The 72,089-nt window shown below is 40.2% G+C and overlaps 1 protein-coding gene, 1 long non-coding RNA gene and 1 pseudogene across 2 annotated transcripts in view; 2 read left to right on the forward strand and 1 right to left on the reverse strand.

Moving 5' to 3' along the window:
• Positions 1-5,044: 5,044 nt before the first annotated feature.
• On the reverse strand, positions 5,045-52,303 carry ATP6V1C1 (ATPase H+ transporting V1 subunit C1). Its single transcript, XM_047088848.1, has 13 exons — positions 52,176-52,303; positions 35,061-35,231; positions 33,711-33,778; positions 27,652-27,737; positions 22,772-22,866; positions 20,721-20,812; positions 19,588-19,686; positions 17,529-17,597; positions 10,277-10,369; positions 10,091-10,184; positions 7,975-8,072; positions 7,001-7,127; positions 5,045-5,671 (listed from the first exon to the last, which is right to left on the reverse strand). Exons 2-13 carry the CDS (start codon positions 35,190-35,192, stop codon positions 5,576-5,578), a joined length of 1,149 nt encoding a protein of 382 aa, XP_046944804.1. The 5' UTR covers positions 35,193-35,231; positions 52,176-52,303; the 3' UTR covers positions 5,045-5,575.
• LOC124518960 (centromere protein N-like) lies at positions 24,030-25,005 on the forward strand (annotated as a pseudogene).
• A 17,214-nt stretch (positions 52,304-69,517) lies between the features above and the next one.
• The window catches only part of LOC124519074 (uncharacterized), a 6,880-nt gene continuing 4,308 nt past the window's right edge, over positions 69,518-72,089 (forward strand). Inside the window, exon 1 of the long non-coding RNA XR_006963982.1 lies at positions 69,518-69,635. This is a non-coding gene — a long non-coding RNA (uncharacterized LOC124519074). The remainder of the gene's footprint in view (positions 69,636-72,089) is intronic.

A 72,089-nucleotide genomic window follows, 5' to 3' on the forward strand; every position in this document is an offset into this window, starting at 1 on the left:
TTTCCTGCCCAGCATCACATCCCTGGTACCTAAAACAATACCTGATTGACGGTATGTGCTAGAAAACTGTCTGCTGAATAAATGAACATATGTGCACACAGGTGGACAGGCACGTTGTATATATCCTTACTTTTTGCATTTTATCTTTGGTGAAAACTGTCACTGGCTGGCACTAGTCACCTCAAGGTATTTGGGTTCTAAACACTGGTTCTATGCACAAAGCACCTCATACACACACACACAGGTTGGATTAAGTCACAAAATGAATACAAGTTGTCTAGAATTTTCTGAGACCTTTATATGAATAAATGCTTGTAACAAAATATTCCAAATCAGAACATTACCTAGTTTTTGCAGGCTTCTCTAAATTGACTGTATGTTTCGTAAACAAACCATGAAGGGGAGTTGGGGGTTAAACTACCTGTTTGCTTCTAGATGGCACCAGAGCGCCCTCTTGTGGTGAAATATAGTACCTGTGTAGTCACAATTTCTTTAAAACAAAAAACAAAAAAAAGTGACTTTCTGCTTCTCACCTTAAAAACTGGACTGACCTGTACCTACTCTGAGAATCAACCCAACTATGTACCAAGATAGTTAAGATCTGGCAAGTTGTGGTGGTGATAAAAGGTAATTTAAGAATGATTTGTCACAGAACCATCCAAAGAGGTCATCCACACACCTAGGAAACAGCAAAATACATCAAAGCTGCTCTCTGGATTTGATATTATGGATAGTTTCTGTTCACCCTCTGGTTAAAAAAAAATATTTTGAAGTTCAAATATATACAGTTTTTCCTTTTTCAGTCTGAAATCAACAATTATCTTTGCTGCACCCAACTGTTTTCACTTTTTTCTTAAAATCCTCTTGTTTCCTCATACAAACCATTCTCTGAAAATCTGTTTTGGTTGTTCTTTTACACTCTTATAAGCAGTGATAAATCATTCCCAAAGTGGGTTTTCATAGAAAGGATAGAAATGTGATTCTGGTCACTTTAGGTTATTTTTGCAAATTTCAATTTGATATTCTATGGCCTTGCCAGGGTAGAAGACACCTGCATTCATCAGTTTCTGCGGAGGCAGAACTTTCTGGTTCTGCTGATTAATAATAATGTAGAATGCTTCTTTAGGTGGCAGAGTAGCAAAGCTGATTTATCCTTAATGATCCTATTGAGTATTGTCTGTGAGAAAGAGAGAAGAATCACTATTTGAACGAGACCCCAACATGCTCCCAAATCCTAAATCAACAACCCTATCTGGGGGTTCAGAGGAAAGGTCTTCCAAAGGTGGTCTCACTTAGCTGGTTGATCACCAGCATCTGAGTCTCTTGGGTGTTTGTTAAAAATGTAGATTATTCGGGGCGCCTGGGTGGCTCAGTCGGTTAAGCGGCCAACTTCGGCTCAGGTCATGATCTTACGGTCCATGAGCTCGAGCCCCGCGTCGGGCTCTGTGCCGCCAGCTCAGAGCCTGGAGTCAGTTTCAGATTCTGTGTCTCCCTCTCTCTGACCCTCCCCCGTTCATGCTCTGTCTCAAAAATAAACGTTAAAATAAATAAATAAAAATTAAAAAAAATTTTTTTAAATGTAGATTATTCTTCGGACCTACGCAAGACTTACCACATCTCTGGGGAGTATGGCAATGAATCTGCGTTCTTATTAAATTCCCCAAGTAACAACCATTACGGATCTAATCAATTTCACTATTAGGCAAACTGTCAGGAAATCTGTTTGTGTTTGCTCACTACTGCTTCATTTTAAACTTTCTTCTTCTTGCATTATCTTGACCATTCTTGGTGCGAAGTACGTTGTCGTTTCTCATCAGTTTCACTTTCTTCTCTAGCTAACCATCCCACGAGCTATCCCCTACTGCCGATCAGTTCCATGGCGTTACCTTGTTCCCTTTTTCTCCAAGTCACGGGGCCCGGATGAAAATCTGTTCTAAGGGTGAGTCTGCTGGTAAATAAAATAGTTCTGGTGGGTTATATTTTCTAAAAAGGCCAGAATTACATTCATATTAATCTAAAGCTATCTAGGCTAGAAAAATAAAGACCCTAAACAAGTTTACATTACTGAAACGGTTAAACTTCGATTTACAGACAACTAAGTTACCATAGTTTTCAATGTACTTCCTCTAGAACATAATATTGTTACAGATCTTCTAGTAGAAACCATCTTTTACTGATGCTAATAGATAAAAACAACCATTTTTTTTCTACAGAGCAAGGCTTTCATTATAGGCTATTCTATAATATGTGTATGTATGGTTTTTAACCTAGTGCATTTGTTATTTCTTTAAAAAGGGGGGGGGGAGGGTGCCTAAAGAGAATAAAGGAGAATAACCTCATATCTAAACCAATTTCTTGTTATCTTATTTCCAACATTTGGGACTATTTAATTTTGAAGTGAGAACAAAGGAACGTTTACATTTGCTGAGTATTTGTGATGCACAAAGTATTACTTGAAAGGTATTACTTGGTATGTCCTTATTTAAAAAGCTGCATGGGAGTCTGATCCATCCAGACCACATGGTGTCTGCCTAAGAACAACTTCAGCAGGTAGGAAAACCTTCCAGGTTGAATTACCTGAGCTGCTGAAATTAGCATACAACAGCTAGACACATCATGGCCCGTCACCAATGAAAATGTCTGGGCTCCCAAGTTCCTGCCAAACACCAGCGCAGTTTACTATCTCATGAACTACACTTAATTGCCTTTTCTATATCGTGACCTTTTGGGGTGAAGGTGAAGGAATATGTCTGGCTCACTCCTACAGGACCCAGTAGAGGGCAGGAGGCATGATATGGACAAAAGAGCCCATCAGTCAGAAGTCTTCAAGACTTCTTCAAGAGCTCAAGTTCTGACTCCAACTCAAAATCTGTGAGATCTGAGAAACCACTACAATGCTTTGCCCCTAAGCCTCCACAAGTAGAATGGGGACCACCAGTCCTTCCAGCACAAACAACATAGGGAAGGGGTGAGGTAACAAGCATTGAGAGCACCGGCGGAATGGTCTCTGACAGACACCAACAAATGTCTAATGAATGTCAAAGTCATCTGAGCTCTGTCTCAGAGAACCAGCAGCCTCTGAAGCAAACAAGGCAAAACAGTAGGAAGAGTCCCTTCCCAGGAACGGTGGCTGCCATCACGGGTGTAAAAACTTCAATGCAGACTGAAGCTCAGAGACCCATACTGCTTTAACATTATGCTACGTACACAAACTCTACTCACCCCACCATACACACACACACACGCGCGCGCGTGCGCGCACACACTTCCTTCCGTCTTCAGACTCCACAATGTCACAAATCTTGAAATTCTCAGATTAAACATGGGTGAAAAGAAGCTACAGGCACTCATCTAGGACGGTGAGTCCGTGCATCTAATAAGCTCTCTCCCCAGCCACCATTCAAAGCACTCCGTGTGCAGGGGGGAATCTATTTCAGTCAACACAGCAGCCCTATGAGGTGGGCACTCAGGTTGTCCCCAGTCTATGAAGGAGGGACTGGGGTGTGGAGATACAGGGCTCATCAGTAGCAGAGGTGGGCCTGGGCTCCACAGCTACACTCTCAGCCACTCTGCATCCCTGACAGAAATTATAGTGAAAGTTCCCAAGTTCCAAATGTACGCTGGGATTTTAAACTTGAAATAATCCCTACCTACATGGGTCAAAACATGTTACAGTCCAAGTAAAACCTTAAAGTCATCACGCAGGCCTACCAATCTTTTACTGTAATTGTCAAAACACATCCCCGACCCCAGATTATGCCCACTGTACAGATACTAAGACTCAAAACGACACTTGCAACAGAAGGCAGAGAACCAGAATTTTCTGATATCAAAACCAAAAATTTTCAGCTGCCTCTTATCCAAAGGAAAATTGAAAATAAAATCTGCATTCTAAACGTGTCTTAAATTTAGAATTCTGACAGATAACTTGGCAGTTCGTGTCGAAACTTTAAATATACATACCTATGACCTGTGAACCCCAGTCCCAAGGTCTTGCATATGGAAATACTAATACAGGTAAACAAAGATATTACAAGGATGTTTACTGCAGCAGTGTTTGTTAGGAGCAAAAACAAAAAATAACCTGTATAGTCATCCAGTCAGCTATATTATGGCACAAATACATGATGGAAAGCCATGCAGCCAGTTAAAAGAAACTGAGGTAGCTCTAGACAGATGGACCTGTAGCTATTCTGGATATTACTCGTAAGCAAAAAAGCAAGTGACAGAATATATGCGGTCTGATCCTACTTTTATTTAAAAATAAACTGTTGGCATGTGTGTGATATACACGTTGTGGAAATCTAGTAAAAGGCCTGGAAGAATACACAAAAACTTCCTAAAGAAGAAATGTGAGAGGCAGGAAGGGTCATCTCTCATTGTTTACTTTACAAAAGTCTGAATTTGAAGTTAATTTCTCTTGAAATAACAATATAAATTTTTGAAGTAGAAAGTATTTGGAAGGTTAATTTCTAGAAGGAATAGAATAGGTTAGAAATGCCCTTACAACAGAAACTTCTCTCTCCCATGTGCGAGCCTGGGAGTGCACAGGAAGGCTCGCACTGCCACAAAACCCGCTTCTTAAAGTTCCTTCAGGATGTGAAACTAGGTCACACGATTTCAGAGATTTTTAAAACTAACACTGCCTCTTTTCAGACCATGTCACCAATGACATATATGTCAAAATGAAGACTTTTATCACAAATCTTAAGAAGGAAACCTGTAAAATAAGGACTTACACAACACAAATGACCGAAACCGCACAGTTTTGCTATACTTTATTCAAAGTTGGCCCTTCTCTTAATTTGAGCGAACTCAAAGTCTAGTGTCCAAATGTAAATATCCGTCATACGTTGAAAAATAATCTTTACATTTGTGCTGGGACCCAGATTTGGCACACTTAAATCATACCCGAGTCAGACACAAATGGTCGACACTCCATACATAACAAAACCCTGCAAGTGGGACAGCAAGTTAGCTACAGTATCATTTGTCAAACTCGCAAACTCAACTGTCACCTTCCAAAGTTACACACACCACAATGCACCTTTGCACAGGTCATTTTATTCTCTCCTGTGGGTGTCAACAGTGCTCACAGATTGTAATTTGAAACATTCAGAAAGCACATACCTGAATATTGTCACATTTCTTTACATCATGATTCAGTCACTATTAAACAGTTATGTCTACTAAATACAGTGAACAAAATGGTATAAACGTTTACCATTCCCTTGTAAACAAGGTTTTTGTGCACAACAGTAACAAATGGAATTAATGCATACCACAATGAGGAAAGACCTTTCTTTAAATAAACTATTCTGTTTATAAATAAACTCTGATTTTTTTTTTTTTTAGTACACATTTACAGACCTGATCAATAAAAAGAAATAAGACATCTATTCTCCTTGAACAAGAAAATACTGAGAAATGGACCACTACAGAAGAACTCACCTAGGAGAGGGGGGTCAGAAGCAAGCAAAGGACAATAGAGAGTTAAAAGTACTGTCATACTGTAACCTATTTCTGTTAGAATACACCAACACAAGGACAGGATTGTCTGGGAAGGAGCTCTTTTTTACTTGAATTCCAGCAAGTTGCAATCAATCTTGTAGTACACATAGGGGTAGTATTCCTGCTGACTCAGGTTTAAGCCTGGAATATCCATAGGAGCCTATGGAAAAAATCAGAATTATTCAATGAAATACTTACAGAAATCAAAAAAAGAAGAAACTAAGTATTACCATTCACCTTCCTATTGAACACCTACTGTGGGCTAAGTTTGTATGTTTACCCTAATTTAATCTGAGTTAGGCATTATTACTCCTATTTTGCCAATGAGGAAACACAGTAAGTAGTAAAGCCAGATTTAAGCACTGACTCCAAAGCCTGTAGGTGTTTAACCATAATCCTACCAATGTATAAAATCTTTAAAAATTTTTAAATCTCAGGTTTGGGATATTGGGTTTATGAGACATATGGCTTATAAAATGTTGAACAGAAGTAAACCAAGCATAATTTTAATGATATCACTTACTATTTTAAATGTTTTAAAAATGTTTTTATTTATTTTTGAAGGAGACAGAGACAGAGCATGAGCGGGGGAAGACCAGAGAGAGAGAGACAGAGAGAGAGAGAGAGAATGCGAAGCAGGCTCCAGGCTCTGAGCTGTCAGCACAGAGCCCTCCTTATGCGGGGCTCAAACTCACGAACTGTGAGATCATGACCTGAGCCAAAGTCAGTCGCTTAACTGACTGAGCCACCCAGGCACCCCTGATATCACTTACTATTTATGCATGTTTTAAGAATACACTGGTAGGAAATTATGTATCAAATAGTTGGACATCATTTTTTATTGATAATGTAGGAAGTAATTTCCTTCATCTTCTTCTATCAAGAAAAACTGACTTTCCATGGGTTCTAACTAATGCAAATGTGAGTGACATACTACCACCATCCTTAAAACGAAAAGAAAATCAACAAGGTATTTGAAATAAAAAATATGAAATAAAAGCCCACTACAATTTTAAACGGCAATAACAAAAACACACGTATGTTGTTTATATCCTCTGTTTAAAAGAAGATATAAAGACACCCGTTTAGAAAACTGACAGTTCCCTTTAAAATGCTCCTCTATTGACTTCGCTACTTCTACCAAATACAGTTAAAATAACTACTTATTTTCTTCTTCTCTGCCATTTATTAACTTTTGTAAACAAGTGTATCACTGGTTGCTTCTTTATTTCTACAGCTATGAACATCTGATCTATAGCAAGATAATGACTGGCTTACAAGCAAAGCACTGCTCTAACTAGTATAAAATGGTAAACAATGTAAATTACTTGCTATGTTTAGCTAACAGATTAATGGAGAATCTCAAAGCAATTAAAAAAGATAGATTAAATAATAGGATATTTACTATCCCTTTTCTATCTCCTTCCAACAATTTTTTCTGAAATTAATTCCAGTTCCTACTCTAATAAAATACCGAATAAGTACTTACATCAATAATAGCTGCCGCACTGCTGTCTAGATGTTTATACAATTCATATAATACTTCTCTTAGTTTCTTCATTGTTTTCTTATTGGGCTGAAGGAGCATTGCTTGGAAGTTCACGGGCAAGCCATACCTTATCAGGAAGCAAACGTGTCGTGTGTAACACAAGTAAACATATAAACAGACTTTTGTTTCAAAGCAAATATTCTCATACTCTTCTTTAATCACAGTTAATAGAGAGAGGGTACCTCATTTTAATGATCACCTTTGCAAGCTCAGTTAATTATACAAAGAAATTCAAATCTTCTCTGGTCCTCACTGTCCACTAGAAATCTTTCCTTAAAATGAGAGCCAATTGTCTACTAGGAATTATTTTTAATTACTCTTCAGTTTCTAAGGTAATCTATGAATGCCCCCAGCAAATAGCAATAATATGTACACTTAGTAGACATCTTCATAATAATAAACATAATTACTCACATCTTGAAAAACCAATGAAATTTACAAAGAGTGAGCATGGCTACAGTCAGGTATTTTGAACTATTTCTAATATAAGCAAAATGTACAGAGGATCACAAGATGATTGAGATTTTTAAGTGTCTCAAAATAAAATATTTTAGGTTAATATGAAACAATGATTTCAAATAAGTCACCAATACACTGTGTACTAAACTACCTATAAAACATACAAAAGATCTTCTTTTAAGCAAACATTGGCTAAACAGTGTATAATTTACTTTTAGCTTAACTACACAAGAAAAGAATCAGGGAGTACAGCAGCATGGACCACTTTTTCTAATCCTGGTATTAAGGACAAGACTAACATGCACGTGTGATACTGCCGATCTCTCCCTCATAGCTGTCCCTTCGGTTTCTCGGCTGCAATTTCCCATCACTGGACTGTGTGTTATAACAAAGAGGCCAATGTAAAGGGACCTATGACCCCTTCAATTTCAAGTTTCTTAATTAACTTTCTTTACCTTAAGACAGACTCAACAAAAACTCTCAACGCTTTCACATGAATCCACGCAATAAATGCCTCACTGAAATTTACTTTCAGCCACCGTACAAGTGGTCCCTATAAAAAGGAAAAAAAATTACCACAAATTTAGTATAGAAATGGCAATTAAAATTGACAAATCAAACATTTTTATTTTATTTTTTTAAACATTTTTTTAATGTTTATTCTTTGAGAGAGAGAGAGCACACGAGGAGAGGGGCAGAGAGACAGAGACATAGAATCTGAAGAAGACTCCAGGCTCTGAGCTGTCAGCACAGAGCCCAACATAGGGCTCGAACTCACGAACTAGGAGATCATGACCTGAGCTGAAGTCAGACGCTTAACCGACTGAGTCACCCAGGCGCCCAACAAATCAAATATTTTTAAAGGAGTGACTATCTAGTAAGAATCTACAAGAAAATCAAATCACATTATAATTCGTTTTTAAAAATGTTATTATTCTCATTATCTTGGATGCTTCATCTTCAATAAAATTAAAGGGTTAGTCACTACTCTATTACCTCAGTAGACAATTCACAGAACCTACTCACTACACAGGAAAAGACATACATTTTAATGAAAGTAATTTAAACTGATACAGAATACAGATGTGCCCCTATGCTTGAAAACCAAAATACAAAAACCTGGATGTATTATGCAATACATTTCAGACATTTAAAATAGAACTCAATTTACAAACAACTTCTCAGGAACAAGGATAAAAAGTTATGCAATAAGTCTTTTTTTTTTTTAAATGTTTGTTTATTTTTGAGAGGGTGTGCAGAGAGGGAGACAGAGGATCTGAAGTGGGCTCTGTGCTGACAACAGAGAGCCCAAGGCGGGGATGAATTCATGAACTGTGAGACCATGACCTGAGCTAAAGTCAGATGCTTAACCGAGTGAGCCACCAGGCACCCTGCAATAAATCATTTAATACCTATCCCTAGGTCTTAATTTTTTCTTTTGTAAAATCAGGGATGTTCATCTAGATCTCTTAAACCTCTGCACATTCCAAACTTTTAAAGATTTGATTACATTAAGTTCTTTTTGAACTTAAAGTATTCAGTATGATTTCCAGTATTAAATAAAAACACTTCTTCAAAGAAACAGCTTTCAAATAACTCAATACTGCCTCTCAATACTTAAAAGACATACATGATCAGTTCAGCTAAGTTATTAAGACAACATCATTAGGCTCATTCAATGTACCAACCAATTAATTTAAGGAAAAAGGATCATAAGACAAAGTGAAAAATCTTTGGTTAAAATATCTGTTCTTTAAAAGGGTTTTGGTCCTTCCTAACAAGTTGGTTTTACTGGGCATTACTTGGTTAGGGTTAGTTTTATCCCAAATGAGATGATATGGTTTATAAAGTACCTAGGAATAATTTCAAATGGGATTTGCTTTTATTTCTTCTTGCATTTCAAGAGAAATCCATTTTCAGTCATTCTTCCCCTTCCATACAAGCTTTCTGTCTTCACAATAATCCAGCACTTCAAAGATGGCAAGGAAGTTGACACCATCTTCCGTTTTCACAATTCTATCCCCCTTCCCCATTTTGCCCAGAACGTACTAGAACTCTCCAGTGGTTTAAATACCAATTGCTTCAGTATAAGATTGCGGCATTAAAAAAATTTGCCTCAAGTGAAAATTCTTACTGAAAAAGAAAGAATACTATTTAATTAAAATAATCGCTCATAGGGATTTAGATGGAATAATTAAAGGTATGATTTCAAGATAACTATTCACAGATCGAAGTTTGTTTAGAGATAATAACCAGAGGCGTCTGGGTGGCTCAGTGGTTAAGCATATGACTCTTGATTTTAACTCAGGTCATGCTCTCACAGTTCATGAGTTTGAGCCCTGTGTCGGGCAATGCACTGACAGCATGGAGCCTGCTTGGGAGTCAGTCTCTCTCTCTCTCTCTCAATAAATAAATACACTTAAAAAAAAAAAAACTATTAAAATAGAAAAAATAACTAAAACCAAGTGTCTAAAAAGTAAAATCAGACTTTTCTTTTAAATAAAAAGAAGAAAGCAGTACTGCCTCTTCTTTTGCTTAACACTGATAATACTGAGTATTAAGAACACATACAAACTGCTTTTTCTTGTCAGTAGAAAGCCTGTTCATTTCTTCTTTATCTGCTTTCATCTCCTCTTCGTTATACTGGAAGTCACGAACGATGAATCTAAATTTTGGGGAGTGGGGAGAAAACCAAAATTGTCCACTCTGTGTATATAGGTAATCAACAAATTAAAAATCAAAAAATAATAATCTTACTTGTTTTCCCTGGCTTTGTGTCTGAAGTCATCAACTGCCTTCCTAAACAAGGTGACATTGCAAAGGTAACTGTCTTGGTCCTCTGAGAGTACACTATGGGGGAAAAAAAGTCCATTTAAAGTTTGATATTTATTCCTCTCTTTCACACTGAGGGCAGACTTCACAAACAGGAGGAGGAGGAACAGTAAAGGGCAGCAGCCCTTCTTCCCAAACCACCTCAATGCTAACCATCTGTGTTTACGATTTTTTATTTACAATGCCTTCACAGCCCTATGTTACATTTACCTCTCTCTAACCCAAAAAAATCCAACATTAACTCAAATGAAGTGTCCAAACTCTAAGGACCATGCTTTTCAATCTGTAACAGTGCCAGGCTGGCTGAGGCAAAACCAGGAGCCAGTTTATTTCCAGAGTTTCCCTGCTTTCTTGCAATAAGTACCTTCTTCTCTTCTGGAAAACAAATTCTCTCTCTCTCCAGCCCAACCCAGCCCACTGAGGCCTGGCCCACCCTTCTCTGCATTGCCAGTGCCTGCTACCACAGATCTTTCCTTTGTCTCCCTCCACATCTTAACTCAAAAACTGACAAATGCAATGGTCTAAACAACTTCTGACGCATCTCAGATTTTTTTTTTATGCATCTCAGGGCTTCCTTCTAGGCTCTAGAAGATCCCAGCAGCAAGATCAGAACTTCCTCCAGTCACAGTTCCCATGGACATCACTGGAATGACTTTTCTAGACATGATGGGAAAATTTTAACTACCACATACATCTGAAATGCCTGGGGGAAAGACCCACTGATTGGAAAGGCAAACTTCACAGTTCATGTATACTATGATCCTGATTTGGCTTTCAAAACTTACCTACAGCTACTTATGTACAGAATCCCACGTATGAGGTCTATGAAGCTATGCACTGAATTGTTCCAACAGTGATGATGGTGGGGCCAGAGAATCACTTGGTGGTGGGTGGCGGGTCGGGGGGGGGGGTCTCTTCTCCTTTCTATCTTTCCTGTATCGGGTTTTTTTTTTTTATTTGTTTAGTTTTTATTTACAACATGGTACTTCTAAAATCAGAAAAAAATGTTTTATAAACCTGAGGGAGTGCTTGTGGAATTCAAAGATATTTTACTAAATAAGGGGGTGGGGAGGGGGGGAAAAGTTTAGTTTTTCCAGGAAGTCTAAGAACTGCCTGATTGGCAGTTAATTCAGGAGGCAACTACAATGCTTTAATGCAGAATGGCTAGAAGAACTGAAGCCACTGATTCTCAGTCTTCCTCTCCAGCAATAGGCCCAGCAGATGCCTCTGGGAGGAATGGCTACTGTCATCACTGACAAAGACAGAAACTCAGCTACTGTGGATTTAGAACATTTAAACTTCCTTTTAAAAGGTGCCCTCTCTGGCTGGCTCAGTCGGCAGAGCGTGTGACTCTTGATCTTGGGGTTGTGAGATTCGGCCCCACATTGGATGCAGAGATTACTTTAAAATAAAATTAAAAAAAAAAAAATTTTTTTTTTTTTTTTTAAATGAAAGGTGCCCTCTCAAAACGATTACCCTTAGTTCCTGCTCCCAGTGACTATCAAATCCAAAGCAAGGCAGCTACCAAGTGGACAGAACTTAATAAAAAACCTTTAATGATCTTCTGGTCTACCAGGTTTGACTCTAAAATGCACACTGTGATCAAAAGAAATCCAAATCCAACCTGACAGGCTACTACAGACCCTTAACAATATCCCACCACTGTCACAGTGATTTTTTAAATTCATATGGTACTCTGCTGTTTTAAAGACCATTTCAAAAGCGCCTGATGTCTGACATGCTCTGAGACCATGAGCAGGGTGTCTATTACGCAGGCTCCTCTGTCATGTAGAGACCTAGGTCACGGCGAAGTTGTTTGGTGTATTTAAAATCCTTATGATGAAGGGAGACACGATAAAAATTCAGTCTTATTTTAGGACTAAATCCTGCTGTGCTACCTTATTAAGAAAAAAATAAATAGAAACCATTTATTTGCTTTTCCTTCCTATCCCCAGGAAAGATATTTCTTAAAATCTTATAAAAAAAACCAACCACGTGTCCTTGGTACAATGGACTTTCAATCATTTAACATGTACTCAGCCTCAAAAACAAAACAAAAACCACACACACCACCACCACCACAAAAGCACGTACAGCGTCTCTCTATAAACGTGCACAGCTCTTGCTACGTATTAGGAATAAAACTAGGGGGTGCCTGTGCGGCTCAGTCAGTTAAGTGTCCAACTCTTGATTTTGGCACAGGTCAGGATCTCATGGTTTCAAGCCCCGTATCAGCCTGTGCACTGACAATGTGGAGCCTGCTTGGGATTCTCTCTCTTTCCCTCTCTCTCTGTCCCCTCCCTCACTTGTGCTTTCTCTCTCAAAACTAAACTTAAAAAAAAAAAAAAAAAAGGAACAAAACTAAGACAAAGTGGTTCTCTGACCTCAAGACACGGGTCTAATAAAGGAAACAGAAAGAAACAAGTAACACGATACAGAGTTGTCAGTGTATCAGAAGATATATGTGATATATTGGGGCAAAAAGGGAATAACTTTATCTCAGGGGCACCTGGGTGGCTCGGCCAGTCAAGCGTCCCACTTCAGCTCAGCTGGGGATTGCACAGTTCATGAGTTCAAGCTCCACGTCGGGCTCTGTGCCGACAGTGTGGAGCCCGGAGCCTGTTTCGGATTCTGTCTCCCCCTCTCTCTGCCCCTCCCCCACTCAATCTCTCCCTCTCCCTCTCCCACTCTCTCAGATAAATAGACATTAAAAAATAATTGCAAAAACCAACTTTACCTCAGAGAACATTAAAGAGTTTCACAAAAGCAGTGATGCCAAGTGGAAGTCTGAAAGACAGGCAAAGAAGAGAACATGCCAGTAGAAGCCCATATGCAAACGCATATAGGTGTGGAATAGCATGGTGCATTTGGGGAACTGCCAGAAAGAAGTGTAGCTGGAACACAGGGTACGAAGGGGGTGTGTGTGTGTGTACACACACGTGCCAGTAACAGACTGGTACACCACAAAATGAAAATGGCAGCAATGCAGGAGACTGATGAGAAGAAGAAAATATTGGAGATAAGGAGCCCAGATAATGGCAGTTACAATAGGCCAGGCAAGAGATGGGAGTCTAAACTAAAGCAGTATTAGTAGCTATGGGAGTGAGGGGTGAGGGGCGGGGGGGGGGGGGGGGGGAGGGGAAGAGGGGGAGGAACAGCTTTAAGTTGGTGGACCTGTATGAAGTTGTTGGTATCTGACCACTTTTGACCTACAAAATAGCAATTTCATATGGTTCAACCAAATGCTACGGATGGTAGAAATAACACAGCTGGTTAAATTGGGGTGGGGTGGGGGTGGGGGAGGGAGAGGGAAGAGTTCGAAATGAAGGACTCCCATGTTCTGGTTTGGTAACTAGGCAGATCTTGCTCCCACACACACAAGGGAGATGGGCGACTGAGGCTGAGGTTAGGGGGACAATGTCCTATTGTAGTTACCGATGTACAGACATGTGCAGTGCCCGAGAAATCCAGGCGTGTAAGTCTGAAACTATGGGGATCACCAGGCCACAGACGGAGATTTCAGGGTCCCAAAGCCGCAGGCAGAGGCCAGAGCCCTGGGGGTGGTTGAAAAGGCGCGGACAGAAGAACAGGTTGTCCCACTAAGACAGAAGAGCCCAAGTCCACTAGCCAATACTCAGGGCTACCAGATTCCGTCTCACTCATGCAATTCAGGCATAGAAGCCAGGAGGCTGCATTACAGGCTAATGAGGGGAGGAAGTCACAGGAAGTCACAGGGTCCAGAGACGATGGTGCATGCAGGACAACAGTTAAAGTGATGACTTCAGAGTCCAGGTTCAGCAGGAGAAGCAGCATGACTGGAGGAAATCAACAATGTCAATGTAAAGGGGTGGACTAGAGATGTGGACAAGGTCAAAGAGCAGGTTCTGTCACAGTGAAAAAAAAAAAAAACAGAAAGGCGGCTCTGGGTCAAGAGCTGGATTACAGGTTTAAGCCTTTCTAAAAGTAAAGCCTTTCTAGAAGTCAGGGATGTGGCAAGGGAAGAGCATACAAAAATCAAGTGGACTTGGAGATCTGTGAGTGGCAGGGATCAGGGAGCTGACAAGCCAGAAGCTGGAGGGATTTCAAACCAAGCCAAAACAAGCAGTGACCTTAAGTGATATATGAGACCAAAGTATAGAAACAAAATGAAAACCAGAAGGAGAGGAAAGAGGTAAGAAAGTACCATCTTTTCATGATTAAACATGGACGTAAACACTTCCCAGATGTGATGCTGGCTAGGAACTGGCCAGGAACAGCCTAAAAAGGAGCTCAGTTTGGCTTAACTCAGCTTGCCTAAGTTCTACTAGATTCAAATAAATGACCCAAACACACTCCCTTCTTTTAGTTCTATTACATAGAAGTAGCAGCACTATCTTCACACAGATGTAACCAGGCCTGAAGGAAACGTCAACATTTTCCAGGTGTTTCACGGCACTTTCAGTAACCCATGTGAGTGGCCGTGCTTCTGGAGCTCACTGAACTCTGCCTGCCACTTCTGATTTCTTAGTTCACTCCTAAGACTCAGACCTGCCATCTTCTCTGTCCCCTAACCAATCTTCCCATGTCACTGCAGGGGCATCTCTCCTGCTTTTCTTCATAAAAGTTATCTTTGCAAGCCCAGCTATACAACCCAAAGGAAACTTTTCTCTGCACAAGTTTTTTCTAGGCTTTCCTGGCTACGTTCCTCTAGCCCCCTGAACACCAATCTCAGTGAAGAACCAATGCATTTGTGGTACTGCTTCCAAAAACACAGAAAAGGCAAAAGCTAACTAGCAATTGGACCTGGTCAGACTATCTTCACAAGCAGAAGTACGTAAAAAAGAAAAGTGGTAGCCCTAAGTACCACTTAGGTGGTGAAAAAATACCTCTCTTTGAGCAGGCTTTCCAACAAGAAGCAGAACAGCAGGCAGCCTCCACTTCTTTGGCCGTAACTTTGCATGGCATTTACACGCATCCATCCCTACACTTATCTACACAACAGTGGCATGGCTCAAAGTCTGCAATAATTTTAAGAGTTAAGTAGAAAATTTTGCAGATAGCAAGATTCTAAGGTTTCTTTTTAAGTGACATTGTTTCCTTCAGGTTTGAAGACAGTATTTTTCAATCCATTCTCCTACTTCAAAATTCCACTCTCCTCTTCACTGCTCCCAAGTAAGGACTTAAGTACCAAAAAGCGACAAGCGAATGCATTACTACTCACAAATGACTTAAAAATAAGCACTTAGAAAAATTACTAGCACACAGCAGCTACTCAAAAATGTTAGTTACTATGATCAGCAAAAAAAACCCAGCATCAAGTCCTAGAGTTCTTTCCTGAACAATGGACAAAATTCCAGACTAACCCACTACAGCCTGTCTGTCCCCCACGAGTGTATCGTGCTATTCACGGTGCCGGCTGAGATGCTGCTGTTCTTGCGGACTAAATTTAAAAAGCTAAGCCTCACGGCAAAGGTTCCAAATGTCTTTTGAACTGAGAAAAAGGTAGAACAGATGTTTCCACCGACTGGTGGTCAGGGAGTATTTATCTGTCATTCAGAAGACAGGTGTTGTCTACACTAAACCATTCCCACCTGGCATTTTTTCCTCTAAACTACTAAATTAATCTTCAAAAGATGTAACTCTCTGAAGTAATATTTTTAGAGTCCTTCTTTCAGAGTAAATTGGAAACGTGTCTCCACACCACTCCTCTGGACCTTAGGCCTGGCATATATACAACTTGCATTCCATATGCACTGGGTCCGTAGTCCCCTCCTTCCCCTGCCTCTTGGACACCAAGTCAACCTCTTCGGCTTTAATGGCTTACAGAGTACAAAGGTATATGCAGTTGTTATTTGTCAGCTTCAGTGGAAAACTAATATGAAGACACCACCTTGGTCTTCAGTTTGCCATGTGAAGGGCTGGTGTGTGAACAGAAGGTATTCCCCGAAATGGGAAAAAAAAAAAAAAAATTTGTGATGAGCAGGGGTTTGTAGTTTAGTTCTCAAAAAATCAACATTCATGAAACTACGATAATCACGTGACCTCATGTTTTGTATACCTTATCAAGCCTTAAAACAACCTCATAACGTGTACTGGGAAGGTGCTATGCTCTTTTTACAAAGAAAATGAGGCCCGGAGAAATTAAGACTTACCCCAGGTCACACAGCAAGTTGGTAGCAGAACCAGCAATGGAACTCAAATCCCTGGGTCCAGTACTCTATTATACTAAGCTACCTCCCATATAAAAACTGGAAAAGCAAACTTCATGGGCCCAATCTCACTAATACCACTTCTTTACTATCTGCTATACCTTCCTCTCACCACATGTTGCCACCTCTTGAGGGGTATCCATACAAAAGAATCCTTGGGGGATGCATATATACTGTATTTAATACTTCCTCGGAGAACATCTCACGTGGAATGATAGAACACGGGAAAAAATGACAAGGTAGTGTCAACAGTACGAGCCCTAATGTTAAAAAACCTGACTTTTAGTCCTAACTTTGTCACCGGACACTAATACAGCCAAATGCAGCCATATGCCTTAGATAACTATTTAATTCTTCTTGCATTTTTACTTCTTTATCCACAAGAGCGATAACTGCTCCAACTACTTCACAGAATTGTTGTAAATATCAAATTAGATAATGTATATTAATCTATACATTTAAAATGCAAAATTTTTAATGGAAAATACAGATTACACAGTCTCTATGCTCACTGGAAAGTGATGGTGAGTATTTACAGAACAACATGGTACTCTAGCAGCCATTTTGGTACATTTCCTTTGCAAGAGAAATGAATGGCAGACACATAGTATGTATACAATAAATACCGGACAAAACATTTTCAGAAGGTGGCACAGCACAGCAGAAAAAGTACCACACCAGTGACCCAGGTTCTAATTCTAGCCCTGCCATTAATGAGATGTGCGACTCTGGGCAAATCACTTCACCTCTGCGGCCTCAAACTTCTACACCTATAAACATGAGTGAGTCGATCATATTGTACAAAATCCCCTTCAGGTCTATGATCGTGATAACTAGAGTTGGCGTAACTTATTTATGAGGTGAAAAAGATGGTTCTGAAACCATAAATTTACCACAAAGAAAAAGTAAAAAGATATTTCCTAACCCAACATCCCAACTATAAAAGGAATTCTAGGAAAGCAACAGGTTTTACAAAGACTACTACTTACTTGCTAGACCTTGGAACTACCATTTCAGCTAGTGTTTCATACTGCTTAATCCAGTCGTTGTGGTTTAACCTGCAAAAAAGGTACAGTAAGTAGTGGAAAAGAAAAACAAGTCTTACCTCCTGCCATGTTGAGACAGAAAAAAATATGGGACAAACAGGAAATTCAACTAAAGTATACTTCAAATCTATGTCACACACAAAATTCAAGTTTCCTACTGAGAATGAATTTCAAATACGGTGAGCAGTGAAGCAAGAAATACAGTTCACCACTCTCTTACATCCAGTAACTATTGCAAAAGAGGCACATCCTAGAACTAAGTTTGGAAAGGTAGTAAAGCAAAGTATACATTCTAAATTACCTTCAAACTTCAGAGTCAATAATGCATTACCTCATTAAAAATAAATAAATTCAAAGGCCATACTGAAATCACTATCATTTCTGTTCACTGGCCATTATGAAGGGCTGGATCAAACTATTTACCAAAAGCACAAAGTACCAGGAAGTATTGAGTAAATTAAGTGACAGTAAACCATGCTCCACAGAACATTGTGCAACAACTTTCTCTACAGACCAACGGATTTTGGGGGTGTGGGGAGAGAAGGTTATGTTTGCAATGTAAAGAACTACAGGATTTATAGGTCAGGATAGTGACTAATTCATCATGGAAGGTGCCCCAGGTCCTAGGTTTCAATAATAGTGAAGAGAAAACTATAAAAACGTCTGATTTTAAACACAAATTTTCAATAAAAATAGAGACAAATCTTTTATCTGCACAAAGGTTATTTTCCTACATGCATAAAAACATAGACACACAGAAATTTATTATAAAAAATCACTGTTCTATAGTATTCTGAAGTTAGGGGAGAAAAGCAGAAGTCAGATGATAGTGTAGCCACAGTAAATTCAATGGAGGTGTTTTCCCATCCTTTCCAGGAGGCATCATTTTCTAATACTCCCCATTTCGTAACCAGATAAAAAAAAATGGAGAGCACAGCAAAGGAAGAATTCGTACACCGATACTGTGAAGAATCCCCAACTTTTCCACCTCAGTTTGGATCCTCCAAAGATTCCCTGATAGCAAGACTTCAGTTCAAGGCAGAAGTGAAATCATTAAGTGTTTCTCTCTCATAGACACACATGCACACAGAGTTCTAATTCTTCCTATGAGTATCGAAAGGCCTCATTTTATTAACAATGATCAAATGTTAATTAACACAGAAGACCTAATCCAAAGATTTCAAAGGGTTATCTAACCCAGCAAACTATGCCGAGAGCCTGCAACTGTTTTTGTAAACAAAGTTTTACTGAAACAGAGCCACATCCAATCTGTAGGTACAGTGTATGGCTGCTTTCAGCTACAACCATGAAGTCGATATGGCAAAGGTGAGTAGCTGTAACACAGACCCTATGGCTTGCAAAGTGTAAAATGTTAACTATATGGCCCTTTACAGAAAAAATTTGCCAACCCCAGATCTAATCTATCCTTTGCTTCTTAAAGGGCTTAATTCATCCTAACCAATCATAAAGATTTTTCACAAGGGCCACCTGGCTGGCTCAGTTGGTTAGGCGTCCAACTCTTGATTTCAGCTGAGGTCATGATCTCACAGATTTGTGAGTTTGAGCCCCACGTTGGGCTCTTCAAGCTCCATACTTTCTCTCCCCATCTCTGCCTCTCCTCCTCTCTCTCTCTCAAAATAAATAAATAAACTTAAAAAAAAAAAAGATTTTTCAGAAAAACAAAAGCTTCCTACTCCGAAAAATCTAAAATCTATATTTTTTAAAAAATCTAATAATTTAGCATTATTTAATTTTTAAATAAGCCAACTCTACTAAGCTGCTAAATTTGATTTGGAATCTCAATTTATAATTGATGTCTCCATTATCAGATTATGAACTAAATTCTACTTACGTGCCACCTGAGTACATGTTAGTTGATGGAATGAATGACAACGTAATAATATTCCCTTTACAATTGAGTTCTATGGAAAACTTCAAATTACAGTATCAGACACTAACATTTTTTTTATATTTTAACAAGCAAAAGTAATAAAAGACATACTTGGGAACCACGACCAGTAATGTGACGAGATACTCTGAATCAAGAACAAAGTCATCCTTCTTCACAATTTCTGCTAAACTTCTAGTTAGCAAACTTCCTCTGAGGAGAGAAAAAAAATAATCAGGCTGATCATGCCTCCATAACATAAGAAGTATCAGGCTAATTACATTCACATCTACTATGTGTACACCTCAAGAGACTGATTAGTCTTAGGTAACGTTTCTACTTTGTAAGACGACTAAATTTAGCTGAGTATTTCCCACCCTCACTATCAAAGAAATGCTACCATTTATCAATATTTGCCTCTAGTATCTCCCCTTGTGTTTGCTTTAATTATTATAATTCAACTCTTCTCCTGATTACATATATCTAGTACCTTGACTGGGCAAGTGTTATTCATTGTATGCCAATTAAAACCTATTTCATCATAATTACAAAATTACATCATCTAAGGACAATCTCTGATCTTCCTCCCTCTCCCCAGGTATCATCTGATCCTAGGCAATTTTGGTTAGTTAACCCAATAATCAAATCAGTCTTCATTTGGTCTCCCAGTACATTTCATAATGAAAGTGACTTGCCCTGTTTGTACCACTGATAGTATCCAACCAACTTTCCCTCTGGAATATGAATGTGTAACTTGAATAGTTAAACATTTAAAGCTACACTTGCAGTGGTCATACTACAATGAGATCAAGAAAACAAACGTGTCCTATTTTTGGAAAATCTAACATGTAAAAAAGCTAAACTTGGAAAACAGATAAACAGACAAATTACATTCTTTGATAGAATTATTCTTTGATAAAATTCAAATAGAATTCTTTGATAGAATTCTTTTAAGCAGCAGGTGATTGCTATGCAATTAAACTATGATTCGATTTGAAACAATTTTAGGCAATCTTTCAGTGAAAACACAAATGGATAAAGGGACAAATTAGGACCCAACTCACAAGTTTTATAAAACAAGAATAAATCAGCTTCATCTGTTTTGACTAGTCTGAATTAATAAATTTTTCTCCGTGAAGTGAAAAAACACCATTTTAATTATAGAAATAGCATAAACTGGAATTCACTAAACCCCAACAATAGCTCATTCAGCACTTGCCCAATTCTTAATATTCACATATGCTTACGCATTCTTCCGTTCCAAATTCTGAAGATTCCCTTTCAAGTTATTATATGCGGATGCTCTAGATTTCAGGTCATTGTCAATCTGAGTCACTCCCTTTAAAAATGAAAAACAAAAATAAGCGAAATTTTTCTAACAGAAATAAAGTAGCTGTACCTGAACACTTTAAAAAACAAATACCACTAGTTGCTGATGTAACAACTATTATTTTAAAAGGACAACTTTTTTTTTAATGTTTATTTAAATTTTAGTATATAGTGCAATATTGGTTTCAGGAATAGAATTGAGTGATTCATCACTTACGTACAACACCCAGTGCTGATCACAACAAGGGCCCTCCTTAACACCCATTACCCGTCTAGCCCATCTCCCACCCACCTCCCTCCATCAACCCTCAGTTTGTTCTCTATTGTCAAGAGTCTCTTGTGGTTTGTTTCCCTCTCCTTTTTTCCCCCTTCCCCTATGTTCATCTCTTTTGTTTCTTAAATTCCACATGATTGAAATTATATGGTTTGGTCTTTGATTAACCTATTTTGCTTAGCATAATACATCCTAGCTCCATCCACATTGTTGCAAGTGGCAAGATTTCATTCTTTTTGATGTAAAAGCACAATTTAAAAGATGATTAAAAAAATAACTTCCTTCATTTTTAATAACCCTGGTAATTTCCATATGAATCTTTTCTACTAAAGATAATGTTTTAGTCCACATATATTTTAATTACTGTTATGATACTACATCTTAAACCATAAATGGAATCTAAGCCACCGGGTATAGAGATTATTAATTAAAAAGCTTTAAATTCACAAGGCTGAAGGATTAATTTCCAAAAGTAATGAAGGTACATAAGAGTTTTATTGTTCATAATGCCACTGTTCTTACATAGAGTATTTTTTCAATTAAATTAAAATTGTGGTTAGATGTATTTATAAATGTTACAGAAGCTGATTTTTCAAAAAGAGTCCTAAAACTACTAACAATGTAGGAAGAACATACAAATCAGCAGATTTAACATTTGAAGAACGAGTTTCAATTCAGCTCTACCATTATCAGTTGTGTGGCAATACGGTAAGTCAATTCACCTCTCTGAGCCTATTTCCTCATCTGTAGTAGTATCAGAAAATGATGATTAAATCCTTGATAACTGGACCAAAATAAGGAGACTTCAGTCATAGTCAGAGCACCACTTTATATTATCAAACTACTCATTTTCATTATATTATAATGATTACCTCAGCTTTAAAATCCTTGATAATCTACTCATTTATATTTAACTATACAGCACTTACTCAAAGTCACTGAAAGCTAGGAAAAGGAAAGTCTGTCCAAGTAATTTAAACTACACTTTTCAGTTCAGTCAGGTCAGAATGTTGACAAACAGTTAATAGATCCTTGTCTATCTGCCTTGTTTGGAGTTTCAGGTAAGACTTTTATATTTTCTCTCAAGTTCAATGACTATAATATAAAAGGAACTCTTAACTCGGTGAGTTCATGGATGAGCTTCAGGATCTGTGTACTCATTGAAACCGTACATAAAATCATGTGTACATCAATACAGGCATTTTTCTGTGTAGAGGGTCAATACTGAACGTCTGAAGGTGTCAGAAAACCCGTAAAGTTTAATGTCTGAAGCAGTACTGTATGAAAACATGCCAAAGTAATCATTATCACTAGCTGAATGACTCCTAAATCTTTAATAGATTCCAATTTCCTGTTCTACATAATCTCAGTTAACCCTTAAAATTTGTAGCAGTAATAATTATAGGATTTTAAAGTTTTTTTTTTCCTTACTTAAACACTGTTGATGTAATATTTAAGTTAACCACTTAAGTAAGTAAACTACACAACTTGGATAATGTACACTGGAAACTATAACACTTTTTAACATCTTTCTTTTTTGGTAAAGTTGTAGTAATGGTACCTCCTATTTATATCAGTCACATATAATTTAGTTGCTTTCTCAAAACCTAAACAGTATTTCACAGCTAAATACTTATAAAATCAATAAAGCCACTATGAATCAGTGTGTCCTACCTGTGTCATTTTTTATCTTACCTTGGCAATTATTTCAGAAATATTTTTCAGGGACTGCTTGATTGGGTATTTAGCCATGTCCCACTGAAACCTTGTTATATAAGTAACCAAGTCAACTGAAATAGGGAAATAAATTAATTACTGAGAAGCAATAGAGAGTTCATAGTTTGCTACACAGTAATAAATTTTAATGCTGAAATTTGCATCGAGAAAATCAGTAAAAACGTCATCACTGCTGGAGAGTCCAGATTTTTAAAATGTGGAACTATATTCAGTAATGGATTAATCAACATTTTTACTTTGTCATCTGACTGGATCTCTTCTTACTCAGAATTTTATATTTATAAATGCTCCTTCTAACGTGATGACTTAATAAATGGAATATGCACATACCCATGATATACCTCATATGTAGGAGAAACAGACACAAAGATTAAGAAACTACTCCTCAATAAGTAGAATTTGATGCAAGTATGTTCTTTCTTTGCCAGCCTACCCAAATAAACTGAAAATAAACCTGTCAAAACCAGGTAACAACCGTTTCTAGGAGTCTATACAACAATCTTCAAAACACAGGCCCCTTCACATTCAAATGAAAAGAATAAAAAATGTAAAGCCAAAGAGACACTCAACAACTATACCCTGGAAAGTTCAGTAATCAAGATGACTTTACTTCTCAAGTCTAATGGGATCAAGGTCAAGGAGACCAAATGGCTAACTGGCAAAAACAATTTACATCAAAATATCCTTGTCTCCTCAATTTCTTCCTACATTAATGTTAAGGGGTCAATATGGATGCTATTTCTAAAAGCAACTGCAGACGCAAGGCCACCCAGGTGGACTGTCAATCCCCATTCCACCTACTAGACTGCATGTCCTAGTTCATCAAATACCTACAAGATCAGTAAATGCATCCTAACTTAACATATCTACCTTCTATCCTTCTGCCCCGAACACAAATTAACAGAAATAGTAAACAACTAGGTCAGGATCACTATTGTAACAAAGAGCAAGAATAAATCACTAAATTTTTGTTTTACTAAGTATTTATTCAGCATCTATTATTTGCAAGGAGAAGAAATGAGGTTAGAGAAACACTAAATTAAAAATACAGTTAACTCTTGGCCGAGAAGAAACACTGCTGGAGATAACTGACTGTTAAGAGACCCGCACAGTGTGGCATCAGGCCCTTGAGTGTGGCAGGAACCTTGAGAAAGCCACATCCCAGGCTTGTGGGGCGACTTTTCCATAACCGCCACATGTTCCAATTGCCAAAGAGATGGATGAAACTGTTGCCACGTTTATCATGAGGACCATCTTGAAAATTCCAATGACTGAAATGATGAAAATCCTCAAAGCCTGGGATTTTTTGTCTGCAAATCAACTGCAGACCGTAAACTTCTGGCAGAGAAAGGAATCTCTCGTTCAGGACTTGGTTCTGCTCTGTGAGAATAAGTGTGCAAGTCTCCACGACACAGCCCTTTTAGACATCATTTATACTCAATTTCATCGGCACCAGAAAGTTTGGGATGTTTTTCAAATGAGTAAAGAACCAGGTGAAGACGCTGACCTTTCTTGATACGGAACAATTCAAAAGTTCATTTGAGAAAATTCTTCGGAGAGCATTAAAAAATGTGAGGGTCAGCTTCAGAGACGCTGAGGAGAATGCAGTACGGATCTGAATTGACTGGGGAACGCAGCATAGAAAGTCAAACCAGTACAAACCTGTCTGTGTGCTGTATTACTCCCAGACTCCCTACGCCTTCACTTCCTTCTGCCACCTGAAGAGCAATATACCCCTTCTGGGTCAGGCACTGACAGTGGCTAGCAATCACCATAAGATTGTGAAAATGGACCTCAGAAGCCAGTATCTGGACTCTCTGAAGGCTATTGTTTTCAAACAGTATAGTCAGACCTTTGAAACTCACAACTCCACCAAACCTCTACAAGAAATCCTTGAGCCGGACATACACACGGATTCAAGGACCATTCATGAAAACAGAATCGAAAAAGAGAGAGTCCGGAGAGTGACTCAAGAAACTTTTGGAGACTATCCTCCACCAAGACTAGAATTTGCACAATATAAGCTTGAAACAAAATTCAAAAGTGACTTCCATGGGGGCATCTTGACTGAGAGAAAAGAGCCCCTCCGGTGCCTAATGAAGTTCTCTAGCCTGCATCTTCTGGAAGCACTGAAATCCTTAGCACCAGCTGGTATTGCAGTCACACCACTTTCTTCATTGCTCACCCAATAAGGGAATGAATTATTTTTTTTTTTAATTTTTTTTTTCAACGTTTATTTATTTTTGGGACAGAGAGAGACAGAGCATGAACGGGGGAGGGGCAGAGAGAGAGGGAGACACAGAATCGGAAACAGGCTCCAGGCTCTGAGCCATCAGCCCAGAGCCTGACGCGGGGCTCGAACTCACGGACCGCGAGATCGTGACCTGGCTGAAGTCGGACGCTTAACCGACTGCGCCACCCAGGCGCCCCTGGAATGAATTATTTTAAAATCAGAGATAAATAAGATGTCTGTGGTTTTGTAAGCACGGTACTTCCTTGACTATATTGCATATGCATTTCAGTTAACAGCTAGCTGGAAAGCTTCTGTTTATGAACTTGTGTTTTAGAAATTCATTCTTAATATTGACAGTCCAGAAATGTTCAATATGCTTGTTGGGACTGATTCTTTCCTCCTCCAGTATGCACCCCACTTCCCCATATCCTGCAAAGCATAGCAATTGAGGGCCTTTAAAAAGCGATAAGGTGTCCTTTTCCTCACTCCTATCTCTCCTTGATCCTGGAGAGACTGGGTTCTAATTGCTTGTTTCCAAGGATTTTGTTTGAAGCCTTGGATCATGGAAAGAAACAGCAAGAAAGTATCCTCAACTCAAAACTTTCTAGGAAAATCATAAAATTGGTCCATTCAAAGGGTAGAGTTGGGTCCATTAAGTTATTGCAGGAAGTAGAATATCAGATGATTCAGTAATATAATAGTTTCAATGTAAGTATGATACTTTTCATAATCTGTTTTATCCTACATATGGCATTCAAACTCACCATACTACACTGATTTGTGAATAAAGATTTCAAAACTGGTACATCAGTTACATCTGATGGCAATTCTTCAGTGATCATCACAATATAGCATGTCCTTTCTTAATAACATTTCGAAATCTACTTCCTATTGTGTTCCACAAAGGATTTGGGGTATAAAAATGTATATTACAATTATGATAAAATTAAAAGGTGAGGCAGTCTTGGACAAATGGGAAAGCAAACGAAAAGCAAGGACCGAAAAAAGGTAGAGATAAAACTGCCATGTAACAAGATACGAGTGCCTCCATCTGCTAGAAGATTGAAAAACTGGAGCGGAGTTAGCCAGTGGTCAAAGCAGAGAAGAAAACACCATTCATGAGTGAAGACATTTAAAAACTGGTGCATCAGGGGCACCTGGGTGGCTCAGTGGGTTAGGCATCCAACTCTTGGTTTCAGCTCAGGTCATAATCTCACGGTTCGTGAGACGGAGCCTTGCGTCAGGCTCTGCGCTGACAATAAAGGGCCTGCTCGGGATTCTCTCTCCCCCTCTCTCTCTGCCTCTCCCCTGCTTGCTCTCTTTCTCTCTCTCAAAATAGATAAACATTTAAAACAAATTTTTTTAAATACAGTTAACTCTTAGTCAAACTACTCCATACTGCTGCCTCGGCATCCATTTTGTGTGGCCAAGTGGCCCACAGGGAACTAGAAATTACAGAAGCCTTTTCCTTGGGAGCAGTTCTAGGTAAGAGCCTGCAGAGTGACAAGAAATGTGAGTTCCTGATAGACTCCCACTGATAAAACACTCTCCCCCACTGCCCAGGGCCTTCTCCCTAAGACAAGACCCCCTCAAAGTTTGCCAAAGCCCCACTCTTTTTGGTTTGAACTGAACAATCCCAACTTAGCCTGGGAACCCCAAAGCACTCCACCCGCAGACCCTAATAAAGGCATGTGCCCCAGGTCCTGCCACTCTCTGCCTGCACCTTGATCTCCCCATATGGTGCCCCCTCCCACAGGACCCGTGAGTAATAAACTTCTCTATTTCACTTTCCCTTGAGGTCTTTTGCTGAATCATGGCTCAACATCCCATGATACTCCAGGACTCTCTACTCAACAAATGTTAATATAACAAAATCACAACAGTGACACTCATCACAGTAGGAATACAGAACAGAATGAAAGAAAAGGGTTACTTCTTATTATAATGACATATCACTAAAGATGAGCCTAAATTAAAATAAAGTGTCATTTCATAAAGAACACCAAATACAAGTGCAAATGACAACAGTGAGGTCAAACTATCTTTACAAAGTCATTATTATACCAAGCAAACTATTAGCTTCCAGCTACAGAGAGGTCAGTAGCAGACTACTCCATGGCACTAAGGTAAAGAAATGCCATATTCAAATTTGAGGGGAAAGGCATTTCCCCTGCACTAAAATTAAAAATTTTTATTCCAAGGCTTTAGAAGTTGGATGCTATTAAATATAAAAGCTAGAGAAGACAAGTATTCAGCTGGAAAAATGCTGAGACACATAACCTAGAAACACTGTGAATGTGAGTTAACAACTGGCTCCAGGAAATAACTCAGGTAAATCTTTATAATACTGCTTTTAGAAGGACGTGACATCTATGTCATAAGCTATATTATCTACTATGTATGTAAGACTGTCTTACACAAAATGTTAAGGGGGACAAGATGTAACTAGAATATCACCAAATTCAGTAATAACAATTATATCTTTAGTGGCTTTCTATTATATTTAATATCCTTATCTACAGATTTTTTTACATTCTTTTTTTGTTTTTATAGCTAAGTCATTCACTTATACAAGTCAGTATCAAATCTTGAAACATTAGCTTACCTCCATTGGCCAACAGATTCTCCTGAACTTTATCTTTACTATCTTCCAATACATCAGCCATATATTGAGCCACTTTCTTAACCACCCTTGGGAGGGGAAAAAAAAAATCAATAATCGTTTCCAGGAAAAAGACCTAAATTCCATGCTTTACAATGAACACACTACATACACACATGAATTGGACTATATATCCCTTTACATGTATCTACTTAATACAGAACAAATGGGTTATAACTTCTTAAGTAATGTTTTAAGGATAGAAGGGACCAAGGTTTTGTAACATGCAAAGCTGAACTGAGTAACCGTAGACTTTTAACTATTTAACTATTTCTTAACTATTATTTAACTATTTAACTACTATTAACTATTAGGAACAATGCTAAACTATGGTGTCGTTAACTACTGAGGCACCTATACATCACCTTATCAATCCCTTCATTTTATATAAGTAAAGACACCAAAGTATAAAGAGAATAAATGACTTCGTCACAAAAGTCACAAAATCACAAAAGCAGCTAATGGCAGAGCTGAGACTAGAAACACAGTGTCTGGACTTTGGTGTTCTTTCTCTGGTTCCATGTCTGCCTCTAGGCCCTGGGGGGTGGGATACAAAAGTATACAAGACAAAATATCGAGTTGAAAAGATACCAAAACATACAAATGACTAAATACAAAGCAATGTGTGGTTAAGTGCCAACTGAGATTACCAGGTTACAGAGAAGAGAAGCATAAAAGAAAAAGGGATCACTTTCAGATACTGGAATCAAAAAGTCATAATGACTCTGGGGCATCAGGGTGGCTTGGTCAGTTAAGTGTCCAACTCTCGATTTCGGCTCAGGTCATGATCTCACGGCTCATGGGTTTGAGCCCTGCATGGAGCTCTGTGCCGATAACGTGGAGCCTGCTTGGGGTTCTCTCTCTCTGCCCCTCCCCAGCTTGTGTGCTCTCTCTCAAAATAAATAAACTTTAGAAAGAAAAAAAAAAAAGCACAATGACTCATGAGCAGGGCAATAAAGGATAGGAATGGTTTTGAAAGGATGATTACGATGGGAAGAAAGTATACTCTTTCTACAGGGCATCCTCCGAGTCAGGATCAGGAGAGGCAGAAAAGCCAATGGGCCTTCACAGTATTATGAGGAATCCAGGCTGCCCAGCGTGCTGAGAGGGGGAGGGGGGGCGAGGAAGGTGGCCCAGAGCCAGACTGCAGATAGACAGCCTCTGGGGCAGACTTTACAGAGAAGTACAGTATAACACGGTCCAAACAGGGTTTTTGACAATTCATCTGAGGACCATATGCTCAATGGCAGGGAGAGTAACCGGTAGACAAATTAAGAAACGCCATGCAATATGAACCAATAAAGCCCAGAAAAAATCCTATGCTGAATGACCTCAAACCTAATCAAGCAGAACTGCAGAAAAAATGATAAAGCTGTTAAGTCTTCAACTCAGATTTGTATACACATTTGGCTATGTCTCCAAAATTCACTTATCCCTTCAAAGGCGACAAACCATTATTCCCATATAATTTCCCAAGCATCTTGTAAACAGAACCATTTGCTATGAATATGTAAAAATGGTCATATGTTTGCCACAGAAATAGTTCAAGAGTATAGAACGGCCTGGTGTCAGGTTTATACACTTAATGTGTAATTGAGAACTTCACAATCTCCCTGTGCAACTCCACAAAAGTTATCTATGTCCGAATACACATGGTAACCTTAAAAGCTGCTCTTATCATTAAATTACTTGGTAAGTAAAAACTGTAATTTACTCCACATTATCACAATGTTCAGACTTAAAAAGCTAACATCTGTCAATTCTACCAAGGCCTAACAACCACAGATTTTTAAATTCTTCAAAGGTTTCAGGAAAACTGACGAAGACAAGTTGCATAACAGTGCAGAAGAGGAGACAAAATGCACAGGCAACTTTTAATTCCATGACCAAACAGACTGCATTTACCCTAAATACTTTCCAGATTCCTCCCCTAAAAAATGTGAACAAACCTTAAACTATATGCAGGACATCCCAATGACAATTTAAAGAAAGACCTATAGAGCCACCCAGGTGATTAACAAGAATCCAAGTAAGTGTTGATAATTACATTCTCAGGGACTTCCCTTCTTCAGATTTCTTTGGTTGTCACCACCTGAAACTGTAATGTGGGGATGGGACTGTAGGGAAGACCATCATCTCAGGAATGGCAACTACAAAGAGTTTTCCTCAACTAAAAATGTGTAATCCAGAAACCAAGAGATGATTCATACTATCAATCAGTCCGCTGAGAATATCATCAATAATTACTTTCACATTTGCCCTACCATGAATACATGAAATTAGTAACCGTAAAGTACTGTTACTTTTTCTTTCATCCTTTTACTAATTCTTATGCCAAGTGTCTTGCCTCAGTTGAAGCTTGTAATATCTCTTGCCTAATCTACTTTAAACCTGTCTCCTAATTGGCCTCTTTGCCTCCAGTGTTAAAGACCATCAGTATATCTTCTGGTCTATTTACTTACTATATGCTGGTATGTTAAATCAATATAGAGAGGCAATATTTGCCTCTATTACCAGAAACATTGCATTATGGTGGTTCTATCAATTCAGAAAAGCCTAATAGCACACATGGGAAATCCTTCTACACAGACTTCAAGTTCCCTTAAAGCTTCAATCAAATACACATTTCTAAGATTCTCCAAAATTCTGTATTTTACAAAATTGTACCTATTCACCTAAACCCTACCTATTTAAAAGCTCTGTATTCCAAGAGTCAAAGGGATTATAACTGATTCTGCCAATTAATCAAAATGCAAAAAGTTATCAAGGACCCAAACCCATCTTCGGCTAAAACACAAAGTAAATTTCAGAAGTAACTGAAAGTGGAGTTTAGAAAAACCTACGCTCACGGATTAAAGACTTAATATTGGTAGGATGGCAACAATCCCCAAATTGACCTACAGATTCAACACAATCCCTCTCAAAATTCCAGCTGACTTCTTTGCAGAAATTTGACATGATCCTAAAATTCATATAAAAATGCAAAGAATCAGAATAGCCAAGACAACCTTGAAAATTTAGAAAAACACAGAGAATTCACACTTTCTGATTTCAAAACTTACTACAAAGCTACAACAATCAAGACAATATGGTAGTGGCATAAAGACAGAAATAAGGAATAGAAAGAAATATAAAATAAAACTGAGACTCCAGAAATAAACCCTCACATTTACGTTGAATTGATTTTCAGCAAAGGTGCCAGGACAATTCAATGGAAAAAAAAAAAAAATAGTCTTTTCAACAAATGGTGTTAGGACAACTGGATATCCACATGCAAAAAAACCCCTGAAGTGGGGACTCCTACCTCACATCATATACAAAACTTAACTCAAAATGGATGTAAGACCTAAATGTAAAAGCTAAAACTATAAAACTCTTACAAGAAAATACAGCTATAAAATTGTGTCACCTTGAATTAGGCAATGGTTTCTTAGACAAACAAAACACAAGCAATGAAAAATAGATACACTGGACATTAAAATGAAAAATTTTGTGCTTCACTCTCTCAGGTTTCCAAGATGACCAAGAAAGAAGGAATAATGGTCATGCCAAAAAGGGCCGCGGCCCCATGCAGCCTATTCTCTGCACTAACTGTGCCCGTACCATGCCCAAGAACAAGGCCATTAAGAAGTTCGTTATTCTGGGGCACCTGGGTGGCTCAGTCAGTTGGGCGTCTGACTTCAGCTCGGGTCACGATCTCACGGTTTGTGACTTCCAGCCCCGTGTTGGGTAGGCTCTGTCCCAACAGCTCAGAGCCTGGATCCTGCTTTGGATTCTGTGTCTCCCTCTCTCTCTGCCTCTCCTAGCTTCTGCTCTGTGTGTCTCTCTCTCAAACATAAACAAACATTTAAAAAAAAAAAAAAGAAGTTCATTATTCAGAATATAGTAGAGGCTGCTGCAGTCAAGGACATTTCCGAAGCGAGTGTCGACGCCTAGGTGCTTCCCAAGCTGTATGTGAAACTACATTACTGTGTGAGTTGTGCCATTCACAAGGTAGTCAGGAATCGCTCTCACGAAGCACGGAAGGACCGAACACCATCACCCCGATTTAGATCTGCTGCTGCTGCCCCACAACCTCCATCAAAGCCCACGTAAAGAGCTAAGTCCTTAAGGACTGAAGAAAAACTGTTCTCTGTTAAAAAAAAAAGACGGAGATTATACTTAAAAAAAATTTTTGTGTGTGTGTGTGCTTCAGAGGTGCCTGGCTGACTCAGTTGGTAAGGCGTGTGACTCTTAATCTCAGGGTTGTGAGTTTGAGCCCCACATTGGATATAGAGATTATTTAAAAATAAAATCTTCAAAAAAAACTTTTTGCGTGTGCTTCAAAGGACACTATCAAGAAAGTGAAGACAATCCACAGAATGAAAGAAAATATGTGCAAGTCACATTATGATAAGGGACTTGTATCTAGAATATATAAAGAACTCTTAGAATTCGATAATAAAAAGGCTAATAAGCCAATTTAGAAATGGGCAAAGAATCCAAATAGACATTTCTCAAAGAAACAGAAATGGCCAGAAAATGCATGAAAAAATGCTCAACACATCATTAATCATTAGGTAAATGCAAATTGAAAATGCAGAGAAAGGGGTCTCTGGGTGGCGCAGTTGGTTAAGCGTCCAACTTCAGGTCAGGTCATGATCTCATGGTTCGTGAGTTTCAGCCCCGCGTCCGGCTCTGTGCTGAGCCTGGAGCCTGTTTCAGATTCTCTGTCTCCCTCTCTCTTTGTCCCTCCCTCAACTCATGCTCTGTCTCTCAAAAATAAAATAAACGTTAAAAAATTTTTTACAAAAAGGAAAATGCAATGAAACACTATTTCATACTCACTAGAAAGACTATAATCAAACAGATGAATAGTAACAAGTTTGTCAAAAATGTGAAGCAATGAGAACCTCCATAGTCTGCACTGGTGGGTCTGTAAAACGGTGTAACCACTTTGGAAAACAGTCTGGCAGTTCCTCAAAATGTTAAAAATAGAACTACCATATGACCCAGTAACCCCACTCCTAGGTACACATCCAAGAGAAATGAAAACATAGGAGTATACAAAAACTTGTACACAAATATCCATACCAGTATTCTCAAAAAGTAGAAATAGCCTAAATGTCCACCATCTGATAAATGGATTAATAAAATATGGTACATCTATACAATGGAGTATTATTTGGTAACAAAAAGAAATGAAATATCAATACACGCTGCAACATGGATGAATCGTGAAACATTATGCCAAGGAAGAGAAGCCAGTCACAAGAGATCACATATTAGAGGATTTCATTTACACGAAATGTCCAGAATAAGCAAATCTGTAGCGCCAGAGAGCGGTCAGGGGATAAGGGGGAGGCAAGGAATAGGATGTTTGTGATGGTGGTAGTGGGAGAGTGATGAAGATGTACTGTGACTGACTGTGGCAATGGCTGCACAACTCTACGACTATTCTAGAAATCACTGTACACTTAAAGGGTACACGTTGTACACTTTAAACAGATGAATCGCATAGTATGTAAGTTATATCTCAATAAAAATATTAAAGATAGTCACCATTTTCATACTTCAAACAGGTATATTTTATTGTATATAAAATGTACTTTCATAAAGGTGATTTAAAAAGAAAACAAAGAGTCATTTTCTTTTATTATTTTATTTATTTAAATAAATTACTTATTAGCATCAAATTAAATTATTTATTTTTATTTATTTTGAGAGAAAGAGAGCACTAGCAGGGGAGAGTCAGAGAGAGAGGGAGAGAGAATCCCAAGCAGGCTCCACGCTGTCAGCGCAGAGCTCCAGGTGGGGTTCAACCTCACGAACCGTGAGATGATGACCTGAGCTGAAATCAAGAGTCAGACGCTTAACTGACTGAGCCACCCAGGCGCCCAAGAGTCAGCATCTTCTAAAACCATTCCAATAAGTAGACTATACATGTGATAATAAACCCAATGTCCAGGTAGCCTGAGAACAGTGACTCATTTTGCTCTAGTCAATGCATATAAATACATTACCCTTCTACAAATGCATCCAGTTTAGCCAGTTCATCCGACAAACCAACCAAGACATCCAGTGTGCCAACCTAGAAGGGAAATACAGCATTTTACTACTTAGGTTTCATCCCCTGCCATTTTTTTTTTTAACAAGGTGATACAACACCTTGATTTGAAGGGCCCATAAATCCTAAGTTCTCCGTATTTTATTCCATGATGTGCAAGTGTGGTTAAAAAAGTTTGCCAGACATCTCAAAGGTATTTATATGCACGGGATAATCCTCTAATTCATGGGTACAGCCAGCATTTAAGAGGTGAAGATTCTGCCATGGCAGGCCTATGCGTCTGCTTCCACTGCCCAGTGATGGGTGGACCATTTGAAGTCATGGTTTACAGCAGCAGCTCTTAAATAGGGAGGGGTCCATGACTATCAGTGTCTCAAAGGAATTCGTAACTCCCAAAATACGAAGAACCGGTAATTTTAAGTTATTTCTTAAATGATTGCTCTATATAACTACCTGCTAAGTTACCCAGCAAAATAAAAATACTGTGATTTTTCCATTCTGTAAAATTACTGATAACCTGCTTCCCTTTGAGGCTGCTAGGTTACAGACCTTCAATAAATATTAAATAAATTAACCACATTAAATAACTAAGGTAGACCTGCAAAGTATGATTAAAGAGGTCTAATGGTAAAACGTTCGCAACATTACTGAAACTTGCATGAATTTAATAACAAAAAACTGGGTTTGCTGTGATATTGAAGTATATTACTAAGATTTTTCACTTCTGAAGATATATGTGAATATAATATATCAAATATTTTCATAACATTTCTCATTACAATTCAAATTACAATTTAGAAAAGCACAAAAGTTTAGAAAAATATTATTCACTTTGGTAGTTTACTTCTAAAATCTCAAGTTCCTCATTATTTAAAATGTGAAGATTAGAGGGGCTCCCGGGTGGCTCAGTCAGTTAAGTGTCCAACTTCGGCTCAGGTCATGACCTCCCGGTCAGTGAGTTCAAGCCCCGTTTTGGGCTCTGCGCTGATAGCTCAGAGCCTGGAACCTGCTTCAGATTCTGTGTCTCCCTCACTCTCTGCCCCTCCCCCGTTCACTCCTCTGTCTCTTCTCTCTCTCAAAAGTAAATAAACATTAAAAAAATTTTAAAGACCAAGAGAAAATCAAATTAAAAAACAAAATCTGAAGATTAGAAAGAACAAGATAAGTTCTCAATTATGCCAATGGCTAGAAATGAGTTTTTTTTTTTTGAAGGAACCCAGATCTCTAATTTCTACCAAAATGTAAGCAAAGACAACTGTTCTCTTCACAATGAACTCATACACTACTTTGCACCATGCCATTTTACCTTTAAGTCAGGAATGTTAAATTTTGAAGTAATAGCAAGATTATTGTTCTTTGTAGTTGCTGCATGCAATTTCTCCCATGTTTGCTGACATGTTTTCTCCCCGGGAGCAGATATAAGCCAGAACTCAGTCATATTTGTTACCAAGTGTTTCTTTCCAAATCAAAAGGGACTCTGAAAGGTAAAACGAAACAAACAAAAAATACCTTCAATACCATTTGTTTCTAAAGTATTTCAGAGTCACAGGATAAGTGATAAATATTAACCTTTTTCAAAACGAATCCAGCATTGGCAGCTGATCCCAAGCAGAGTCAAATGTACCTACCTGAAGTAAATCCACATAAATGGTAAAAGGGGATTTATTTATGACACTAGGGGGAAAAAAGATGATAAAAACCTAACACATTTAGTATCTAATTTTTTTTTTTAACTACAAGACATTCTAAAATGGGAATTATTCAAAGAGGTGCAGCTACGGAAAATACCAGCCACCAAACGTTTCATTCCACAAAAGCAGTAGAAGAATCACAAATTTACAGGCTAATCTTAAACTCTTAAAACAAAAAACCAAAATAGGAAATTTTAAAACATGCATAACTTTTACCTTTGAGAAGGAACTGAATCAATGCACTCGAACAGAAGCCACCAAATAAATTTGTCACATCTGGCTTAGCAAATCCTACAAAGTTAGCCAAATTAGTTATTAATTTTAACCCATATTCAACCTAAGGGAATCTCCTCACATCCCTGGCATATAGTTAGCTGCCATCAAACTTTACGAATTTGCAAAACAATCTTACCAATTGGCCTTACACTTAAAAATATAACAGGGCGGGGGCTGGGGGTGGTACCATTGGATCTAAGTGAGAGGCTGTGGACCTCCCTCTCCAGGCAGTTCCATTAAGACACAACCAACCCTCTTACACAATCTCTCTCCTTCCCTCCCACATGGAAAAATAAAAGTCCAGAGCCAAATATATTCAGAATCTAAGTTTAGGTAAAGCACACAAGCTCCTAAAAATGAAAATATTACCGCACCATTATTTCTACTTGAATATGTCTTCATCAGGACCACCATAAACCTTCTACTACCAGTCACTGTTTACACTCTCCCGAATAGAAAAGAACTACCTTACAAAGCTGTCCTGATAACAAAATCATGTAACGAATGTGAGACGACTTTGTAAATTTAAATTTACTTTAAAATATAAAGTATAATAATCATAATGGACTTTTATTAACTTCATAATTTCACTCATCCTATTTTTAGAATTGTAATTAAGGTAATCCTAGGCAATCATTACACAATTGAAAGTGAACACAGATGCCATTCTATATACTTTGTTATCTTTTTCCAATTTCTGTTTATACAGATCTACTACATACCAGGTACTGTTTTAAATGTTTTAGGGGCACCTGCGTGGCCTGGTCAGTTAAGCATCCGACTGCAGCTCAGGTCATGATCTCGTGGTTCGCGAGTTTGAGCCCCACATTGGACTCTGTGCTGTCAGCTCAGAGCCTGGAGCTGGCTTAGGATTCTGTGTCTCCCTCTCTCTCTGTCCCCTGCCCACTCACATTCTGTCTCTCTCTCAAAAAAGACGTATTAAAAAAACAAAAAAAATAAAAATAAAAATGGGGTGGAGCACCTGGGTGGCTCAGTCGGTTGGGTGACCGACTTGATTTCAGCTCAGGCCATGATCACAGGGTCGTGGGATCGAGGTCCATGTCCGGCTCCACGCATGGAGCCTCCTTGGGATTCTCTCTCTCTCTCTGCCCCTCCCCTGCTGGTGCTCTCTCTCAAAACAAATAAATATTTTAAAAAATAAAATAAAAGATATCTAGGGAAAATATGGTACAATGTTAATAACTGTTAAATCTGGGTAGTAGGTACACGGATGTCTGTTAATCTAAAGTATTTGAACTTTTCTGCATACTTGAAATATTTCAAAATTAAGTATTTTTAACTGTTACGGAATGTAATTACAATAAAATAAAACAATGTTTAGCACATTTATAAATTTTAATGGACTCTCAAACAGAATATACAGAGAATAGTCTTGTTACTATGTTAATCCCCCAAGCACAACTTTTCGGTTTTAAAACTAGTCAAGATGCTTTCTAGTCTGTTCATACAGTGTTATGACCAAGTATAGTAATATATTGAACAAAAACCTTCCTGATGTCCTGGAATTTTTTGTCAAGAAATACTTTAGGGTCAACATATTCAGGAACTCTAACTGCAAAATATTGTAAAGGTAAGAGCTCGGGCTACACTTGTATTAACTCCAGAGTCCATCTCAGTAAGTTGCTCTTTAAATTCCTGATGAGAGGGGCGCCTGGGTGGCGCAGTCGGTTAAGCGTCCGACTTCAGCCAGGTCACGATCTCACGGTCCGTGAGTTCGAGCCCCGCGTCGGGCTCTGGGCTGATGGCTCAGAGCCTGGAGCCTGTTTCCGATTCTGTGTCTCCCTCTCTCTCTGCCCCTCCCCCGTTCATGCTCTGTCTCTCTCTGTCCCAAAAATAAATAAACGTGGAAAAAAAAAAATTAAAAAAAAAATAAATAAATAAATTCCTGATGAGATGTTGTGGTTCTATCTCCTGCTTTCCTGTCTTCCCCTAACCCGAGTCACCTCACCTAAGCTGCTCCAAACCTTGCTATCTTTTCATTTGCCTTTGGCAACTTTGGCTCTGGCTTTTCCCCTTCTCTGATCTCCTCCATCTAATATTCTTGCACTTATCAAATCTAGTTTTTTTAGCCCAAACACCAGTCATAGCACTACCTTAAACTTTAAAATTCTAAGTTGATCAGAGAATTCCATAACATCTTTAAACCTCTTTCACTAATCCAGATCTTCTACATGATGGTAGTTTTTGGAAATCTGAGGTTTTATTATAATTATTTATACAAGCAGTTTTGTTAAAGTGTATCTGATGACATTTTATACCTCCTCTACCTTCCAAAATGGCAGGTGATTAAATCAATAAGTTCTTTCTGATATTTTAAAATTATCCAAAGTGCAGCTTCTTCAAAGATGGTAATAATATGAGCTATTACAGTAGATGTCACTATCATACCATTTAGAGTTCTAGAAAATCTTTTTTATCCAACAGGTTTCCAAAGTATTTCAAAAACAAGAAAAAGAACCCCATTTTTCATCTATAAATAACTGCCCTATCCTATTTCACTGAGCTATTATCAGGACCAAATAAAATAATGTCACGATGATTCTAAGCAAAAGTAGAGTCTGGAAATGTCTAGGAAAGAGGTACCTGCTGGCTCAGTAGGAGCATGTAACTCTTGATCTCCAAGTCATAAGTTTGAGCTCCACACTTAGCCACCAGAAATCATAAGTTTGAGATTGGTTTAAAAAAAAAAAAAGAAAGAAAGAAAAGAAAAAGGAAATGTCTAGGAAACTTATAGAAAGTACTCTAATTCCATTTTTAACTGGAACCCTCTCTAGGGCCTAATTGTTTGGACATGAGGAGGAAAAGGTATTCTCTATGTTTGGTATTATGTTATACACATCGCATATGCTATCTCATTTAATTCTCATGACAGCCCTATGAGCTAGGTAGTAATACTTGGGAGAGGTTCTCATTTACCAAGGCCACATGAGTGGCAAGTGGGGTTCAAATACCACGGAGTTTGACTGTAAAAGGCTATGTACTCTCTATTGTGTCATAGTAGAAGAAAATGTTCCGCACTCAGACCCACATGAGCTCCGCTATTTGAAGAAATCCATGCGTAACCTTAAACCCTTTTGTCCTGCTTCCTTCTGGGCTCCAAGCAACCGATAGGCCCAAGGAATTCTAAATAAATTGAGCTTCCCTTCCCTTTTCTTTTCATCTAGGATCATCAGAATGATGTTGATGTCTGAAACAGCAACGCCCAGCACCCCAACTATCCTAGCTCCTAGAAGGAACAATGATACCTCCAAACAGAAAAGCAAAAAAAAAAAAAAAAAAAAATAGTTTCAAGAGATATGGAGATAGAATTTAAATTTAATTAAATTTAAAAAGAGAAAAAGAGCACAAACTTTACAGTCCCATTAATAAACTCCTGACTCTATTCCCTCACTAGTTTCCTCATCTGTGGAATACTACAAATCTCTTCACACAACTGTTGGAAGGAATCAACAAAATGATGAACCTAAGAATTGCCCTTGAGAACAGCATCAGTAAGTCTTATGCAAAATTCCTTTTGTTCTGTTTTTGAACAATGTCCACTGTTACCCTGTGGACACAAGTCACATAAAAAGATTTCTCCTTGAGGGGCGCCTGGCTGGCTCAGTTGGGAGAGTATGTGACTCTTGATCTTGGGGTCATTGAGTTCAAGCCCCACACTGGGAACAGAGCCTACTTAAAAAAATTTTTTTTTCCTTGAAATTTAAAAAACTTCAAGCTCAGCTCCAAATAAAATTTATCTTTGCAGATGAATATACATGTATCTTAAATGAAATTGTATTATTAAACACATTTCCCCTTTTCTCTCAGCTGCACTGAAACAATCAAACCTGGGTGTCCACTGTTTATCTTGTCATCAAGAACCTAGACATTTCCATCTCCTCTGAACGCTTCAAATGACTTCTGTTTTTATTCCTAATCATTTCCCTTTTTTCATCTTGCATATTGGAAGTCAGGCATAAATACACACGAATCATATGTTTAACAAAAGGGAAAATTAAAAGGTACCCTAATCAAATGTTGGAATTCCTCAAGACTCAGACCTAGGTCTGACTCCCTCTGTTACATGTGGGTATAAACATGTGCATACAATTTTTCTCTTGAGGATGTTATCTATAACAAGACAATTCCAGGCTAGATGCTGAACTCTCTCAAATTTTTACCTCCAGCTCAGACTCCTCTGCTGCATCCAGAGCCATACCCAACAAGCCTCCTCAACTAACTACAAGACCTCTCCACTTGGAGGTCTCAAAAACATCTAAAACCCAGTGTTTTTAGTCAAATTCATGTCTTCCCTCAAACCTCTTCCTACTCCAGTGTTCCCTGGGTTATTACAGGTATACCCCTGCAACATTAGACAATTAGAACTGTCAAATGTCATCAAGATAACAGCCAATACTTACTGGGCACTTCCTACCTCCTAGCACCAATAAAAACACTTCATATATATTAACTCATTTCATATGTTTAAAACAACCTTATCAGATGGGTAGTAGTTGCAAAGAAACCAAGGCACAGAAAGTACCTCATACGAGATACACCACAGAATGGATATCATACATTGTGACAGTATATATTATATGCTACAGATAAATATATTATATGCTCTCATAGCACTTTCTTTTTAGTGTTTCCCTGAGGGACACTTTTTATTCAAGTCTTTCTTCCAAATAAACTGCCCATTAGAGTTGGTGGAAACCATGATAATTTTTGCTCACAACTCAGTACCTGGCCAGTATGTAGAACCTCAAAAAGTACCTACTGAATATTTGTGAATGAATAAATAACTGTGAGGATTAAATGAGATAATCTAGTTAAAATTTCTGGTTTATTACTGATTAGCTCCCTTCACTTCCCCTATATTTTTAAAAATCAACTTTATGAAAATATAAAGTTTCATGAGTTGTTGACAAATGTATACACCTGTGTAACCACCACCACAACCAAGATTTAAAACATCTCTTTTGTCCCAAAGCCTTCCCCCACACCCAGTCCCAGTCAACTCCTACTGCACTGCCAGCCCTGGGCAGATGCTGATCTGCGGTCATACGACAGCTCTGCCTGATCCAGAAGTTCGCTGTAAATGAAAATACATCATGTACTCTCCGGTATCGGACTCCTTTTGCTCAGCAAGTCTTTCGTATTTGTTCATGTTGTATCAACAGCAGTACATTCTGCTTTACTGCTTATCAATTCATTGCATAAATGTACTACGGTTTGCTGATCTATTCGCATGTTGAGGGACATTTAGACTGTTTCTGCTTTGGAGCCACTGACAACAAAGGTGCTATGAACATTCCACGACAAAGCTCTTTTTGAAAATATATTTTCATTTCTCTTAGATAAACATCAAGAAGTGGAATTCCAGAGCTGAATGATTAGCGTATGTTTAACTTCATAAGAAGCCGCCAAACGGTTTTCCCAAGCAGACAGGCCATCAGAAAGGTATGCAAGCTCCAGGTGTTGTATGTGCTCACTCAGTGCTTTCAACTTATCAATTCTGATGTCTAATTTACCAACTTTTTCCCCATAATATATGCTTTCTGTGGCATAAGAAAAATTTGCCTATTCCATGGTCACAAGGATTTATCCAGCTTAGACTTCACTGAGCTTCCGGAATCTGTGTTTACTTTTCATCAAATGTGAAAAAATCCCATCCATCTTCTTCTTCAAATTTTTTTTCTGCTTCCCTTTCTCTTCTCTTGATACAAAAATCACACATTAAACCACCTAATACTGTCCCACAGGTCAAAAAGCTTCGATTCATTTTTTTTTTTTCAGTTGTTTTCTATGCTTCAGTTTGGGTATACTCTTGCTCTATCTTCTAGTTTGCTGAACTTTTCTTTAGAGTATCTGCTATTCATCTCACAAAGTGAATTTTTCTCTTTAGATGTATTTTTCAGCTAAGTTCCATTTTCAAAAGCCTTTCATTTTTATCCTCATTATGTTCCGTTTTCTGTTAGATCACTAATTCACAATGTTACATTGCCAATCACTGGATTTTGTCGTCTTATAAGAATGTTGTACTCTCTTCTGACAGGTACTTGAGAATTAGCATAATACACTGGAGGCTTATTTTTAAACTTTGTTAGAATGTGTCTAAAGCTAACTAAGCTCTACTACTAAGGTCTTTCTGGGGATTCTAGTGAATGCCCTAGGTATTCAAACACTTCCCAGCCCCATGTGCCCTGGATATTGTTCCACTTAAAGCTCTCTAGTCATTCTTTGCTGGGCCTCCTACAGAGACCTCTATACAAATTTTTGGTGGTTTTTCTGTCTGCCTCCCTCCTTTCTGACAATATGATCTACAACTTCCAGCCAGGTAAGTGTTCCCCAACTCCAGTCTCCTCAATTCAGCAAGACCAACATGCTTTACTTGGTTTTTCCTTCTGAGACCATGATCTAAAGAGTGACTCCAGACAGAAAGCAATTCCAAGTAGAAAGCAGAGGAACTATGGATCTCGCTTCATTTGTTTCCAGTCTCTCAGTTCAAATACTACCTGTTGTCCAATATTTGGAAGAATTTTTTCATACATTTTGTCCAGTTTCCTAGTTGTTCATGGTAAGAAAGCAAGTATGGTACCAGAAGATCCATCATGGCCAAAAACTGAAGTCTCATCTAGTTTTGTTGTATAGACTGTTCATCAGTTTTTGTTGTAAGTTATCTGTTTGTTTCTATGTAGGGATCCAGCCATAACCTTCCAGCCTCTCTCAGCAGTGTTTTAACATTTAATAGAAAGCAGGAGTAACAACAATGAACTTGAGAAATGTTAACAAGTTTAAGCTGACTGTAGTAATACTGTGAACACAACAATGAAAATGTATTGCTTTAGTAATATGGAGAGAAATTGTTCATTTTTGTTAAAAAAAAAAAAAAAGAACAGATGGGGCTTGAATTAATGTCCCACACATTCATACATGTTATTACTTCCGAAATGTATGGCATGCCGACATGACTGATAAAACAAATTCATTTAAAACCATTAAAAGGACATAATAACTTGCTATTAGTACTTTCTCCTCAATCTAAAATAACTATATAATACCTGAAAGACCAAAAAGTTTTGTGCTTAAAAAAAGACAATTTCTAGAAGGCAGTTTCAATATTTATCAAAAGCCATAAAAATGTACACATGTCCCAGCTATCCCAACTTAAAGAAAGGAAAGGATGTATGTACATGTGAACATTAAATTATAAAGAAACTGTTAAAGATTATCTCTTGGGAGTGAATAATGAATGTTCTCATTCTTCCTATACATTCCTGTTTCCTAAGTTTTCAATAATGAAGTACTATATGTGAACACACACACGCGTGTACATACACACACACACCCGACACAATTTATTTAAAAAGGCAGTATCCTCACACTTGAAATCATGTAAAAGTTTAGAGGCCACTAAATGGCATGGTAACAATGAACCCTGGAGATAATACAAAAGGGCAATGCTGGTTAGTAATAGTTACGTCTGAAGCATGAGATCAAGGTTGGTAAGCAATCCTTTTATCTCACTGGAAATTACAGCCAGAGAAAACCCAAATGCCAACTTCAGGAAGCACAATGTAATGGCCAGAGCACTGCACTGAAAATATGAACACCTGAAATCTAATTCCAGTTCTGCTTATCATTGTCTGTGTAAGTTTCTTCATTTGTAAAATGAGAGGACTGGATACGATATCCAAGATCCTTTTCTCCTCCTCAATTCCATTAATCTATACAGGGTGAGATCCAAGAATTTTTTTTTTTTAATATTCTTGTTACATCCCTCAGGTAATTCAGGTGATCACTCCGGTTTCAGAACCACTGTCCTAAAATAGGCATTTCCATGATTAAGTAGTGGATTGCATACTGATTATACGGTGAATGTTATTAAAAAAATGGTAGATATTCTTTAATAAGATGGCTAAATGTCATATCATCAAGAATCATACAGTATTGCTAGTTCTATAATACAGAAATGGATTTTTGTTCTGTGGAGTTTAGAAACCCACTTTTTGCATGCTTTCCATGGCAGGTTATAAGCTTAAAATGTGAAAAGCAATATGATATCAAGTACAGAACAAAACAAAATCTGAGTAAACTCTTACTTTGCTCAAGAAATGAGAACTTTTATTTAATTTATGAAGGACAGCATTCAGAGGATTTTAAACGCCCTACATAAAAGTCCCTTCTTTGACCACAGTGTAGAATCCAGATTCATTCCCAAAACTTCTCCTTAAAAAATTTTCCAACTCTAAAAAAATTGCTGTAGACGATAGAAGGCTGACTAACTCACAGAAATGTCTGCCCCTACTTTGTTTCTTTCCTGGAAATAAAACTCAAATCTGCCAGTCTTCACTGTCATCACTACTGATGTCCTTGTCTGAGTTTTTCTACTTTATCTTCACAATCTTCCTGAACTCTATCAATCTTGTCCTCAGGCCTGCCTACCTTTAGTCCTCTTTCTACTTGCCTGCGCTCAGTCCATTTTGCACAAAAGAACTCCTTTCCTGTTTGAAACAACTCAAACTTCCCTTCACAAAAGATTTCCCCAACTACACCCAACCATGCACTAGAACCATTATTATAATACCAAACCAGTATGTCCCCCTCAGTATGTTCTCCCTCAACCCATTTAGAACCATGTAATTAACTAACTGCATTAAAGCAGACATCTATTTTGTGTTTTGTCACATGTCTCTTGCTTGACTGTAATTGTTTTCAATTTAGGATCATATCATTTATCTCACCAAACGTTGTGGGTGCTTAAGTTTCCAGAACCGTAGTAGGATCTAAGAAGCAAAACAAATAAAATGAACTCCCTATCGTGAAGGAGCTTACAATTTTGAGCATGCAGGTCTGTATGAGTAGGTAGGTCTGTGTGTGTAGCTAGGGGTGGGAGGGAAATTTAATCCAGATGACAAGATAAAAAAGAAAAATCAAGGCAGCATCCAGTGGAAACACAAGAGAAACACTGATCAAATTTTTAAAATACTTCTATATTGTCTGACTGCAGTAAGTATGCTGCTTTTAAAAACAAACAAACAAACAAACAAAAAACAAACAGTGGGGCGCCTGGCGGCTCAGTCAGTTGACTGACTGACTGACTTCGGCTCAGGTCGTCATCTCACAGTTCATGGGTTCAAGCACCACATCAGGCTCTCTGTTGTCAGCAAAGAGCCAGCTTTGGAGCCTGTCTCCTTCTCTCTCTGCCCCTCCCCTGCTTGCACTCTCCCTCTCTCAAAAATAAACATTAAAAAAAAAAAAACAGTAACAATTATTTTTCAAAACGGAAGAAAGGAGAGAAGAAAGGAAAAACTGGGTGCAAAGCTCTGAGACTATTTACTGTTATCAACCATTGCTGGGAATCTGAAGGCCATGGATTATTTTCCTACCACAATTCACTTGAATATAAAACAAAAACAGTAAAGCAATAACTATCACAACATAAATGGTGGGGATAATAAGCTCAAACAGAGAGCTGCTAGCATTTCTTTTTGAAGGTATGAGCCTGACCCAACTTAGGGGCAATCACAGAAAATATAGCACCCCTGTAAGTGCTCCAACACTGAACTGACTTTAACTCTTTCAGAAAACAATATGTTAATCTTTGAAATGCAACCACCTTTCACAGTAAATAAATTTTTGCAATGAGACTGCAGGTGGTCTACATGCAAAACCACCTCCTTTTCAGTCCTTGAGAATACAGGTTTACTAAATAAAGTGCCGATTTCAATAAGCACGAGAAGAAACACCTTGGATGTCAGAGAAATATCACATAGCCTTCCAATTGTGATTTAAAAAACTAATAAATTATTTAATAAAATTAAAAAAAATTTTTTTTAAATGGGGGGCACCTGGATAGCTCAGTCAGTTAAGCATCTGACTTCAGCTCGGTCATGATCTCACAGTTTGTGGGTTTGAGCCCTGCATGGGGCTCTGTGCGGACAGCTCAGAGTCTGGAGCCTGCTTCAGATTCTATGTCTCCCTCTCTCTCTGTCCCTCCCCTGCTCACACACACACTCTCTCTCAAAAATAAACATTAAAAAAAAATTAAAAAGAAAAAAGAACTTTTTCCTCTTTGAATGTTAAAATTCTACTCTTCAAAACAGAACCATCTTGAGATTGTGGGAAGGGCTTGGCTTACTGGTAATAAAACATGTTTAAAAGTTTCTAGTAACTAAAAGGGGAATTTTACCTTTCAAGGAGTAGTCTCATGACTCATACAGAATGAAACTTATAAACTGTCAGAACATATTTCTTTAAATAAGCCTTAATTTTTGCTTTTTTCGGTTTTCAACTAAAGTATTTAAAATTGTTCTATAATCCCATTAGAGACTACCTGAATTTCATGCCATAAATACATTTAAAGATGGAAGACAATTTCATCTTTAATAGACATAGTTTGTAAATGATCATCTTTTTTATTTCAGTTGGCTAGAAACAATTTGTAAAAGCCAAGCCTGGGGCGCCTGGGTGTCTCAGACGGTTGAGCACCCCACTCTTGATTTTGGCTCAGCTCATGATCTGAGGGTCATGGGATCAACCATGGGTCGTGGGTCACCTCACCCGTGTCAGGCTGAGCGTGGAGCCTCCTTGAGATTCTGTCTCCCCCTCTCCCCCTCAGCCCCTCTCTCCCACATGTGCTGTCTCTCTAAAAAATAAATTAATACTAAATTGGCAGCGCCTGGGTGGCTCAGTCGGTTAAGGGTCCGACTTAAGGCTCAGGCCACGATCTTGTGGTTCATGAATTCAAGCCCCATATCAGGCTCCATCCTGACAGTGCAGAGCCTGCTTGGAATTCTCTCTCTCCCTCTCTCTCAAAATAAAGATATAAATTTAAGAAGAGGAGCCAAGCCTTCCTTTTGCATAGATATCTGTCTTAAACACTGAAGGGTTAGGGAGGGGGTGGTGTTAGGTTGTGTTAGGGAAAATTTCTTGTAATTTCTGGTGAGCTAGACATGGCAAGGAGGGCACTGTACACCTATTACTGAAAGTAATCATCGGGACCTTCTGAGCTCCTAGAGACTTCCTCTCTGCCATATGCAACTCAGCAATGACCCAAGGAACAAACAATTCCTTCCAATCCAGGGGAATCCCTGAATCTACACTCATGGCTTCCAAAACGTTATTTCCCTTTTCTTTGGGGTGGGTTTTTTTTTTTTTAATTTTTATTTTAAGTAGGCTCCACACCCAATGCGGGGCTCAAACTCACACCCTGAGATCAAGAGTCACATGCTCCATGGACTGAACCAGCCAAGCAACCCTGGGCTGGTATTTTGTAACCGTGAATGGACCACAATACCACGTTCAGCCAGAAGATGCTTATATCTACAACACAACGTATCCCCTAGCCTGAAATTCATCAAGTTACAGACTTTCAACATGTTAGTTTTCTCCCATTCTTCACTCTAGAAGCTTGAGATTCTGTTTACTGGTAGTGACAACCACTTACTGAATATGCACTATGTGATAACCACTTCAGTATGCTAAGTAATTTTGTGCTTAACTCAAAGAAGATATTACTACCACCCCACTAGAAAACGACAGAACAGTTAATGAAATTATCTGCCCAAGATCACACAGCTAGTGGCTATACACATTTTACATGCTAGCTTATTAAAATACTACTCTTAACTTCTAGATCCCCAATAACTAACAGAGTGCCTATCACTTAACAAGCACGCAAACATCTGCCCAACAAATAAATGGTAGCACCACATGTGTTTTGCAAGCAAATGGTACCTCTCTCCTCCAGGAGTCTGGAAATATACGGGAGCATTTTAGGTTCTCCCCGTATGGAGGCCAGACAACAGACGGTCCTGTCCAAAATGCCAGTAGCACTCATACAGGAACACTAAAGTACAGGCTGGTTCATAAAGAAAAGCTTTCATGATAAAGTTAATCCACCTATTATCAGTTTTAATTTACAAGTAACTTTCTATTCACTGATAGCTTGCTTAAAATATCTTTTAAAAACACATCGGTTTCAGGGGGCGCCTGGGTGGCTCAGTCAGTTAAACATCTGACTTTGGCTGAGATCATGATCTCACAGTTTATGGATTCGAGCCCCAATTGGGGCTCTCTGCTGGCAGCTCAGAGCCTGGAGCCTGCTTCAGATTCTGTGTCTCCCTCTCTCTCTGCCCCTTCCCTGCTTGCTCTCTCTCTCTCTCTCTCAAAAATAGTAAACATTAAAAAAAGAAATTTAAAAAAAACAACAACAAAAGAATATAGTTTGCTGGGAATGCAAGCTGGTGCAGCCACTCTGGAAAACAGTATGGAGGTTCCTCAAAAAACTAAAACCAGAATTCCCCTAAGACCCAGCCATTGCACTACCAGGCATTTATCCATGGGATACAGGTGTGCTGTTTCGAAGGGAAACATACACCCCCATGTTTATAGCAGCACTATCAACAATAGCCAAAGTATGGAAAGAGCCCAAATGTCCATCAAGGGATGAATGGATAAAGAAGATGTGTATATATATGTATACATATATATGGATGAATGGATAAAGAAGATGTATATGTATATATGTACACACACACACACACACACACAATGGAGTATTACTCGGCAATCAAAAAGAATGAAATCTTGGCATTTGCAACTACGTGGATGGAACTGGAGGGTATTATGCTACGTGAAACTAGTCAGTCAGAGAAAGACAAATATCATATGACTTCACTCATATGAGGACTTTAAGATACAGAACAGATGAACATAAGGGAAGGGAAACAAAAATAATATAAAAACAGGGAGGGGGACAAAACAGAAGCAACTCATAAATATGGAGAACAAACAGAGGGTTACTGGAAGGGGTGTGAAAGGGGGGATGGGCTAAATGGGTAAGGGGCATCAAGGAATCTACTCCTGAAATCATTGTTGCACTATATGCTTATCTGGATGCAAATTTAAAAAAATAAAATTAAAAAAAAAAAGAATATAGTTTGAAATTTCTAGTTCCAAAGGTCAGTCATCTCAATAAGATATTAGAATGGTCTGGGTCATTGCCTGAGCTATCTTTCCAAGGGCACTATGCTAATGGTTTCTACTAGGTCTTAAAAACATTTATGAAATGGGAATCTAACATGAATTAGTTTATACATAAAATGGTATTAAATGTCACATCCAAAGGGTGAAAAAGATTTACTCCTGCAGACAGATCAGAATATGTACAAGAACAAAATTTACCTAGGAGGTACTTAGTCCAAACTGTAGCTACCCCTAAACAAACTCAAGTTCAATAGGAAGACTGCTTTGGAATTAGTGGACTACAAAGGAGATCCTGCCGTAAAGGTTTATTTCGGCATTCCAGTTTTGCTCTTTGGCCAATGGAATTATTTCACAAGTTGTGGAAATAATCATAGTATCCAACTTTTGAAGCCCAAAAGTTTCTTTTTAGGTTGTAAAAACAAATGTAAATGAAGCTCCTAAGACTAACATGCCAAAAATTAAAAACAAGTATCTTCTATCCAGTTTTAAATGCAAAATTACACTATCTAGCTCTCAGCATTTACGTTAGGCAGATGCCAGGTACTGTTTCTTTAGATTTTATCTAGTCCCTGCAAGATATACCAAGAGAAAAAGATCCGGGAGCTCTGAGACACAACCCTGAGGCTCCAGTGCGTCTTCAGCACACCTTAAAACTTGCTTGTTGCCAAAGAACCGTGATTGACAACCTGAGCACTTTGAGCTCTACTTTGTTGCTCATTATCTCCTCCAGCTGCTGTGTACTGACTAGGTTTACCCAAGCTTACAGAAAAGCAGTTTTAAAAGCGCTGACCACCACTGCCAATCCTTTGAAGGTGTCCTACTAGAAAAAGTTCACCAAAACTGCTGAATCAAAGATTACAATGTACTTTAGGAAACTCAGCCTTCTCTCTAGATATGATTGTGGTTAAGTATTATGTAGGTGTATCAGCAGGAACAATACCAGGAGTCAGTACACTCTGGAAGTTATGCCACACTGAGACAAAACTGTTTCTAGCTCCAAGGGTCTTAACAGGTTCCTACCTTTACAATGAATAGCATTTTCATCTACCTTCTCTCAAAGACCTGTGAGAACAAGATAAACATGAAAGGTAACTGAGTTCGCCCGGTTACTATTGTTCACTAAAAGGTATTCTGGAGAAGATAACATTACCAGAGGATAAGTCTGAGAGACCAAAGACAGATTTTTGCAAAAGAATCTCTAGTCAACTCCCAAACGATTCCCTGTGGACTTCAGGACTGCTTAGGGGGTAGTTAGAACTGCCCTCAGTGAAGGGTCAATATAGAATCTAATCACTCTTTCCCTTCCCTGACTCCTTAAGTCTTAAAAGTGAATACAGTTAAACCTTCTCAATTCCTTAGTGGAGAGAGAAGGTATCCTGACTTCAAACCCTTCAGTGGCTCTCCATTTCTTACAGGAGGAATCTATTAATTGCTTTGCCATCTCTTGGCAGGAATTACAACAATGTCCTCCCAAGGTGGTTTCCCCTCATTTACTTTTGCACCCTCCACTCTCTCAACAAAATTTTATTTTTTTTAAAAATTTTTTAATGTTTATTTTTGAGAGACAGCATGAGTGAGGGAGGGGCAGAGAGAGAGGGAGACACAGAATCTGAAGCAGGCTCCAGGCTCCGAGCTGTCAGCACAGAGCCTGACATGGGTCTCGAACTCATGAGCTGTGAGATCATGACCTGAGCCGAAGTCAGACACTTAAGTGACTGAGCCACCTGGGCACCCCAACAAAATTTTATTTTTAAAAACCACGTCTAGGGGACCTGGGTGGCTCAGTCGGTTAAATGTCTGACTTCGGCTCAGGTCATGAACTCAGGGCTGGTGAGTTCAGGCCCCATGTCGGGCTCTCTGCTGTCAGCATGGAGCCCACTTTGGATCCTCTGTCCCCACCCTTCCACCCTTCCCCCACTTGCGTGCTCTCACTCTCTCTCTCTCAAAATAAATAAATATTAAAAAACAACAACAACATGTCTAACTCACTTTACTGACTATAATCTTCACTGGCTTCCCTTTACTTTTAGGATAAAAGCCCTGCTGGGCCTGATCCCAGCCTTCCTCTGCATGCCTCTCTCACATAGCTCCCTCCAGGTTTGGCCATGCTAGCCCTCCTACAACTTCTCAAAAGCTTTATTCCTCTTCACATCTCAGGGCACAGACATACATACGCTGTTCTTTCCACCTGGAACATTTTCAGTCACACCTTCTCCTCCTTTATAGCCTCTTTTCAGCTATCAGTTTGAAAGTCACATGCTCCAAAAAGCCTCACATATATGTAGCTCAGTTGAATGAGTATCAGTTGAATGAATGAGTAAATATCATTCAGTAGTCTTCATTATCAGACCCCAACTTTATTTCTCACTTCTCTGTTAATTCAAATCCACCACAAACCTGGATTTTTTACTCCCCTAGAAGCACTTTCTTCTCATCTTCAGGCCTTCAAATCCTGTGGATTTTCCTCACCTAGAAAGTTCTCATTTCTCTCCACTAGTTCAAATCCCACTGGCTTGCAAAGGCCCAGCCCCTGTTATCTTTCCTCCAGGACATTTCATGATAGTGTCGGTTCATATCTCCATCCCTACTTCACAATTCCAAAGCACTTAGCATTCTTTTTGATAATTTCTTGTAACTTCATAGTACTTCAATGTTTCATGTGTGTGTGACTTCTCTCCCCAACACTGGTGGGAACTCCTAAGGCTGGACTGTTTACACCCCACTCCCGCATTCCTAGAGCAGTGCTAAGTTCTGAGCTCTGCTGAAATATTTTATTTTTCCCTAACATACCGGACTTTTCCTCTGAAAAGAGTATCAGCTTCTATTTACTCATTTTCAGGTGATTCAATTTGCCATACGTGACTCTCTCAAGTTCCTTTGCAGGGTTTCTTGCCTACCCTTCCCCCATTCTAATAAAAAATGGTTTGAGTTCTCTGGATTCTCACTCTTTCCCCTGCCTATAAAGATCCTGCATCCTGTGCGAGAGACCCCTGCCAGTAGTGAAGGGCTCGTAGACCCTTTAAACTGCCATCCCCCTACTCACAAGCACGTACACCCAGTGAAGGCTCTCGAGCTCGCTGTGACTTCACACAACACCACCCCAGATCCTCATCTGGGCCACTCTGTCACATTTCATCCCTCTCAATCAAGAGGCGTGGATTTGCTCCCCACCCTCAATGCAAGGAGAGATGTCCCAGACCCTCACTGTTTTGCCTTCCTGTCTCTGCTATTCCGTACCCCCTAGGGCCATTTCTTTTTCCCTGCTTCCTCTTCCTTAGAAACAGAACCTACACCCAAGGTTTCAACGAACTGGCGCCGAGAAACCAGCCACAGCCACCCAGCCAGCTCCAACGCCACAGCTTCGGCCCCGGCGCCCGCCCCCATCCCTCCCAGACGGCGACCGCAGCGCAAGGTTCGGCCTGGCCAGGACTCCCCATCCGGGGTAACCATCGCTCACTGACCCAGGAAGATGTCAAACGACGAAATGGCTGCACTAACAGGTACGGAAGCGGACAGCCCGGCAGACGTTAACGGCTCAGCGCTCCATCCCTCCCGGACCTAAGCTCCGGCCCCACGGCTTTCACGACCCCAGCGTCTACGGAGCAAGTCACGTGCCAGCCGGAGCAATCAGCTGACCGCGGCGCGCGCCGCTTCGCCTACGCGCGCGCCACTGCGCAGCCGCAGCTGCCGTCGCAGCAGGGACCTCCGAGGAGGGGCGGGGCTGGGATGCTGTCCCGGGAACCTGGAAGACCCGGGAGGGCAGGCGGCCGCTGTTCCGGGGTGGGTGGAGTTTGCCGCCTCTCCCAGAGTCCTGGCGCCGTCCGCTCCGCCCCCTGCGAACGTCACCACCGCCATCCCTAACGTTATTCCACTTCTTCAGGTGTCTGCGGGTCAGAATTTGTCTCCAGCCGCCCCCCGTACGGGCTATTCCATTCGGGGTTTTCTTCAGACAGCCCCGTTTTCTAAGTAATATCCTTAATAGTTCTCTTCAAGTGGTTCACGTTTTCCTGCCAGTCCACTTCCAGTTAATTCCATAAATGTTCGTGGAGCATTTACTGTGCACTAGGCGTTCTGCTAAGTTTTTAAGAATTTACCGGAGCGAATCCCTCCTTGCCACGAGAGCACGTTCTCTAGTTCAGGAGTATGTGTGGCGTGAGATAAACATCACAACAGTCGAAACCACATTAGATAATGGGAAACCGAGAAAGGTTTCAGGAAAAAGTATGGATGGGAGAAAGCATAACCTTAGGTAGCAAGGCGCTCTTCCGAACCCTGCATATTTCATTGGCTTGGGAAAATGGGGGGTGGGGGGGTATTATTCTAATTTAGAACATAGTTTTAGAAATGGTAGAGAACTTTGGGATTTTCTAATTTAGTCCTTTTAGATTTGCAGATGAGGAAAGTGAAGAACCAGAGGTTTACAGGGGTGCTTAACACATGAGCATAAAGGTATCTTGTTTGAGATCCTGGCTCTGCTACTATCTGTGTGACCTTAGGCCTCTAAAGTTCAGCTTCCTTACCTGTGAAATGGTGGCAACGATACACATCTTTTAGAGGTTTTGTGAGGATTGAAGGAAGTATGCATTCAGCACAGTGACTGGCACATAGGAAACACCCAGTGAATGGTCACCAGTCTTACTGGATATTACAGGACGGAAGTTTTCTGAGCTATCCTGGGCTTTTTCTGCTCTCGTGTCCCTGTAGAAGAAATTCACCACAGAATTTCTTAGAGCCTTAGTATTATATTGGACAGAAAGTAACAACCAACCAAACCATCCCCAACCTGATGCTTTTCACCAATTCTGGAGGAAGTTCAGGCAACTCCAACAACCAGTTCTGTTACACAGCTTTGGAAACTTGCCAGGAATTCCAAAAGCTTTATCTGGTATCACAAAAATGGCCCTGAAGGCAATATTCTGTTAGCTCTGCACTGTCCAATAAAACTTTCTTCGATGATGGAAATGTTACTCGGTGCTGTTAATATGATACCTACTAGCCTTATGTGGCTGTTGAACACTTGAAATGTGGCTAGTGTGGCCAAAACTGAGTTTTAAAATTTATTTCACTTTAGTTAAAATTTAAATACGCACGGGAGGTTAGTAGCAATTGGTTTGGACAGTGCAATTTTAGGGTCTGCATTTAAAACCTTTCCGGGGTTTTTGTTTGTGTGTGGCCCTGAAGCAGAAGTCTCATCCCAGTTTCTTAAATTTTAAACTCAAGTGCATCCAATTCTGGCCTCCCGACACTTTCCAGTGTTGTAAACACCATGTTATACTTGAGAGATCATGTAATGTAGTGCTCGGTAAATGTTAGCTCTAATTATTACTAGGTCTGGCATATGTCAATTAAAAATCTAGCAAGTGTTTATATAAGCAGGGAATGAGTGCTTTTAAGAGTAGGAGAATGTGTTTTACAAAAAGAGAGCAAGCTCATTTTTCTATACTACATGTAGGAGCATGCTTACTAAGTATGTCAGTGTGTATAAGAGGCATGCCACACTTTCCCCTCCATTTCCAAATATATACTCCCCACCAGGAAGTGCCTTCTAAGCTTAAAGGGACTGAAAAACTGCATAGAGAACACTTATTTTTTTTCTTACAATTTTTTCAAGGGGAAAAAGATAAATATTTTAATTAAACAAAGTGAGAAAAGTCGTTCAAACTAATAGCACAACAGGAATCAAAATCATGTCACCTGGGGCACCTGGGGGGCTCTGTTGATCGAGCGTCCAACTCTTGATTTCAGGTCTAGTCATGATCCCAGGGTCGTGGGATTGAGCCTTTAGTCAGGCTCTGGGCTGAGCATGGAACCTGCTTAAGATTCTCTTTAGGGGCACCTAAAGAGAATGGATGGCTCAGTCCGTTATAGTGTCTGATTTGGGCTCAGGTCATGATCTCACAGGTCGTGAGTTCAAGCCCAGTCTTAGGTGCTATACTGACAGCTCAGAACCTGGAGCTTGCTTTGGATTCTGTGTCTCCCTTTCTGGTTGCCTTTCCCCCACTCATTCTCTGTCTCTCTCTCAAAAATAAATTTAAAAACATTAAAAAAAAGTTTTTTTTTCAAGATTCTCCTTTCTGCATTTCTCCCCCACTCATGCTCTCTCTCTCTCTCTCTCTCTCTCTCCAAAATAAAAAAAAAAAAGTTTGTTCATTTGATAACATTAGGGTGGAAGTAATTCAAAAGACAGGAAAATATTTACACAAAATATGTCCATTATGTCATAATGTCTGTTTTCATCAACAGCAACATCAATTAAAGATTTAATTGAAGGACTAAGCCCCCTATAAAGGTGAAGTGTTGAAAATGATTTGAAGTTTATATCTTGAATGTTGAGTTTAATATGAATAATTAATCCATACATAATTAATGATTAATGATATATATAATTAATAATTAATGAATAGAATACACTAGACCAGTGGTTCTCAATCAGAGGACATTTGGCAATGTCTGAAGATGTTTTTGCTTGTCACAACCTGTGAGGAGAGGAATATTACAGGTATCTAGGGGTAGAACCTAGGGCTGCTGCTGAATGTCCTACAATGCATAGGACAGCCCCCATGACAAAGAATTTTCTGATCCAAAATGTCACTAGTGCTGAGTCTGAGAACCCTAGACTAGATGCATGATATTCTCAGATTCCAAAGTTTTTATAACTTTTTTTTTTTTAAGTAATCTTTATGCCCAGTGTGGGGCTTGAACTCCCAACCCAGAGATTAAGAGTCACATGCTCTACCAACAGAGCCAGCCAGGCATCCCATTAGATTCCCAAATTCCCAATTCTATATCTTGATTATATGATATATAATACTCTGAGTTTTCGTCTATAAAATTGAGACGATAATATCTACCTCTATTGTTGCTGTAAGATTTAAATGGAATCAGGTAATATTATGGTCACATTGCCATTTTGGGTTGTCAGCCAGACTCACTTACTAGCGAAGAGATTGGTTTCCATATGCTATCCTCCTAGTGAATTCTGGACTCATCATAGTCACAAATTTCTGCATATTATAGTCCTTGCTTGAGAAGAATAGAAACACAATTTTTTATCAATAAATGCCAACTGTTTAATGAATAATGGAGTTCTAAAACAGGGTTTCATTTATTCCTAATATAACAAATAATAGATATTAATTATTAGTAATTAGAAAGTATAGACAAGCAAAAATAAGAAAGTAAACGTCACCTGTCATTCCACGACTCAGGGAAAATCAGTTGGGTACATCCTTCATGAATATTTCAATTCAGATGTATGCACATATGCAACCTTTGCCCTAGGCTCAGCAGGTGTGGAATGTCTTTGTCTAGCCTTCCCAGAGCAAGAGCCAAGGACATCCACGTTTCTAGGGCCTCAGCTGGGCTGTCAGAAAAGGGATGTCTGACATTGTCTCCATTCCATTCCCTGCTGTTAACCAGGATCACCTGTAGTGACTTCTCATTCATAAAGGTTGTTTTTTTTTTTTCTGAGCGCCACAATCCTACATATAACAACAGCAATTACAGCTGGACTTCTAAAGCACTTAGCTTTGTGCCCAGCACTGTTCCGTGTGCTTTGAATATATTAACTCATTTAATCCTCAAAACGACTCTTTGAGACAAGTATTATTATCCCTATTTTACATATGAGGAAACTGAGGAATGATGGGATAATGTCATTTGACTAATTAGTAAGCAGCAGATCTGAGTTCTGAACCCAGGCTGTTTCCTGAGTCCATGCTCTTAACCTCTGCTACATAAAGCTTCTCTTTGCACTCTGAGACATACTCCTTTTCTACTCTGAATTCTCACGGCATTCTTAGGGCATTTCATTTCACTTGCATTACAATTTATCAGCCTAACCAAGACCACCTTTTACTCAGTCTTGAATGGGTATCGTACATGGTAAGCATCCAATAGACGATTAAATAGATTTTATAATTAAAATAAAGGCGGGATTTTCAAACATTGAGTGACAGAGGGGAAGGGAAGAGGTTACTGAGTCATTAAACCTGTCAGTTCCTTTCTTCTGTTCCCTGCATTGTTGGTCCCTGAACTAATAGAAATTATCACCTTTGTCATTGTCTCCTTGGAAATGTTATGAAACGTTCTTGGGAGCAGCAAATATTCATAGAAGTAGGAAGATAAAATATATTTAAAAAATTTTTTTTAATGTTTTATTTATTTTTAAGAGAGAGAGAGAAAGAGAAAGCAAGGGAGGGACAGAGAGAGAGGGGGAGACACAGAATCCAAAGACAGGCTCCAGGCTGTGAGCTAGCTGTCAGCACAGAGCCCAACACACGGCTCGAACCCATGAACTGCAAGATCATGACCTAAGCTGAAGTCGGATGCTTAACCGACTGAGCCACCCGGGCACCCCTAAAATATATTTTTTAAAAAGCAGTTCTGTCCTAGGGCACCGACTCTTGATTTTGGCTCAGGTCATGATCTCGTGATTTGTGAGATCGAGGCCTGCATCAGTTCTGCACTGACAGCACGGAGCCTGCTTGGGATTCTCTCTCTCTTTCTCTCTCTCTCTCTCTCTCTCTCTCTCTCTCTGCCCCCCGCAAAAATAAATAAATAAACTTTAAAAAAAGCAATTTGGTCCTTTCATCTGTATTTCAAGATTTTGTTCCCTTTATTATTACTTTCTAATTTGCTGATTCCAGCTTTAAATAACACAGTGGGCAAGATTTTGAACAAGTACTATTCTGTACTAGGAAGTGGCTGGCTTCAGACCAAATCAATTTAATTTTCCTCTTACTTACACTAATAGCCTAGAAGTAATAGCACAGGAAGTTAGCATCCAGTAGTTATAATGAACCAATCAGTTTTTTTAAAAAAGGAAAAAACATGCCAAAAAAAACCCTGATAATAATCATAAACATGTTCTCTTCAGTCCCTCATTTATTGTTACATCTAATTCCTCAATTTACAAACATAACATCTTTCCAAACAGTTAATAATACAATGGGTTTACTGAAGGGAAAGTGTGTTAAAACAAATTAACAGACATAATGAACACTGATTTCAAGTGCCTTTTCAATACTTTTATCTCAGCCCTCACTATTTTATTAAATGTATTTATGTGACCCCTGTAGGGAAAGAATTCTTCATGGGTCTCTCACATCTCTGCACGTCTTGTTAGTAGAAGCACTAATTTCCCCAGACTATCTTTTTCAGGATGTTTGTATAGCACACAGCGTCTCCTTCTGAAGTGCTGGACAGCCACACATACTGTACCGTATGAAAGATCTGGGTTCCCTAAGCTCAGGGTTACACGCCTGTAATGAAATCAACTATGTGTCCCCGCATCCATCTATGTCCCCGTTGTGGGCATCGGGGTGGAGGAATGGATAGAAATACACTGAAGCCCCCACCACGTACTGTACTGTGAGTCAAAGACCTCTGTTTCTGACCCAGGGGTCTTGTGTCTGCGACTAGCATCCACGAAGCTCTGACAGGCCAGGCTAACTTGTAGTGTTCAATCTCAGATAGTTCCCAGCTCTCGATAGTTCTGTGACAGGGACTACGGACTACATCGCAGACACAACTTTCTGGAAGAGGAAGGATGAGGATCTCATGGGCTGATTTATGGATTTTGCAAGAAGTCCCTGAAAATAGATAGTAAGCCAAGCTGTATGGTCCCTGGGAATCAGTTGTAGGCTACATCGAATGTCTGCTGAGCAATAAATGGTTCTCTGCTTTATAGCCTGTTGCCAAGGAAGAACTGGGGAGGCGGTTGCAAGTCATGCGGTCTCAAAGACTAGCTGGGGCCAGGGTTGCTGGGCTGCTAACTCTCCTCCAGGCGGAGGCACTTCCTCACCATTCTGGCAATCAGCCTCAGCTCCTCCCTTTATAATGACTGGTACTGATACGTGTCCTGGGTGAGCAGAAGCCCCTGCCCCCACCCCAGTCAAAGAACAGTTACAGAGATCATAAGGATAACGAACACTTGGCTGAACACACTATTCATCAAGTCTCCCTAGAGTGGCCTGTTGGGGGCCAGAGTGGGGACATAATAAATCACGGTAAGTTTATAAAAATTCCTTATCTTTCTTGCAAGTTTCTTCCAGATGAAAGGTCCAAGTGAGCACAGAGAATGACTGGGGAAAGGTGAAGGGGGAGCTGCTGGAATGGGACACTTGGATTTTGTGTTGGAGGAGGGAGAATAACCCAGACCCTGGGCCAGTAACACCCTAGACCTTAGCAGGTATGGAGGAGGAAGGACCTTGAGAATCTTTGTCCTTTAGATCATCCCCAGAGCCTTCCTCAGAAAGGAGAACATCTTATCGTGATTCTCCTAAACTTTCCTAGCACTTTCCATTTCATTCACTGCTTTTCTCAGCCTGTTGGCTCTGAGAACAATTGGAGGTTTGATCCTCTTCCCCTTAACCTTACCGCCATGTTTATCTGAAATAGCAAGGAATGGTCCCAGCTCCTGCATGTCCTACACAAAGCACCTGTCAACACTCCTGGATGTCTTCCCGAGCCCCATCTGTATAGTCATTGCACAGTCATTCCAAGGGGTGGATGAATGCCACCTGCCTGGTGACACGGACAAACGGACAATTTTAGTCTGACTGCCCCCAGGCAGCTCCTCAAACAAGACTAGACTCAAGTATTCCAAGTGACATGAGAACTCTAGGACTTAACAGCTGGTGGGTGACCACATTAGTGGAACTGTCAACCTGTGCCCATTGAATGGTGTAGGTTTAACTTGGGGGGCTCCAACAATTGTAAACAACACTTTCTTTCCAGGGCTCCTAGGTACACCCCCAGGAGTGTATTGCTTGCCTAGAATCTAGGCATTATCTTGACTTATGATTAATATCATCACATCACTTTATTTGTGGAGGACGGAAAGTGTATTTAACACAAATTAACATCTCGCAAAATACTCTTGGCATAACTGATTCTCTGGGGACCACGAGAGTTTTGTGAACATCAGGAGTGAGCTGGGTAAAGGGAAGGGGCATTGTAAAGCATGATCTTAGACAGACTGGGTATTGGGCAGGGACTCAATGCACCCGTTAAGGGTGGCCCTGGTTCTGTCACTTGCTACTGTACCTGAATCTCAGTTTTTTCATCCATAACCCTTGCAATAGGCTTATTAGGAGGATTAAATGAGATCATGCACTTATGCAAGCACCTGGTGCCCATTGAGTCCCCACAAAATGCTAGCTATAATGATCATTATCATTTATGAATAAAACTAGAACACAAGAAAGGGAATTGAGTCTCAAAAAGGCAGTTAGCCAAGTTCCCAGAATAGTAGCTGGTGTGTTAGGCACAGGGTGATGATCATGAATCTCAGCATGGTGAGCTAGAGGGCCTCATATCTCTGCTCAGAAACTGGAACAGAGTCCTGAGCCTCCAGGAAAAAATTAAATAAATTAAATAAATTTAAAAACTGCTGCAGAAACTGAACACAAGCAGTATCTAAAGAACCTTGTGAATGATCATAACCTATTTTCTGTTAACACACATGAACACATACAGACACGTACACTCATAAAACTTTTTAGCCTTCACTTTTAATTGTTTTTTTTTAATATTTATTTATTTTTGAGAGAGAGGACAGAATGTGAGCAGGGGAGGGAAGACAGAGAGAGAGAGACATAGAACCCGAAGCAGGCTCCAGGTTCTGAGGTGTCACCACAGAGCCCGATGCGGGGCTCTAACCCATGAACCATGAGATCATGACCTGAGCCAAAGTCGGATGCTTAACCGACTGAACCATCCAGGCACCCCATAGCCTTCACTTTTTTTTTTAATTTTTTTTTTAACGTTTATTCATTATTGAGACAGAGAGAGAGAGCATGAATGGGGGAAGGTCAGAGAGAGAGGGAGACACAGAATCTGAAACAGGCTCCAGGCTCTGAGCTGTCAGCACAGAGCCCGACGCGGGGCTTGAACTCACAGACCACGAGATCAGGACCTGAGCCGAAGTCGGACGCCCAACCGACTGAGCCACCCAGGCGCCCCATAGCCTTCACTTTTTAAAAAAATGTTTTTTAATTATTTATTTTTGAGAGAGAGAGAGCACAGGTGGGGAAGGGGCAGAGAGAGAGGGGGACAGAGGTTCTGAAGTAGGCTCTGCACTGACAGCAGTGAGCCCATGTGGGGCTCCCCTGAGCCAAAGTCAGACACTCAACTGACTGAGCCACCCAGGGGCCCCTAGCCTTCACTGTTAGAGGTTAAATTCACATTAAGCATCCAGATTGCACTACAACAATCCTTGACATTAATAACACCCTAACCATATCAATTTACTTACAGAGCATCCAGCTGTAGCTACTATTGTATGAAAGCAGATGAGATGATCTATCTTTTAGGTTTTAAAAAAATAATCCTATAAAATTAAATCCAGTTTATATGACACTACCAAATCCACCATGGCTTATAATTCCCCCCCCCCCCCCGGCTGCCCTATTTATTAACTCTATGATCCTGGAAAAAATATCAAATTCCTAACCTGCTAAATGATATGCATATTAGCACCCCATAAGTTTTGAAGTTTGAGATAATGGAAGTCACAGTGCTTTGAAATCATGCTTGCTATATAATTAAAGTTATGATTATTACATACATTCTCCAACCAGGCTTTACAAACATCCAATCCAAATGGTATATCAGTACCAGTGCATTCACTGAGAAAATAAAATACACACACACACGCACACACACACACACACACACACACACACGCACACGCACACACCCCAGCAAAGGGAGTGAGTACAATGCAGAAATAAAAGGGTGAATTAGAAAAGGGAAGTAAAAACTAACCAGATATAAATGAAAATGACATTGGCAACATGAAAGCAAGCACGCGTGTACCTGCTGGTTGGAATTTAGACCCTATTTCTTCAGACAGTTAAATAAGAGCTGTGGCAAATTAAGGTTTTCTTCCCGTATAAATGTAAATTTTGCAATTCAGAGGGAAGGAATAGTCTCACCCTACACCTACAAGTTTCTGAGTACAATAAATTATAAAGAAATTGGGGCAGGGGGTACTGGTGCTGGGGAAGAATAAGAATGAGCAAATGTTTTCAATCCATTATAAAACAGCAGCCTGATCATTGTATGTGATTGTATTCTCAAATAAAACAAATACCTTCGACTTTGGAATTTGGAAACACTGTTTGATTCACCTTTTCCTCAGCAGTTGATCAGCTTAATTAAGCCCAGAAGGGAAAAGTTGCACAGTAAGTTCCCTTTGTACTTACGGTTCTTTGATAAGAACTCTAAAACACTATTTTGTGGATCCTAGCAACCATTTTACAAATATCAGAAGGTAAATCACCAGTTCTTTAATTTGATGACTCATTAGATGGCTTTAAACAAAATTTTACCTACCTACTCCAACCACACCCTTAGAGCCACCCTCCCTAACTCTCATGGAGCTTGTACTAGAACCCCCTAGGCTTCTTGTTTAAAAATGCAGGTAACTGGGGCCATGAAAAAACCTGAATTAGAATTCTAGGGGTTGTGACTTGGGTATCTGTATTCTAATAGAACTTCACTATACTTGATAAATCTTTGCACTAGAACTGGTTCAATACATCTGAATCTCTGTGCATGGTTGTGTTATTCATTTAGCATTTAGGGTGTACTGGTACGTATTCATTCATCCAGCAAATTCATACGCGCCTACTATGTATCCAAACTGTGCTAAAAACTCTGCTGTCATTTTTTGGAGTGTCTACCACCAACCAGATTAAAAGGCCCTTTCAGATAGGGATCCTAAGCAAACATTTCTTCATAATCCTAAAGACTGATAATATAGCCTCCATTTAAAAGTTGGCCCCTCAGGGTCCATTCCCCCTCCTTCCTTTCTAACAGAATTTCAGTTTTGCCCAGGGACTCATCTGCATAGCCAAGTATTTCAGAGGAAATTGTCAGGAATGAGTCTGATTCCTCTAAAGGTAATGTCATTACTCTTACAAGAACTGTGTCAGACATTTGCATGTGACCTAATTCTGGCCAATGAGGCATGAGGGGAAGTCGGCTGGGAGGCTTTGGCAAAGTTTCCTGCCTCCTCCAAGAAAGCTACAGGAAGAGGTGGTCTCTCTTTTTCCTCCAAATAGCGATACTTCTGCTGTGTTATCTGGAACTGCGGCAGCCATCTTGTTACTTCTCTGAGGAAGAAGCTTCCACTGGGGACAGCAGAGAGGAGAAATGGGAAATACTTCGTTCCTTAATTAATTAATTTAAAAAAAATTTTTTGAGCCTCTAATCAACCAATGGTGACAGCTACTCTACCTTAGGGCTTCCGATTCACTGAGAGAAAGAGGGAGAGACAGAGGGCAAGCAGGGGAGGGGCAGAGAGAGAGAGAGAGAGAGAGGGAGACACAGAATCTGAAGCAGGCTCCAGTCTCTGGACTGTCAGCACAGAGCCCGACGCGGGGCTCGAACTCACAAACCATAAGATCATGACCTGAGCCGAAGTCGGACATTTAACAGGCTGAGCCACCCAGGCGCCCCGAGTCTGCATTTCTGTATTTGCAGCCAAAGCACACTGATGGTTCTAGATGATGTTGACAATGACTGGAAAAATAAAATGATAGGCTTTCCATATTCACAGATGGCACTACTGACCACAAGTGAGGTTTATTTGTGGGGCTGTAAATCAATGCAAGACCTAGAATCTGTACAGAGCTACCCTCTTTCTCCTAAGCCCCTATAACCTTTTCATGTGTCTTTCAGACAAAGGAAGGTCAGGAGAAGGTGAGTGGCTCCCAAAAATGTCTAGTGGCCACCATTGCCCTCTTGCTTTTTGGCCACCTCCCCCACCCCCTGGCTTGAATCCTCCTCCTCCCTTGGCTTATCTGACACTTGCTTACTCTGTCACTTTTCCTCCTTACATGTCAACACTGTTCTCCCTCTCCTTCAATGGCTCCCTTCCTCCTCTACCCACAAAAGATGAGTCTTTCCAAAGAATGGACTCCTCCCGTCTCCATTTCTTTCCACTCTACTAGAGTTTCTGACTGCTTAGCAGACAGTTTTACCTAGATATTATCCTCTAATCAAAATCAGTGTGTTCAAAGTCAGACCTACCCGTTTCTATCTGAACACCATCTCCTCTATCTGGAAACGATACCATAATTTTTTCAAGATTAAGACCTTGATTGTGATCTTTGATTTCTCCACCTTCCCCATCATTTTCTCCTGGCTCCAAGTCCTAACAAGCCCTCTTGCATAATTTCTCTCTCACACATCCTTTCCTTCCGTTCTTACGGACACTATCCTGGTTCAGGCTCCGACTTTATCACCTTAGACCTGGAATACCACAGTAACTCTCTAATGCATTCCTCTCTGTTCTTGCTTCCTGCCCTGTGCCCAGCCCTTCTTGCATAGTCCAGAACATCTTCCCCGTCAGAAACCTTCAGTGAGTTTCCACTGCCTTTAAATTTATGTCCAAACTCTCTGGCCAAGCAAGGCTCCAAAATGAGACCCGCAGTTATCTTTCCAGGCACGGCTCCAAACATGCCTCTCTACAAACTCAACACAAACAAGCAAATTTACCCCTCATTTTTCATGTATTCCTTACAGTTTCCTTCCTTCAGCCTTGGGTTTATACTGAACTACCCTCTGCCTCCTCCCTGTCTCCAGCCACCAAAACCGAACCTGTTTTCCAGGCTCAAGTAAGAGTCTGAAAGTGTCCTGATTGCCTCATATGGAAGTTATTCATAAAAATAATAATAACGATTTAAAACACTAAGTACTATTCAATGAGTGCTTACTCTATGCCAGCCACTTGTAAAATGTGGATGATAAAACCCACCTAATGGAGTTATTATGAAGAGTCAATGAGCCGATGTACAAACAAGGCTGAGACCAGATCCTGGTATATGTGGAAGGTGCCCAACACACATTGACTGAATTGTCACTAATTATGCCATTGAAATGTCACAATGAGGTTTTGCTGCAGTCCAAATGCCATGTGTTGGCTACTCAAAAGAGAATGAATGTGGAGGAAGTGGTTAAGATTACCAGGGGGGTTGGGAAAGGAGAGACCCAGTTCCAGTCCCTCACGGCACCCCCAGCACAACTTTCCGAGTCGCAGGCAAATAATTATGTCTTTGTTTCAAATCACATATATTGTCTGGTGATATGCTTGTTCTTCACATTTCTAGTGTGTGTGTGTGTGTGTGTGTGTGTGTGTGTCTGTGTGTGTGTGTGTCTGTGTGTGTGTGTGTGTGTGTGTTTCATAGCCCTTCACTTCCTTGTTCTGGGAAGCGAAATGCAGAACTCCGAGAGCATTGGGAAACAAGTTCTTTCCAATGTGATTAGAGGTATAAAATCATGTGGGAGACTAAAGAGAAAGCTCTTTTCTGGTGAGCAAAAGCTCCTCATAAATTTTATCCCCTTAAAAATAAACAACAAAGTTTCCCCCTCGTGCTATATTTATTCTTGCTGTTTCTCAAACCAAAACACAACTTAAGAGACCGTTACTACACAGGAATGTTAAATACGTGGTTTGCATGCTAAGTCTGTGACAATCCTTACTCACATTCCGACGCTAGGAAATTAGCAATTTAAATCTCTCTTTGAAACATACTGTGGATTTACTCCTCAGAACTCCCCCCCCCAAATCCCAAACTGCATTCAGTTACACTGAGGTTAGAACATTATGATTTGCATAATAAGTATTTGTTAATAAGTAAATATCCCAGTCCTCTAAAACTGAGATGGGAAGTGTAGTTAGAGTTCGGACCTACTTAAAAAGATTCATTTAGGCCAAGGAAAGCCCCGATCTGGTGCTTTGAAAAATATGGGGCCATACGTTCATGAATGACACAGGATTTAAAATTCCTGGAGGAAGAAGGTCCACCTGCTCCAGTAGGGGGCTGGATTATGATACACAGGGATGCAATCTCCATTTCTCGGGAATTCAGGTACAAATTAGCATGTCAAGGATAGCCGAGTCACTCCCTGGAAAGCTACAGCATATTCTTCCATCCCAACATTCTTATATAGTCAAGACTCCCTGCTTGGGTTTTAGCGCCACACCGCCTGGGGTGCTTCTTAAAAATACAGATTCCCATGCTCAACCCAAGGCCTGAAAATCTGTATTTTTAACAAACACCCATGTCTCAGCTGACTCATCCTTCAATCCACATCACCTTGCAGAGAAGGTTGTTTTATCTTCGTTTGTTTGTTGTGTGGTAACAGATCCTCCGGCTTTCTCTTTTTGGAAGCATGACCTTCCGGGGTGCTGAAGATTCCCCAGGTATGGTGCCAACACCCAGCTCTGTCCTCTGAAGCAGATCCTCCTCTTCTTTTTGCCTCATCAGTATTCACCTTTTCTGCAGCACCCTTTCTTTCCTGGGGGGGATGAAGCTCTTCTGATGTGTGTTAAAGGACACCAGTGACAATTACTCACATGAGCTTTTATATGTGACTTTCAATGCCTTCATTATGATTATTCTGTTCTTCCATGGGCCTCTTGTCAGAAAGTGGTTTGAAATGCATAAAATGAAATACAAAGGAAACCACTGTATTGAAATACTGCTCTCAAAATATGTTTTTTTTTAATTTTTTTTAACGTTTATTTATTTTTGAGACAGAGAGCGACAGAGCATGAACAGGGGAGGGGCAGAGAGAGAGGGAGACACAGAATCTGAAACAGGCTCCAGGCTCTGAGCTGTCAGCACAGAGCCCGACGCGGGGCTCAAACCCACGGACCGTGAGATCATGACCTGAGCCAAAGTCGGACGCTTAACCGACTGAGCCACCCAGGCGCCCCTCAAAATATGTTTTGAAATGTGAAATAGTAACGTGTTCTTCTTTATTGATATATCAGAAAACAAGACCTAGAGGCATATCTAATAGTTTTCTTAATTTGAAAATATCCTGAGCATCAATGATATCTCGAAATATTCATAGCGACGGTAACGTCATGCAAAAATACCTATGATTTCTACTGGTGACGAAGTCTTAGGTGGTGCAAAGGTGTGTTGACTACATTCATAATTAAAATTTCAGTTAGGTGAGAATGCAGATAAAGATATAATTTTTTTCTTCATCCAAGTTCACGGACCCCCTGAATTCAAGGTCCTTGGGCCTTGGATCCTGATTAAGAAATCTTGCCTTCATCAAATGATTTGATTAATTGTGGAGATTTAGTCACTGTGGCTGGCCAGTGCAGGCTTTTCCTACACAAATAGAGTGTGTTTGAGTTTTTTAGCCACGAGTCTCTGAAAGTCACCCACCATATTGCCTGGCGGTTAGTAAGGGATTACAAACGTTTTGGAAGGCTTCTCTTCCTTGGGTGTTTATTTGTTTTATGTCCCCTGGAGACTTCACCTGTTCTGGTAATGCCCCCAGGCCTTCCTCTCCCCCTCCCATCCCTCTGTGGAATCTTCATTGGCTCCCAGGCCCTTACTGCCCCCTTTCCCCTCCCCCATCCAGCTTGCTACTCCAGCTTGGGTCCGTTCCCTTCCCTCCCCTTGGGCTTCTACTTTCCACTGTGTCCCCTAAAAAGCTCCTGTCCCCTCTGGGAGTTACCCGGTTGTGTTTTCCAGTTTGCCAACAAATGCTTACAAAATCCTTCAGAGGTCTCGTCCCATGAGAGATACTGAAAAATACCATTTCTCTTGCCCCACTGATCAGTCAGCTTTGGACAACACTTTTTTCACCCTGTAGTCACAGGCATTAGTGATAGACACGTCAGCAAGTTATTTGGCTGAAGCCTCGGTGCTCACCAAAGCACTGACCTGGCCTGCTTCTCTCTAATTGACTGCCAAGCCCCCAACCCACACCCACATTAAAATAAGCAGTTGATATCCGAGAAAGAGAGAGAGAGAGAGAGAGAGAGAATTTTCCATGTTTACACAGAAGGAAATTTAGACAAGAGACTCAATAACATGTCTAAAATCAAGAATAATGACAATAATAGATTATATTCTTGTATTAATAAGTATCGACACAATAATAATAATATTATTATTTCAGAGTCAGTGGTTTTTCACTTCTATTCCCTGGACACAGATTTTGGGACAAGGAATATTCATAGGAAAATGATGTATTAGGGAGTGTTCCCAGGAAAAACCATTAGGGGAATAAGGAAGTGGGGCAGGGAAGAAAAGAGGACCAAGTAAGGCTGTGACACCAAGCCGAGGTGACTTGGGGAGGGGTAGCTCACACCTCAAGAGTTGTCCCACCCAAGGACAGGGATGGGAACATTCATACCCCCATTTCTGCCTGTGGTCCATTACGGACTATAGGTTGTGGAGGGGGATAATCGCTAGGGAGATCCGGCTTTCTGCAGCACAGGTAAAGCAGGCTACGGCAGAGATGGGGTGGCTGGTGGCAGAAAGCACACCCAGTGTCAGGGCACACTGACAGCATCTACTGAGGGGACCTCAAGAAAGGAGCAGCCTTATAAAAGGAAACAACATATAGGGCACCGGGGTGGCTCGGTCAGTTAAGCGTCTGATTTCCATTCACGGCATGATCTCAGGGTTTGTGAGATGAAGCCCCATGTCGGGTTCTGTGTTGACAGCACAGAGCCTGCTTGGGATTCTCTCCGCCCACCCCACCCCCGCTCTGCCTTTCCCCTGCTCTCTCTCTCTCAAAATAAATAAACTTAAAAAAAAAGGGGGGGGGGGAACAACAACAATATAGCTCTGACTTTGTTGTGTTCTATCTGTATGGATAACATTCCCCGCTGGAGAACAAGCACCAGGAAGAGAGTAGCCAGCACTGTTCTTCGAGTCAGGAGGCCTGGGTTTCAGTCAGGGTTTGGGCCGCAGCGTGACCCTGGGGGAGTCGGTCAGTCCCGCTGGCCCTCAGCTTCCCCTCCGGACCCCGTGCAACGTCAGAGGCAACAATGGAGATGCCAAGTAAACACTTGTGGGTCGACTAAAATGGTAGTATTTCAGCACCGTAGGAATTTAGGTCGTGGCTAACCTCCAAGCTCCCTCCCTGCTGGGTCTTTAGCACGAGGCCGCCTCCCGGTTTCCATGTTTCTGTCATTCTTCTAGGGGGAGTTTGCTTTCGTATATGTGATTCAGCTCTTCAGAGGGAACCCGTGACAGTCATGTGAAATGTGTTTAATTTTGTACGGTTTAATTGTACATTAGCCACAGGGTCTGCTAGATGACTCTGCTTTTCCGAGGAAAACTTTTTCAAGGTTTTTTTTTTCTAGGAGACCAAAAAGAGGGAAACATCAATGACTATTTCCTTTGTAAATATCCATGTCGGAATAGAGAAATCACATAGAGTGGCTTTTTGTCCAAAACAGGTGAATAAATGACTCTTTTTTTTTTTCATTCTCAGGATGAGATTTACACTGTCAGACTTGTACTCCAGTTTTGTGGTATTCTACAATCAAGTCACAACTAGAATGAACGTTGTCAATGCCTTATATGAGGCAGAATCGGAGTGAGGAAGGCAACTCCCGTGATCTGGTAGACACAGAGGGGTGCCGCCCAGATCCCCCTTCAAGGAGGTATGTGCTGTCTGGCTGGGGGGGGGGGGGGGGGGCGGGGGAGTGCAGTCAGCAAACAGCCCGGCCGTCAGCTCCTTCTTGGTGGGTCTCAGCTGCCTAAACGGCCTCGTGCAAGGTCATGCCCTTCCCAGGAAAGCCTGAGTCCAGTGGCTGAGGAAAGTGGGGGGTATTAAAGCCTAACTGTTTCGACCTAACTGGGGAAAGCATGACAATAAATGCTTGCTCCAGATTGTCCTGTTGGGTTGCTGAAGCCTTTGTTGGGTGGATGTAACAGTTAACTTCTTCCCCAAAGCAGTCCTGCTTCCTCTCACATCCTTTTACGGGTGTTCATCTCTGACAACCATCTTGCACCCCAGACTTCCAGAGACTCTAACCTGCGGCCATCGGTGCTGGGCGTGGTCCCAGAAAGCAGGCGACAAAGTGAGGGTTTGAAAGTGGATCACACACCACCAGGCTGGCCGTGAGGCCCCCATCGCTGATGGTAAGTAGAGTCCAGATGCTGCTAGCACCGGCGGCCATTCAATTGTTACATCTCCCAGGGCGGGGGGCTGGGGGGTGGGGGGTGATTTGGGCACGAGTACCAGGAGAAGCCAATGCACTAGGGGGTGCAATGTATCAGGTATTTGAAACTTGGAAGGAAAAGGTAGATATAAGGATAATTGGATTGGGTGGCTATGGCTAAGTCCCACGGATGGCTACAGAAACTTAAGGAGCAGCTGAGGGTGAAAACCATGTATGAAATCCAGGCGTGAACGCCAGAAGGCTCTCACTGGATATTCACAGATGCACCTTCAGACCTGCAATGGTGGGAGAAGAAAACATTTTGGACTCTTCCAGCTAAGAGACTGGACTTCATAAAAAATTAAAGCAGGCCCATGTCAAGAGAGGGGACTAGGTTAGAAAAACCTTTAGTCCTAACAGATGGAATGGAGACATCTTGGTAGATGTCCCCAAAGATTTTCACATCTCACCGTCTGAACTTCCTAGGCCGTTGGCCACCCGAGAACTGGCATGATGGGCACATGAATGGAGAGGCCACCGTGACAGAGATGGAGGCTGAGAATATTTCCAAGGGCACATAAAGGCAGTTCTTGCCTTGCACAGTAGTGCGGGATGGTGAAAATGACCAGGCACCCTGAAACCGTGCAGTGTTAATAATCAATGGGGAAGGGGCGCCCCGGGGGGCTCAGGCGGTTAAGCCCCTGACCTCAGCTCAGGTCATGATCTCATGGTTTGTGAGTTTGAGCCCTGCATGGGGCTCTCTGCTATCAGCACAGAGCCCACTTCAGATCCCGTGTCTCCCTCTCTCTGCCCCTCCCCAACCGTGCATGTGCATGCATGTGCACACAGGTGCGTGCGTGTGCACACGCGCACACACGCGCACATGTGCTTTCTCTCTCTTCTGTCAAAAATAAACATTTTAAAAAAATCAGTGGGGGAAAAATGATGATCATTCTGCGACTTTAAAAACGTTTTGTCAAAATATTAAAAACCGTTTTACTGTTGGTTATACATGTATAGGGAAACAAAAAAAAATAGTACGACTAATATTCTGTTAGTCAACTATGACTGAAAACATGAGAAAGTCTGGAAATTAGTGGTTTATTCCTGTATAAGTAAACTTAGCAACAAGAGTTTGGACAATGTTTACCATCTTGTATACTTTTCTATATGGAACGAGCATCTCTTTTATGCCTCTGTGGAGAACTGTTGTATTCCTTTCTAAGTCTGGATCAGTTTCCGACATTTTATGCTTTGCACTTTCCACGAAATTGAACGGGAATGTCATGAGAATTTTCAAAGAGCCGCTTCCGCGTGAAGTTTCTGCCAGGTCCGCTTCCTCTGGGACACCTCCACTCTCTTGCTGCCACCTCGTTCTCAGTTCCGTCGCTACCTTTGGCCTTCACTAAGTTCCTCTGCTGTGCATCTAGAGGCTCCCAAAGGGCAGCTGGGGGCGTGTTCCCAGAGTCAGCTGTTTCTTCTATAATTCGTTTGACTCGAATTTCACTTCCAGCCTTATCACTGTGGGGATGCATTGCCATGCTTTCATCTCTTTGGCCAATTCCCTTTTTCGAGTATCCATCGTAGTCAACCATCACATGGGTAGCTTCGCTGGGAACCAGGTAACACAACTAGATGCTTGGCTGCCCGCCTGTGTGTGAACTGAACAAAGGTGGGCAGTGACCGGTCACCACCTGACTTTGAAAGAAGTGACGTGATCAGCACCGATCACGACATGCATCTTCTATTTACATAGTGATCGTTGGCCTGCAGAGCTAACATTGGGGTTTGCGCTCTGCACAGTTTGTACAGTTAATACAGTGTTGTAACAGATATTTGAACCGTGTTGTTGGGGGACCGGTGTTATTTAACTAAATCATGGTAACTGAAGTTTTGTGCGTATTGGAACCATGCAAAGCAAGGACTAACTGCACTTCCAAGACTGATGTAGCTACTGCCACTGTCCGACGTCCAATTTGCCTGCAACAGAGACCAATATTGAGCCCCTTACTCCTCAATGAGGCCAACTGGCCAAGTGGGGGCAAGTTGGCCACGTTGGGCCCCTTCCATTTTTGGAAAGGTCAACAGTTTGTTCCCACAGGACACATTTCCGGTACGAGCTTTCCTTTCCTCATCCAGCACCACTATCTGAGGGCTTACAGAGTGTTTGACCCACCAGTACCAGATCCCACGTTGGGTCAGACAGGGGAACTAACTTCACCAGAAAGGTGGGGCGGAAATGGGCCGTGACCGTGGGATCCGCTGACCGTATCACCCAGACGCCGCCAGCCTGATGGGGCTGGAGCAGCGTGTTGAAGACAGAGCTGAAGTGCCAGCTAGAGACATTACTCTGTGAGGATGCATCTTCCAGAGCACATCATGTGCCTTGAACCAAAGTCTTTAGGTAGCTTTGTATTCCCAATAGGAAGTGTAA

Source organism: Lynx rufus, unplaced genomic scaffold (genome assembly GCF_022079265.1).
Source record: "Lynx rufus isolate CCGP_SWC_20201006 ecotype Redwood Valley unplaced genomic scaffold, mLynRuf1.p SCAF_26, whole genome shotgun sequence".
NCBI classification, from domain to species: Eukaryota; Metazoa; Chordata; class Mammalia; order Carnivora; family Felidae; genus Lynx; species Lynx rufus.

What these genes read in the sequence shown, in the direction of transcription:
- ATP6V1C1 (XM_047088848.1), bottom strand. Translation starts at nt 35,192, where the DNA reads ATGACTGAGTTCTGGCTTATATCTGCTCCCGGGGAGAAAACATGTCAG. An exon ending in AATTTGGAACGGAAGAATGC is followed by an intron (nt 19,687 to 20,720) that starts GTAAGCATATGT and finishes TTCTCTCCTCAG; the next exon opens with AGGAAGTTTGCTAACTAGAA. An exon ending in CTGACAAGAAAAAGCAGTTT is followed by an intron (nt 8,073 to 10,090) that starts GTATGTGTTCTT and finishes TCCTTTTTATAG; the next exon opens with GGACCACTTGTACGGTGGCT.